The sequence below is a fragment of the Chanos chanos genome, chromosome 6, assembly GCF_902362185.1.
Source record: "Chanos chanos chromosome 6, fChaCha1.1, whole genome shotgun sequence".
NCBI lineage: Eukaryota > Metazoa > Chordata > Actinopteri > Gonorynchiformes > Chanidae > Chanos > Chanos chanos.
Genome location: NC_044500.1, coordinates 11,992,027 through 12,060,450, shown reverse-complemented (window position 1 = coordinate 12,060,450; position 68,424 = coordinate 11,992,027). Strand labels below are relative to the sequence as shown.

Sequence of the window (68,424 nt, the reverse complement as noted above, 5' to 3'; positions counted from 1 at the left end):
ATTCTGGTTATTGTGGTAATAGTTCTGAGAAACTGGTTAAACAATTAAGAAGTCAAAAGATTACGGGTGGCGTGACAGACTCGCACCACGTTTTTTTCTCGGCATTACATCTTATCTGTAATCATCTTGCTCATTTTCTTGCTCTGAATCATTTCAAAATGTTATGTAAGTCAGGAATTAAATAAGATGATGAAAGGATATTCTCTCTGCAGTTTTTAGTTGCCACCTACTGGTGTCACCTGTTTTATGTTGAAAGAGCTCACACTGAAAACACCAACCAATTAGGGCTCACTGTTGTGATTTAAACTGTCTCTTGGCACAAAGGGGAACATCCATTCAGCGAAAACAAATGATTAATTCGAGCTGTTTTCAAGACTAGTTATTCATCTGTAAAGTCATGTTTTGGATCCGAGAAAACCGAATGAAGTACGAAAACTACTCAAAACAAGATGTTTTCAAAAGTCTGGGGAAAAAGAGTTGTGTTCATTTTGGAAATTACTCAGTGAGGTTAAGTTCATTTCCAAAACATGCAGGAGTCAAATATCAGTTGAATTTCACAAATGTCACGTACAGGACAGCGTTCCATGCCGAAGAGCAGTGATATTAAGTCCTCTTCAGGTATTTCAGATGTTGAAAAGAGAGGATGTTCTCTTAGTTGGTGCTTTTACCATGGAAGACATCAAAGCCCTACAAGACAGCTTAGCTCATTAAAGTATTTGAGTCAAACTGTAACCTTGAGTATTGTACTAATGGTTTTTACATCCATACATTAAAATATTAATGAAAACCACTACGTGCTGTGATGAAATGGATCCATGCAAGGTAAAATCAGGTAAAAATATATAACAGACATATGACTCAGTTCACTACATTATGGATCTGTGTAACTAGTTTAAATGCACTAAACTGACCATAACTATTTGTGGTATTATTTTTGTGTTCTCTCAACATAGTTGTAATAGGAGTAAAATGGATATAAATGACATTTTAAGAAATTCTGCTGAAATATGTACATCAAATGAGAAATTAATCTGTTCTGTGACTGACGGATTTCTAACAGAGGTGTCCAGTGAAAGCCTTCACCGGGAGCAGATAATTTTCTCAGCCTGGATTATGTGTCTTACCTCTAATGTAGACAAAGATGGGGATTGTCCTCCTTATATACAGATCTCATTGAAAGAGTGATTCAGCAAATTTCCTCAAGGTTAATGGGAGAAGTGGACATGTGAGACAGCTATGGAATCCCCTTTTACTTTGTAGAAAAAAAAAACCTATGATTTTGAAAAGGAAAGGATACTTAGCTGACATATGTTTAGTGAACAATCATTGTGAAGTTCTAACTTTTAGCCTTTTTGGTACGATAGAAAATATTTATTGTTTGGTTTCAAAGACAGAGTTGGCTACGTTTTTTTAAATGTTACATAGCTATCTATATATCTATCATGTGCCATGGCTTTAACAATTATAAATCAGGGTAAGCTTACTTTTGTTGAGTTAAATCAATTTTACTAATGGCAGTGAAAAATAATAAAGTGTTATTTTTGCAAAATTTCCAAGTTCTAAGAAAATTACAAAGATATATATATATTACTGTCTTGTTTAACCTCTTATACATTTTTAAGCGTGCCACCGAATGGCTAGTGAAGTGATACGATGATGCCTCATGGCCTGAAATCACCACAAACTTGATGCCATCTTAAACTGACTCCACCTTCCATCTTCTTAGCAGTATAAAGAAGGTAGAGACTGTTTCTCTCCCCCTCTCTCTCTCTCTTTCTCTCTCTCTCTCTCTCTCTCTCTCTCTCTCTGTCTCCTTTAGAAACCCTCATCCAGCACTCAGAGCCAGAGAGAGATCCAATATCGGACTAATCTTTAGGGGCAGTGCCTGAGTTACCGAGGACCACAGCGGTGGAGCCCCAGAGAGAGAGTTTTGAGCGGCACAATGGCTTCGGCCGGCCTGGAGATCCTGGGGATGATACTGGCGGTAGCCGGCTGGTTGGGAGTCATGGTTGCCTGTTGCCTGCCCATGTGGCGAGTGGCAGCATACATAGGTCAGAATATTGTGATCACGCAGGTGGTCTGGGAAGGCCTTTGGATGAGCTGTGTGGTCCAGAGCACAGGCCAGATGCACTGTCGTGTCTATGACTCCATGCTGGGGCTACCCGTCGACCTGCAAGCCGCCCGTGCCCTCACCGTCGTCGCCACGTTTTTGGGCGTGGTGGGCATCGCGCTGTCTGTCGCCGGGGCAAAGTGCACCAACTGCACGGAGGACGTCGCTAGCAAGCCGCGCATCATCATGGCCGCCGGGGGCACCTTCGTCACCGCGGGGCTGCTCCTGCTGGTGGCGGTGTGCTGGACGGCCAACGTCATCATCCTGGATTTCCACGACCCGTTGCTGGAGGAGACGCAGAAGCGGGAATTTGGGAACTCGCTCTATTTTGGATGGGGAGCGTCTTGTTTGTTGATCCTAGGGGGTGCGCTGCTGTCCTGCAGCTGCTCATTAAAGTCACAGCGCAATAACGTGCCAGGCAGAGTGGAGTACTCGTCAGTAAAGCCCATATCTGCCAATGGATATGACAGGAGGGACTATGTTTGAATGGTCACAGCCCTAGCTCCTCTGGGACATTTGAGAAAAGGCAGGTCAGCACGATGCTATATGAAACAGAAAAGCGTACACTGATGGACAGCCGGCACTACTGTATGAATGATCTGTAGCACGATCATATTTGTACTGAACACTTGATCGAAATGAGAATATCAGTAGGCAAGTTGAGAGGAATTCGGTTATGGCCTCCGTATAGCTGTGGGTTAGAAATAATTTAGTGAAAGTCTGTGCAATCATAAGTTCAGCTCCTTAACTGTCTGTGACTGTTTTTTTTTTTTTTTTTTTTTTGGAAAAACAGTTAGATGGTGACACATTAACCAGTTCAGGGCTTAGACCACTGCATTATTAGAGACTGCTGTGTAACAGGGAACATCATTAGGTGACCGTACAGCAAAAGGTCAGGATAAACATATTCTGCCACAGGACTCTTACATAAAATTATGTCAATTACCATAAACTGTGCACATTATTCAATTTTTTGGAGTCTGTTCTTTGCAAACTGGTATGTTATTATTCTATAATAACACTACATTAATTAGATACTACTACATTAATTAGAATGACTATCCATAAACACATGCTTATGAATTGATTGTATAACTAGACGTGCATTTCATTTAATTCATGCTGTAACATAAGCAGGTCTGCAGTCCTTTGTCCCTCATTGAAAAGTAATTGTAAAGGGCTGCAGACATTCCTTGTTCAACATGACTAGTCACAGACCAACAGCCCACAGCAAATTATACACCAAAGGATTCAAAGTCCCCTGCACCAGCTCACTGTTTTCTTAAAAAAGTCTGTAACAAAAGAGACCTTACCCTGAGATGTGGTGCAAATAAAAGAAAATGCAATTTAAGACAGGTTTACATGAAACAGTCAATAAAAATTGTTCATAGTGCACTCATGGTTTGCTTGGAAAGTGTGTTTTTTTGTGATAGTATATGCAAATGCTGATATGTATGATAGGTATGACTGGGCTCATCAAAGCAATGTCAAACTTTAAGGTAAAACAGTTCTTATCATCAGTTACATCAACAGAGGATTACTTTAAGGTATACTGGAAGTATAATTCAAGGTTAGGAGTTTTTTTTTTGTTGTTTTTGTTTAGTGTTTTTTTACTGTGGCTGCAGGCAATCAAGAGGCACATTGGAAATGAAAAGCTATACTCTTCAAACTGCCCTAATGAAACAAGGAATACTTGCTCACCTTCATAACGTTATCATTTGAAATCAGAGTATCTCCTGATGGGCTGCTACACACAAAAATTAGACTCTCAGTTTCAGTGCAAATGTGAACAGGAACAAAGCTTCGCTTGTTCAGGGGTTACTCCTGCACTTCTGTGAGCCTCCACCTGAATTCAGAAGAGCGAAACCGAGCTGGGACTGCACTGGATGAAAGACCTGCCTTCTGCTGCTGAGTAGCTTACATTGTAATAATATGCTGTGCTAACTCCCCAAAGCCTGTGTCAGCGTACTGACTGGAAAAAAATTAAAGAAAAACAAGTGAGCTCTGAGAACAAAACTAGTTACGATTAACAGAATTTAAATGAAAGATGTAATAAAATTTAAATGAGGATTTACCATGACAGAAATTTTTTGCAGTATACACATGAATCCCTACTGAATCAAGCAGAGTATATTAAGGTTATACTGAGGGCCATTGTACTGGCTCTCAGAGAACTGTGCAGTAGTTGGTAAATGCAGACCCCTGAAATATCATATTTCTCAGTGTTTACGGAGATGGGCTACCAGATCAAACTTGACAGCAGACGCGTTTGCTCATAAAAGACACCGGCAACTAAAAAACATTGATTTCCAAAGTATAGGGCATCACCTACTTTGAACCTCTTTGACCTGTAAACAAAATAATTGAACCACAGTGAGTGAAACACAAGTAACAAGGTTAGCCACACAGCTGTGCGTGGCTGACTGATTTGTGTTTGTGAACAGGTTAGGCTGTGTTGATTCTTAGATTAGAAAGACAGAGACTAATGGGTAGTGACCTTGTGAAAAACTGAGGGAGTGATACCAGTCATCAGCATTATCACTGAGGTCAGCCATCACTGACTCCCCCTTCCTATATAATCAAGGCTATCTTCCAGGCTATCTTGAAACTAAGTTCTCAGAGGCCACTTAACTACATTTAATTAAATTACTCTGCCACAGTAAAAGGCTCTCTGTTAAACTTTCATTGTCCTTCCCTCTGTGAACGACTGGTCATCACGGATCAAGTTTATGTGAGACTTAAGTAGAAGGACTATCTATCGCTTCAAGACTCGCTAACTAGCTAACCAGCCTACATCTGGCACTTTTGTTGCTAGCATGTCCACACTGAAGACTTTGCACAAAATGGAAACCTGAAGAGGATGATAGTTATATGCACAAATGTTAATGTTAAGCAGTGTAACAACAGTTAATGTTTAACCAAAGCCCCTTTGGCATTCAGTTATCTATTCACAGTTTCATTCTAAGGGGGAGCTACCGTGTGCTGAGGGTTGAATCATTAAACCCATCCAGTTTCCATGCGAAAGTTGTGTATGCTCACAACACTTTTGAAAAGTTTGGCCAATCCCCATAAGATTTCATCCCTCAAATGACTCCACCTTCCAAGCACAGGGTACTATAAAGCATTGTGCTATTGGGCAGAAAGGCTCTTTCAGAATAGAGACATTGTGAATTCTTTCCTGTTATTTAACTGCTCGGTCGAGGAGAAAATCTCTTGGGAACAGGATGGCGGCTTTGGGTTTAGAGATATTAGGGGTCACTCTTGCGGTTCTGGGGTGGATTGTTGGTATCGTGACCTGTGCATTGCCCATGTGGAGAGTCTCAGCTTTCATCGGAGTGAACATCGTAACTGCGCAGACCATATGGGAAGGCATCTGGATGAGCTGTGTGGTGCAAAGCACTGGGCAGATGCAGTGTAAGGTTTATGACTCTATGCTGGCACTAAGTTCAGACATGCAGGCAGCCCGCGCCCTGTGCGTGATCTCCATTGTGTTGGGCGTGCTGGGAGTTTTGGTGTCCATCGTAGGAGCCAAGTGCACTAACTGCGTGGAGGACGAACGAACCAAAGGCAGAGTGATGATCGCGTCGGGTGTGACTTTTATCTGCGCCGCGGTCATGCAACTGATACCGGTCTCCTGGTCAGCTCACAGCATCATCATGGACTTCTACAATCCCATCGTCCAGGAGGCCCAGAAAAGGGAGATCGGGGCCTCTCTCTACCTTGGATGGGCCGCCGTGGCTCTCCTGCTCATAGGGGGAAGTATTCTGTGTTGCAGCTGTCCCCCGCAGGACGAGAAACGGTACGGGCCGCCCAGCCGAACAGTCTACTCTCCTCAAAGGTCGGTTGCCCCCAGCAGCTTTGACAGAAGAGACTATGTGTGATCTGCGGCTTTCTTTGCGTGAGGTTTGGAGAGAGACAAGCTTGCACTTGTTTAAATCAGTTTTTTTTTTCTTTAAATCAGTGTATTTACAGAGATGAAACAGAACTGATACCAAAAAAATGATCAATGATGTTATCAATGCAGTGAGTTTTGAAATGTTGACTTGAACTATAAAGAAAAGGTTCTACTGAACATAGTTCATTTTGTTCACTGGAATTTCATATTCATGTATGTATTTTCATTTGTTTCCTTTAACACCTGTATAGAACTGCTGTTTTTGTTGTTTTGTAACATTCTTAGTTTTGTAATATAAGATAAGTATCAAAGGCCATGCAAGTTTTATTTTATTTTAACTCCTTCAATATCTCTTCTACTACTGACAAAAGTTGTGACATTTTAAACTCCATTTAGGGGCAATTGCAGTTTTTTGGAAATGTGAGTGCCAAATGCAGAACAAATTTGCCCATTTGAAAATCTTGGATTCTTTATAGACAGTAACACTGCTTACCCTCAGAGATTTTTCTGGGATATTAAAACAATTGTTTTTTTTTCATAAAGCTGCAACTATTCTGAAAACCTTGTTGTGCTCTATGTGCTAAGGTCTGCTATTGTGTGTAAATTCAGAAAAAAAAAAAAGATTTTTGTTTGTATGCCAGAATGTTTGTTTATATCTCAAAATAAACATAAAACATTTTCTTAAAATGTGTAAAGATTTAAATAATTTCAGAACTGGGACAATGTGGGCCCCTGTGACAAAGGGTCATTTCATGTCTAAGTTCTGAAGTTTCAAAAAGAAGAGTGCACAAAAAGTGCACAGCATACCTCAAATGTTTAACAATGTCATAATGTAATACATTTCACACAGGACTTGATACCAGTTGAGAAAATGAAGGCTCACTGAGCAACTGCCAGAACCATCGAGGTTTACCACAAAAATCACCTAGATTGACCTTACAACAGCCTTGCACGATTAATTCACTTTAAAAGAATAACGTGAAGCTTTTAGGAATAAAAAAAAGAAAAGAAAAGGGAGAACAATAACGGTTCATTTTTTATGCTTAAAAACTACTTTTTTTGTGTGTAAAACTAGCTCTTTTTGTCATGAACAAATCCTTATCTCTTTCTGTTTACCTAATATATTAAATACATATATTTTCTATGGTAAAAGTAGAGCAGAGGTAGAGAAAAAATAACAGAAGGCCTCTATAATTAGGTGTTGAGTTGAAGCTTCTTTCAGGGCTGCTCTCTGCCCACTTCTCATAGGTCTATTCGCTTTCTGCACAAGAATCTTGTTTTTGTTAAGCTCCCGTTCCAACTGTCCAAACTATCCAAGAACAATGGGGCTGTTTGAGAGGGTAAGATGGCAATCAGTGTTGCTTTTCAACAAAGAGTCATGGAATGTCAAGGAAGCACATTATCTCCGTTTTTGGCCCATATCTAAAGACCATTCCAGCAACAGAAGACCCGGGGGCAATGAAGTGGTAGGCTTGAGGCCATATTCGGAACATTATGTTTGTGTTGAAAGATTGGGAGTTTGCATTTGAAAACATTAGAAATTATTATTTTCTTATGTGCCAAAAACTTCCGTATCAACTTAACCTCCAACTCATAAAAGCAGTAGGCTCTTTTATGATTTTTTCATTACTGTCTTTTTACATCTAAGTGCGTGTGTGTGTGTGTGTGTGTGTATGTATGTATGTATGTGTGTTTGTTTGAGTGTACATACATATATAGAGTGTGGGAGTACACATGTATAGAGTGGAAGTCTTCTGAGGGAAACTTCTGATGTTCCCATTAGAATCCACCCCTCAGGATAGCGGCTGATAACCTTTGGCTGCTAGTGTATTTCTGGAATGCCAAGCATGTTAGTTACTATACCCTGCACTGTCTACGACAGCTTACCTTAGACTCCAAGGTAACAGAAACATTTATGTCTCTAAGGAAGAGGAAGAGGAAGAAGAAGAAGATCAGAAAACATTGATCATCTATTGAAATTTAATTGAAACTACATACAAATCTTTAACAGAGTGAGAACGGTTCAGAACATTTCTTCAGATTGTCCGCCTGAGTGGAATAGTGCCATAAACTCAAATATTGTTCTGATAAAATTCCTGTGTTAAACACATCTTCCAAGCTCAGTCATGTAATCTCAAATTAGCCTGTAACTCACAAACACTTCCTCATATTCTCTTGGCAATATTTGGTTTCTGAGTTTGATTTCATATAAAGAGATTTTTAGAATCATTGTTATAGTACTGTGAGACATATAAATCTCTTAGCGGTTCATAGAAAATTATAAACAAATTTCTAGGAAATATTTGTAACCACCTGTTAGCAGTGATGTAATCAGGTCTATTATGTAGTAGGACTACTGGGAGTGAAGTGCCCACCCAAGTGTCCACCCAAAGGGAAGACACCTCAGTAGTGTGACTCATCATTCTGAGTAACACTTTTCATGATTCACCCAAACAGCAATCTAAAAGCTCACCAAAACATCTCATATACTGTAACAGAGCAATGTGAGGCCATAAAGTAACTGAGTCTGACTGCTTTCATTTTTCACTCTGTAGGCTCATTTTGATTACATGTACTGCAAACTGAACAGGCGACCTTAGGTTGGTTTGGTGTAAATGATTTGACAAGATAAAGCTCTTGGACATGCGCTCATCTCAAAGGAACTTGCCTTATTTTTAGTAGAGAGGATAGAAACATTCACATTAATCCACATGAATGTTTAGAGCTAATAAATTGTTGACCCCTGTCAGAGACTGTGTTTTGTCTCATCACAATAAACATAGATTACACAACTATTCTTCTTGTAGCATGTGTTGCTAAACGGTATGTATCCAAAGACAGCTTCTCTAACACAAACAGTATCTATAAATTAAGTCTCTCATCACAATTCTCGAAAGGGTGAGCAGGCTTGATTCTGAGGAGTAGAGGTCCTCCTTCCTCTGTCTGATGTCACCTCCCATATCAACTCCTCCCCTCCACCTGATCTGGGGTATAAAGGATACTTGTTTTTGGAGCAGCACCACATCACTGATTCTGAAGAATCGGGGCAAATTATCCCAACTGCATGAGTACGCTTATAATACAGCCCTCCGACAAGTCGAAGTAGTTTTTTTTTTTGGATACGCCAGGACATCTGAGCTAAAGAATGTCTGCAGGTCTGGAGCTCATAGGCATTGTGCTATGTATACTTGGCTGGCTACTGGCCATTGTGGCTTGCGCCCTCCCGATGTGGAGGGTCACGGCGTTCATCGGCTCCAACATCGTTACGGCCCAGATCATCTGGGACGGCCTGTGGATGTCTTGTGTTGTGCAGAGTACGGGGCAGATGCAGTGTAAGGTTTACGACTCCATGCTGGCTCTCTCCCAGGACCTCCAGGCTGCCCGAGCATTGACCGTTATCTCGATCCTCCTCGTCGTACTTGCGGTGCTGGTGTCCATCGCAGGAGCCAAGTGCACCAACTGCATCGAGGACGAGTCTTCCAAGGCCAAAGTCATGATCATCGCTGGGGTGCTGTTTATTGTAGCAGGAGTCATGCAGCTTATTCCAGTCTCCTGGTCAGCCAACAGCATCATCAGGGACTTCTATAATCCAATGTTGTCCGACGCCCAGAGGAGGGAGCTTGGGGCAGCATTGTACATTGGCTGGGCAGCAGCTGCTCTCTTACTTTTGGGGGGATCTTTGCTCTGCTGCACCTGTCCACCTCAAGAGAAGAAATACAACCCGTCAAGGATGGCTTACTCTGCCCCACGCTCCACGGCAGCGGGTGGTGGAGGGGGAGGCGGATACGACAGAAGAGACTACGTTTGAATCGGTGGGATGAAAACCGCTGATACAGAACAGTGTCTAACACTTTTATATAGTGTATGCTTTTTACAAAATGGGTGGAATTATGGGAAATTACGCCCTGAGACTCCAGTATGAAGGAGCATCTTCACTGATGTTATTTGTGGTTTATGTTTGTTGTTTTCTGTGAAAAGTTCTTGGCTTCCTGGAGTATATTAGGTACTAATGTAGTTTATGGATATAATGAAAGTTTCTGTCAGAGGAATGTCATTTTACTGAACTCGTAAACAGAAGTGTAGTGATGCGACATATTTCATTTATTTGATTTAGAGACACACAAACTTTTTTTTCAGATATTACATTGTCCGCACACATTACAGACAGTCACATAACTGACGTTTGAGTTATGTTTGATTTATATGAGTATTATATTATGATTACTTTTTTAAATACTTGTTCTCTTTTAGTATTTAATGCTCCAGACTCTCCAAGCTTATTCATCTAACATTTTATTTGCATTTGTACTTCCAGTCTTTCTAGCTTTTTATCTCTCATTATTTGTTATTATTTTGTTTAGCAATTGTATTTGTATTAGTTTTTAAGGTCAGAACAAATATGATTTTGAAATATGATTCGAGATCTGAGCATTACTTTCAAAACATTTTTATCCTTATTATTTATAGGTTTTTTTTTCATTTATACTTATGTCGTATGAATGATTACAAGGATACTTCTTCTTTTTTTTTTTTTAGCACATGCTCATCCATTTAATTAATAATCTGAGCCAATGTCAAACAGTAATGAGGTATTAGTTTCCGTGAAGCAACCAGAGTCAGGGAATTTCCCAGGCACTCTTCATTCAACCAGGAGAGCTCAGGAGCAAAGGGGGAAGAAAGACCCCAAAGTGAACAGCTTATTGTGAGTAATGACCCAGAGAGAACACCTGTGTTTAGCCATACTGAAAAGGGGGCTGGGGGTGGGGTTGAAGGGCCTTTGCCCTAAAAATGCTTGCAGTATGTTCTCCATCTGTCAATTAAGTGAGTATTTTGTTGTTGTTTTTTTTCTTATGTCATGTTGTTTCACAAGTCAATAAGTCAATGTATCAATAAACCTCCATTTTTCAAACTTGCTGAAACAAGTCCAATTTTGAATGAGTGTGTATTACTACACATTCTTTCATTTGGTGGCTGAGGGAGATGTAACATCTGTCACGATGGTGTGAGGACAGCAGGAAACTTAATCAGGAGGACCATGTTACATCCAGTTGGGTACCAAATGCATGCCAGACACATGAGCTCATACATCCTGTAAAACGTCAAATTAGGAGTGAGATTGGTTCTGCTTAGTTCAAATGCAGGTGGCAAACAGTGGCAGGGGAAGAGGAAATCCCACATCAACAAAAGTCAAACAGTGATTGTTCAGACACTTGCCTAAAGAAGATGGAAAACCGAGTTCTGTGTAGCAGTCAATACAACGTGTTAATTTTTTAGAGGTCTGTTTGACCAATGACACGTGGCACCTTCAAACAGGCACCAAGTTAAATATTGATTAAGGTTTCCTTTAAAATGTGTGACAGAGGCATATCTGTTTACCTGCTTACTCTACCTGCTTCTCCAAAGACAGGATCAGTGTCTCACAAACAAAGAACACCCTGCTATTTGACCCCCAGTGCAATTATCAACTCAGCCAATAATGGTGAGGTTCAGGTTACTAATCAACGTTTTTCTAGTGTCAAATCTTGATTAATAGAATGTCAAGCTAAGTTAGTATACTCAGGCCAGAATGTTACAGGTAATTCCCGTGAGCAGTGAATGTGTTTAATATCACAGACAAATTTAACCCGAGAAACCATGAACAAACTTGACTAGAAACCTCCAGCTATTAGTAATTACATTTGTTTAAATAATTCAGAGCTCTAAGAGGCACACGGGGAATTGTTTTCATGAACTGCAGGAAATGGGAAAAAAATGTGGTTTGCTATGAATGCTCATCTCTTTCACTAGCCTAACAAGTCAAACACAGCAACCTTTTCATATTCCTGACATCTCCATTACAATATTAAACAAATCTATCTCTTGTTTATGTCAGCTGAAGCAGAGTGGCTTAGAAATGTGATTCTGTGGATGGCTGTTGAAAACAAAAATAGGCTTGTTACACACAAGGTAGAGTGAGATATAAGATAAAAGGTTGGGGATGATAATTCTATGTTGAGTGTACAGACTAATGACCAATGGCCTTTAGTCTCATTTACAGTTTTCAGATGTATCAGATATGTCTTTTGAACTGAGTTCAGTTTAAATTGCAGGATTCCTGAAATTAATTCATGATTTGCATATTTGATTTATAATTAGATATCACCGTGTTTTTTGCGTAGTACATGTTTTTTTTTTCAAACTAAGATCGTGACACACTTACGTTTTTAAATACTCTTTCACTTTTTTCTTTTTTTTTTTAAAATGTCTTTTTTATTGTTGTTCTTACCGGGGCAAAATGACAAAAAAGTCAATATTTCTCAGATCTACCTATGATCAAAGTTGATTTAAACTGCTGATGCACTGCTCCTCTGTTCAAATGCAGAATTCTAAAAGAAGCTTACCTCTGTTCTCACACTAATGATTTCCCTGAAACCGCTGTCACATGACCGATACCACGGTGGGGGAGGAAAGCAACAAATTGTTGCTATGCCTCTGGTGTCCTCAAGTTAAAGGCTCTCTCAGTCTATTCCAAAGATATTGAAACCTCTTTCTCTCTCTGTCTTCTCAGTGTGACAGAACAGTTCCTCCCTGAACAAGCATACCATAAAACATGAGTGAACATTTTTAGGTCAAGGCACATCTAAAACATTCTGTCAGTAGATCTAGGTGTTAGCTGAAAAACTGCATCATTTGTAGTTACTGAACCGTAGAACTTGTAAACATTGTTATCTGTTACACTCTGTTCATAGAACCTGGGATACCATTCATTTTTGAACTTAATTATCATTCTACTTATATGTGATGTGAAAGGTGTGGATTCTTCTATGATTTAAGAGGTGCTCTCAAATGTACAAACAAAACTGACACCACTGAAGTGTTTAGGAGTCTTCTAGCGATATATTTCTCTAATCCAGAGACTATGCCAAGCTTAGTAAATGTGCCATTCTGCTATACACACAAATAATGGCTGCTAACCTACACCAGGGAATTAGAACATCTTGTGCCTGACTACCTTACAGCAAAAAGTAATCATTTCAGGTCACGTTGAACTGATGACCTCATAGAACCAGTAGGACCATAGAACATCAAGCGTATTTATCTGAATTTAGTGATTGGTGGTACTTTAAGACATCCCAAAATCTTAAACTACACATACAGTATTCATATTTATCTGTTCTGCCCCACACATACCTTCAGAAAACACCCTTCAAAGAAAGCTGATTAAAAAAAATTCCTTTCTTTCAACAACCCCCCTGCCATAGCCTTGAACAAATTCCAAATTGTTAAAACTATCACAGCAAGAGATTGCTTCTCAGCAAGCAAACCAAAGGCTCTTGATTTCACTCCAATTAAATATCATTTTCTCAGTCTTGAGTGCCACTGAAAAGATGCAGAATAAGACAGAAAAGAAGTCTGATGATAAAGGTATACTGAAGGAATGAGGAATAGACTTTTGTTGGTTTATGTGTCCTCATGCTAAAGCTGCTGAACTGGAGCATTATCTCCGCATGGCCAGCTCATGTAGCCTAATGTCACCCTGAGTCCAGACTTGGGCATAACTGCTGGGTAATAAATACACTGTAAACAAGCTAATTCTATGAGCATTATGACAGTGGGAAAAAAAATCAAAACAGAATACACTACCTTGACCTAAGATGCCATCAGTTTACATTTTAATTTTGATTCCGTTTTCCCGTGACAACGTGTTATTTTTCTTTGTTTTCTTGAGATCTAAGCTTATTTATGTCATTGTCACGAAATAACGAAACTTTGGCACTGTTTACACCTTGCATTAATCCCATTTGGTGGACAGCTCAAAAGTACAGGTGTAAACGCATCCAATGCGCATTGAGGTCGCATGGAGATCCGATCACTTAGACCGCATTCGGAGGTGGTCTGGACCGCATATGACAACATTCTTGACACATATGACACATTTGTTTTCTCGAGATAGCGACATAAATAATTCGATATCACGGGAAAACGATACATGTTTTTACAACTTGCGTCATATGGCCAGAGTTTACCTGAACAAAGAGTTTCTGTTACACTGTTAGTGCTATTGTCACTGGTCTCTGAAATGTATTTTCAAGTTACTTGTTCAACATGCTTAAAGTGTCCGGAGTTGTGATGAACCCAAAAATTGGTGTCTTGAAGATGTTTTTATTTTATTTTTACCTTTCAAGGTATTATATTAAATGTTTTACCGCTTGTATCTATGGCCAGAGATCATGAATGCAGACAGAGAGCTGCCGTTTGTCTCTCATCTAAGCCCAAAGATGTCATGAATTTACTTTTAATTTAGATTCCGTTTTCTCGTGGTAACGTATTATATTTCTTTGTTCTCTCGAGATCTCGACTTATTTATGTCATTATCACGAAATAACGAAACTTTGTTTTCTCGAGATAACGACCTAATTAACTCGAGATCTCGAGAAAACAATTGTGCTTGTGCAACGTTTAATTTAAATCACTGAAATGCAAAAGTGAAATAAAAAAAAAACACACCTCAACACATCTCATTTGGATTCATTACTTGGTATCACAATTTCTGGTACTTTACTAAACCTTTTGAACAAGAAACATCAGAAATGGTGCTGGATGAGAGACAAACAGTGTAACCGCAGCACTGTGTCTGCATTCATGATCTCTGGCCATATAAAACCTTGAAATGTAAAAACAAAATAAAAACATCTTCAAGACACCAACTTTTGGGCTCATCACAATTCCGGATACTTTAAGCATGTTGAACAAGTAACTTGAAAATACATTTCAGAAACCAATGACAATAGCACGAACAGTGTAACAGCAGCTCTTTGTTCAAGTGACTCTAGCCACATGACGCAAGTTGTAAAAACATGTATCGTTTTCCTGAGATATCGAATTGACTACGTCGTTATCTCGAGAAAACAAAGTTCCGTTATTTTGTGATAATGGCATAAATAATTCGAGATGTCGAGAGAACAAAGAAAAATAGCAAGTCATCACGAGAAAATGGAATCAAAATTAAAATGTAAACTGATGGCGTCTTAGGGCTTCCGGATGCTACTATGTAGGCAAATCATAAAAATAACGCAATTCTTTCAATTCTTTCCTAACTGACTTCCTTGCTGAGGTAAACCGAAGTTACAAGTTGCCGTTTGTGGTCCGTTTTAACTGTGTTTGCAACACCAAAAAATTTCAAAATGTCTTCAAGCGACTTGAGGTAAATTCTTTCTGTAGAACAGTGTATTATGGCACTAAAATGGAGAAAGCGTTGACCCTGAGTAATGACTGTTTCTAAAGAGTTCCCAAAGGATTAATTCATCTGTTTCAGGGGAGAACAAGAAATTTGTAAGATTCTTGGTTTCTGAAGAATCTTTCGTAACAATAGTAAGGATCAACAATTGTGCGTGTTTGCTTTACTCTGTGTTAAGCTGCAGAGGCTAACTTGAGGAACAATGGATCCCTTAAGTCATTACACCTGGCGTCAGGAGATCTAAGTAAACTTTCAGCCAACGCTTGTCAACACCTGCTCATGCCATAGGTTACAGGTGAAGGCATATTATTAGCTCATCTTTGGTCGGTTGGCGACACCTGTGGGGTGTTCTGTCAATTGCACTAAGCTGTCAATTGACAAATGTATTAAAGAACTGAGTTTAAGTTCCGTACAGAAGCATATGATATAAGGCATGTTAAAGCAAACGTATGTATATGGGCCGAATATTGTAAAAGTGCCGCCCTTCAAGATCTTAAATCAATCGGCTCATACTTGTATAGCTCCACATCATTCTTGAGTACTGACAGTGAACTTAGAATACGTAACATCTAAAAAAGCGTCCGATCCTGATACAGAAATGACATCATTATTCATCAGGATAGATGTGCCTGTACAAACGTATCACTGCCAGATTTGGAAATGTTAGATATGCTCTATTTCTCTTCTGATATAGCACTTTGATTACACCACTCTGCAAAAACAAATGAACAAAATGCTGGGTATTGATTCAAGTTTCTTCAGCTGTGATGATTAAAAAGGTGATTATTGACTAACCTCTATCTTAAGGGGGGAAGTTCACTTGTAGTATCTTTTGGATTTATGCCGAGAAACATAAGAGAACTCCTGCTGTTAACTGAATACTGTTGACATACGTCTCTGATTAGTGGCAGATACAGCTCTCTAAAATGTTTTTTTTTTCTCTGCTCCATTATGCTGTTTCCTCTAAACTGGAGGATACGTGTTTTGACTAAGCAAAAAAAAAAAAAAAAAAATGCCCGCATGAACAGGCCTGCTCAGAAGAGTGGTCAAGCTGGATATTAGGACAACAGAAGCTACTCCCTGACGACACTTCTGGGGTATTTGTTCTATAAACATACTTTCATCAACAAAGTTAGAGACAGTAATCCAGTTGTGCAGACTGATGCAACATAATAGTAAATTATTACCTTATCTTACAAAAGACAATGATGCAAGACTGAGTGAGAATTCAGCTGTACAAAAATCGTTTATTTTACTGTGTAAGGTTTCCACGTGTTTTCCTTCCAGAGCTTTAAAAGTCTAAAAAGAAAACCAAACAATACAATCACATTTTTAAATTACATATAACACCTGAATACATTCCACTGAGAATAAGTACTAAGTACTGGTTCATGAGATAAGAAATCTGGAATTCTATTGCAGAATCCCATGGCTTGAAATGAAACTTATTACCACTTTCTTTTGACAACATTTTTTTTTGTTCCTCAGGTTAAATCAAGCAGAGATACAGGATGCAATTTTCAAAGTTCATTTTTCAAAAGTACATAGAAATGCAGTTTTGAGATAAATATACACATGGACTTAGACATGCCTGTTTTTACATTACTTCCATTGGAATGAAGTAAAAAAAAAAATCTCTTAGTCCTTTAGATACCCTTAGTGTCCCCCTGTTCAGTCACAAACAGGATCAGTATCAGAGGAAAAGTGAGTAGTTGTTTGGTGCAAAACATACATTAAAAACAAAACAAAACAAAAAAACATACGCTACACATATACACAAAATATGTGTGCATACACATATACGCACATTTTAGCACATACACAAAGTGTGATATACCAATACCCATTATGTTGATGAATTCTTCCTCAACTAAAAGAATGTAAAAGCATTTACTTTAGTGTGTCAATGAGAGACTCTGGTGTATGGCTGTTTCTTGTTACAGATGAGACCATTTATACTTTTCAGCAGTAGCTCTAACGGGAAGGATCTTAATACAGAGGATTCGTTCATTTGACCTAGACTCGATTTCAGTCGTGAAATCAGAATTAAAACCATTACACAAAAACAAAACCACCTTTGACTTTTCAGTTTGACACACTTGAACAACACTGAATTCTAGATCCTAAACACAAGTGGAAGCTTTTTGGAGTATATTAAGGATGGCTTGATGTCACACAGTCCCATTCTCCTTATTTCCTCCTTATCGATGAGGTAAAACATTTTCTAACGTGGACAAATAAAACAATGAACGTCAGGAGAAAATATCATTGTATGTGTGTGTACAATCACAGGCTGCTAACATCATATCTCATTTGATTGATTTGTCCCCCTGGGGTATATTTGTTTGCTTCTAATATTAACTGTTAAATAAATAGAATCAACAAATACAAAATACTATTACAATAAAGTGTTTTCATTCAAATATTCTTGTGCAGACTCAAGCATTTACAGTCTGTTACATTAGCACATTTATGGACTGAGTCTTTAAAAGTCTCAGATGTTTGTTCCTCTTTTGCTGTCTTCCGTTCCCCTCTGTCTTTTTGTTCAGTCCGACCACAACCTGGTTTAGGTGGGTGACTCATCATTGAAACAGCAGCAGGAGGAGTGACCTGGTCAGGAAAAACTCCAGTCTTTCGGTAGCCTTGAAATTCCAGATCCGTTCCATTTGGGAAGAGGAAGGCGAGGTGAGAAGCATCGCACCGTAGGTCTGTGTTTGACTGCCTACAGGAGAGCGATTCTAGCGTTTATCTGTGTCACTCCTGCGTGGATGATGGATGTTTTTACTTGCTCCGTTTGAGCCAGTCTTTCCATGGAAATTGACTTTGCTCTGGGCCTGGCTCTGGGGTGCCGGAGGAGATGGACGACATCCGCCTGGGACGGCGGAGGAACGACAGCCGGTTGCCCCCTGCCCTTTTTTGGGCATGCTGCAGCTCTGTCTGGTGCTGGGTCCTCAACTGCTGGTTGATGATGATCTGGATGTCGTCCTGCAATAAAACATTTAAAATAATAAAAATTGAATAAAAAGAAGTAGAGAGGTGATAATCATAACCAAAGTGAATCTGTGTAAAAGATGAATGTGGGGGTATTAACATTGAGTATTTTTTTTAAATTTCTATAAGCTCATACAGTATTTATTTTAAATTTACAGTCCTCCATTGTGGTCCTTATCTCTGATGGCTGGACTGGATGGAATATACTTGGGTTTCAGGAATCCTTATGGACATTTTTTTTTACAGAACAACCTTATAGTGTCCTTAGAACAGGAGTGAAGAAAATGATTGTATTTTGCTGTTACAACCACTAGGTGGCACAAAATGTCTACAGCACACTGCAACAGTCAGCTACAGGTCCATTTATAATCTAAGCACCTGTCACCAGTGTCATAAGAATGACAGGGTCAGGAGAGGACGGGTTAAAAATGGCTCACACAACCAGCACTGAAGTTTCATGTGCAAAATTAGTGAAAGGGTTAGCTGTTTTTTTCTGTGCTAAAACCTTTTAGGTTCTGGGAAAGGATTCAGTCTTATGGATGCTGCATTGAAAACATTCTTTCTACTTTCCCTGTGATTTTCAGGATGTTATAACATTTGACGAAATATTCCTTTCATAGTGTCTGACACCGAATTAAGATCTTACCAAAGGTAAGACTGAATGCCCTCTCTGGTTTTAGACTCCATTCCTTAATGATATCAATAATGTCATACCATGGAAGTCTTTGCGACTTAACACGTGTCTCTAGGGACGAAGAATAGCGTACACTAAGCATGAAGCATGTAAAAAGGGAATCTCTGTATCGTGCCAAAAATACTCTTCAGTAGCCTACCTGCCAAGCTTCCAGTTCTTGAGATAACTCTAGTTTTTTCTGGATGGCCTCTAGCAGCTGGTTATTCAGATTCATCATGTCATTCTTACTCCTCACCAGCTCTGCCTCCACAGCTGTCTTCCTGCACGGAGGACAGCACACAGACAAACGTCAAAAAAAACCCCAAACACTGAACATTTGACAAAAGACCATGGTGTGATCTTTGCTTACGGGGTAATGTGATCTGATTGATGCACTTATTGTAAGTCGCTTTGGTTAAAAGCGTCTGCCAAATGCCAGATTGTAAACTGTAATCATCTCCCTACATGTTTTTATTCTACGATGTCGAGAGAACGTAATTTTCAGTGATGCAGTAACAATTTAAGGAACATCATAGGAAGGACACGCTAAATATGTGAATGTGATATCGCGTGTGCGTATGTATGTATGTATGTATATGTGTATGGATGTATGTATGTATGTATGTATGTGTGTGCGTATGTATGTATGTATGTATGTATGCCTTATACGTCATGTGCGTCAACCATAGTAACATTCTTAACAATAAACACTGAGAATCTTCTATGATTCTTTCGGTGTTCTTTTGATTTATATTCATCATTTTTTTAGTTTGCTTACTTAGCAATGGCTTCATCTCTGTCCTTAATAGCCTGTTGAACAGTCTCTCCATCTCTCTTGCACTGAGCACTGAGCTGGGCGTTTTCCTCCATAAGTTGAGTAATCTGATAGGCAGAGGGGGAAAAAGAGGGTGTGAGAACCTATTTGGATATGACTGACACTGTAAAGACACGTGAATGTGGTGTGGCCGGGCAAGAGATATAAAAGTGCCACGTATTTTGATGCCTATCTAATTTATAGAAGCATTCATAAAAAATGTTCGGTCTCTCATTCATGACATGGGCCCCAACAAGTACACCATACAACCACCAGGTGGTGCATTACATTGCAAATGCTACCTCGCCTGATAATCTAGACTTTGTATTAATAATGCAGGACAAAAGGTTAGGACCTATATTGTTACTATTTTAAGATTGTCAGTCAGCTTTTAAAGGCAGTAAAATGTTGGGCATGTCCTTGCTTTTATGATTAGCACATCATTGACCTATTCAACCATTACATCATACTGTAGGAGGAACGAAAGAGCTGTAGGTATGGGACCAAAAGTGGATACTAAGGTAAAACTTTGTCTGAGGACCCTTAGATGTTTTTTTTTTTTAACTCCAAAATGTTTTAACTCCAAAACTACGAACTGTTCTTCTGACTGCTCTCTGTAAAAAGCAAGATCAGTGGTAGTGGTAGCTAAAGGCATCTGTCTCTACATTACAGTGACTGATAGTCTTCACACAGGATAGAGCAGTTACCTGAGACTGTAGCTCCTGTATCCTGACCACATTCTCACATGAATCACTCTTTGAACCAACAATGGGGGACTTCAGCTCCTGGAGAAACAAGGTTACACAGATATAATGTATCAGTGCTGTGTTTAGCAGGGTCGGGAAAGAGAATCTCTGGTTCCCTCTGTTTGAGCTCGAGGGGAGGGGTGTCTGCGCCTCAGCTCAGGTAACAAAACTGAATAGCTCCCTGTCCTTTCTTTCCGTCTCTCCTGAACCACTTTTCTACACCACTGCTCCCACCCGGGTTTTCACTAACGCTCTGTCAGGTCAACAGCACGCCCGAAGAAGAATAATGCGTTGACGTACATCTAGTCTTTACACAAACATCGAAACTCACTCATTTAATACCAGGGTATTATCATCTTACTGAGCTCATTCTTTGTGTTAAGGTGAAAGAGGATCATGGGAGACCTTTAACGTGCTTGTCCAACATTGAAATGCTTGGAATATATGTCAGCAAACATTGTGAAGATACCACGAACTGCACTTGTAAGCACTGAAGCATAGCGTTCAAGCTATTCTCACTAGGTGCTAAAAATGAATCTTATAAAAACAAAACATGGAAGGAACGTACACCACAACACATATTAAACCGCGGCCATTACACCTGAGCCGTAAAAGATTCTAAAATAGTCCTGCTGGAGTTTCAGGGTAATCTGAGACTACGAGACAACGAGAGGGCAGTGGTCAACAGCTACAAAGCTGTAACAGTGTGGAACAGAGCTCAGTGGCAGGTAAAGAGCCGCGTAATGAAAGAAAGAGCCTAACGTTTGTTGACGGCGTAGCGTTGTTAGCTTTTACGTCTCGTCAGCCTCCCTCACCTGTAGTGTACGGCCGTTGGCTAATCCTTTAGCCACGTTCTTCAGCTGGGTCAGCATGCCTCGTAAGTCGTTGCTCTGATTTGAAAACTCCGTTGCGTTCTGGGTCAGGGGAAGCAGCAGGTCAAGGATTGAGAGGACTTCCTGTGTAATCTAAGAGATAAAACAAAAGTATGAGCTTTTGGCCGAGGGGCTCAATACCATACAGGCTAGTTAAATTACAGATATCTCCGGGGATATATCCTGTTATGCATCATTTCACCATGAGAAATTGAAAACTAAACAAAAAGCTGGTACAATTTGTCTGACTACTGTAAACGCAATGTATCAGAGCAGGAATGGGGGCATAAGTGGAAACACACATATACAAAATTAAACTTGTATTAATATCTGTCATTCAATAAACAAAAGATAACTAGAAAATAATTTCCTGAAAGCGTGACACTGTAATCCTAAACAATACCTGTAAACATATAGGTTTATGTGAGCCATGCTTGGCACACTGTTTAACTAGCAGCTCAAATCCTTGAATGACTCATAGTCCTCACAGTGAGATTATAATGTCCTTAATAAGGTTCTTACACTTTCACTTTGATTAAGCATTAATCCAAAACTGGCCTGTCACCGTGGCTACGACATGATACTGATCTTACAGACTACTGTCTGAACAAAACAGGCAATTAATGCAAATCCTTTGTGAAATGATAAAAGACTGATAAAAAAAATCATCATATCTCATCACAGTCACCGTGAGGGGTCATATCACGTGATGACCGTCAGACTTCAAAAAATACGGTCGAATCGGTAATCAGTATGGGGTGTTCATTCTTTTTTCTTTATTTTTTTGTAACAAAGATTTTTCAAAAGTACTGACAAAGAAATGGGTTTAATTTGAGAAGTTATTCTGCTGGTGAGAATAACATCCCTGTTTAAATTGAATGAGTTTGAAACAAGACGAAAGAACAATCAAATGTTACCACTTTTTTTTTTATTTACAACTAGACTTTATGATGTAACTTCCTCTGAGTTGCTTCTCTAAATTTGTCTTCAGTTTGTGTTTTCAGTTACGCATTCCCACTTCATGTCTTGCGAAACTTTAAAAAAGTGTTACATGTTGCACAGTGAGTAAAACACGGTCTGAGCCGTGAACAAACATAGTTCTGCTTACACAGATGATGTCATGACTCATAAAAGAAATATGAATGACAGAGTGGGAACAGGAGTGTCACAATGACCCGAGACAACAGTACTTCTCTACCATCATACTTCTTCATAACCAAATGAGGCTTTGTTACATTCCACTGGTATCTTAACATGAGCCTAAAGATCTGAATGACAAGTCTGGCTTTACCTCCTTGTATGTTTATTTAGCTACTAACTCAAAACAATAAAGGTATAAATGCTCAGACGTGATACGTTTGTTGTCTTTAAAACCTCCTCATTCATAGCTAACTGGGTGGGAAAGGGTTTTATCCTCTGTCCTTGATTTTCACAGTAAAAACGTGACTTGTGTTCAGAGCCAGAAACAGAACTCAATAGAAAACCAGAGTCTGATAAGCACTTAAGAGTTATCAGAATTCTCTCCACTCCATTCACATGCTTATTGTGCTTAGTTACATACACAGCCCAGTATTATCAGGTTACTGGAGAGAGAGAGAGAGAGAGAGAGAGAGAGAGAGAGAGAGGTTGGGTTAACCGTTTGGACGTATCACCTGTTCCTTGTCCTGGCTCCAGCCCATGGTGTCCTCCAGGCTCTGCTCCAGTTCAGACAGGAGGGAGGCATCACTATGACTCCTCTCCTGTAGGGACATCTCCTCCTGCAGCTCCTCCACCTTTGACTGCAGTTCCCGTGTCCTCCCCTGGGCAGCCTTCACTTCTTGCCGAGCCTCTTTCAGCTAAACACACGCATGTATTCAGTTACACACACACACACACACACACACACACACACACGCACATGCACACAAACACACACAAACAGAAATAAAAAAATATAAAACCAGTTATTTGGTGACAACAATTATGAAACACTCTATTTTGGCATTAATTATTCTTCTTTGTATTAGCTAATGTTACACAAACACACACAAACAGAAATTGAAAAATATGAAACCAGTTATTTGGTGACAACAGTTATGAAGTCTATTTTGACATTAATCATTCTTCTTTGTATAAGCTAATGTTGCATTTAAAAAAAAAAAAAAAAAATCAGCCATTTCCTTCAGATGAAGTCAAAACTAGCCTTATACGCACTGTGATAAGCTTCCATACTTGTTTGAACAATGTGTTAAAATATCCGTTTTTGTGTGATACAGTATATTCCTATTTTATATTGTAATGAAGTTTATTGCAAAGGCCTCACTTCGCCACAGAAATCCTGACATGCCAGATTCCAGTCAGACACAGAAACTCTGTAAACCTTTGGAATCCTGCGCTACTCGTTGCAGTGGCTCTCACTGTGAAAGTGGTTGCTATCGTTGTCCATTCATTACAATGAGAGTGGAAAATTTCTTTGTTACAGTCACACTCAAACTCAAACACTAAAGCCATCATGTAAGGTCAAATCAACCACACACACATACATACATACACACACACGCCCTCACAGTTTGTATGTCTGTGTCTTTCTGCATAGATATGTATGTATCAAAACCCTGTGTATCACCCACATACCATGAAAATAACTTGTAAAATGTATTCAGCACAAGACAGGAAACAATTCTAGGACTTTGAATACACCTAAAGCGAAACTGTTCATTCCCTTAATGCCTTGCAACGTATGCGGTCTTGTGTGATGTGGTTTTGAGGCAGTGTCAGGAGGACCGTACCTGCTGAATCTGTGACTGGGTTTGCTGCTCCTGCAGGGTCAGCTGTGTGTGTAGTGAGGCCACAGTGTCCTGAAGCTCTGCGTTCTCCTGGCACACCGTTTCAATGCGCTGTTCCAGAACCTTCTCCCTCTGCATGAGACATGCGACCTAGACACGCAGGCGCACACAAGGTTTAACAAATTTTAACCTAACACAAAGACAAGGAGGACCGGCAAAGCATCTGTACAAAGCTTCTGGTGACGATTCTAATATCATCTTATAACAGTATTCAACCCTGCGTAACTAAATTTACAGCTTTCACTTGTGGCAGAAATTACAATTACTGAAAAATCTTGTTGAAACCATTGAATTTTTCCGCTGGATTTAGTTCCTCAGAGGAGGTCAGCTCCAGGTTTGTCAGCGTAAGAGCGTAAGGATCAGTCTCGTACCTGTTCTCTCAGTGCCTGAATCAGCTCCTCGTCCTGGGGTCTGGGGTGACCCCTCTGTCGCATCTCCTGCTTCAGGTTCTGAAGTTCTGCACTCACCACTCGCTCTACCTCCATGGCCTACACACAACACAGATAATACACCTGAATCACACCCCGACACTCAAAAGGCAAACCTTAAGTCACACTCATCCACAGTCTTATGCGTGCAGATGGTAACGTATAACCAAACTGCTAGTTTTTAAACGACGAGCTCTAGATCTGGGTTCTCATTTAAAAAAAAAAAAGAAAAAGAAAAAGAAAAAGGATCTCTTTTGAATAGGGAGGACAGAATTGTTTCTTTTTTTCTTCCATAAGGGACATGATCTGTGAATTCCATTACAACACATGTTAATACATAATGTGATTCGCATGTTCCATTTGCCTGACAAACAGACTGACCCAAGAGTCTTCATATCTGGGGCAGAGGCACTTTGCGTTTTGGAAAAATGTTTTCCACCGGAGGGAATGCCGTGCGGTTCTCTCTCTCTGAAAAGGAGTTATGCGCGCTCGTTCCAAAACAAAACAAAAGGACCGATTGGATTCTAGCGGGCCCGTTGAAAGGTTTTTCAGCGACCGGTCTGAATCAGCAGTTTCCCCACAAAAACTGTCAGGTCCCATCACACACGCACAATGGCAGATGAAAGGCGCAGGCGGCAGATGGAGCGTGGCATCTTGGTCTTGGCAGTGACATCATCATGGCAAATTAAGCAGAGCAGGGGGTTGAGGGACAGGCAGGAACAAGGAGGGTATGGGGTTGAGGGGGGGGGGGGGGGGGGGGGTGGGGGGGTGTTGCTTAACCCCAACAGAAACAGCATATGTGGGCGTGGCAGAGACGCTTACTGTCAAAAGAACTGAATGGACAGACTCCTGTCAACAATAGCGGCAGTAGCTCTCTTAGGGCCCATCTATTAAAGACCCTCCTAAAAATGCTTGATGGTCCCCACGCCTGGGGACGGGGCCCTGAACACACAGTGATGCACTCGACAGCTGACACCCCCAGCAGTGATGGGCCCCTGGGGATGGCATTGAGCAAGATGATGACAAAGCATGGCATCCTTATGGGGGGGAGGGAGGGGGGGGTTTCCAAAGAGGATGTGTTTGAAGGGAGGACAAAGACACGTGTATTTGCATCTGCATTAGACTCAACAGCATGACTCACATCAATTTTTTTTTATCAGTCCTTAAAACAGTACAGCCCACGAAGTGGAATTTGATTAGAGACCAACAGAATTAGTTCCTCAGCAAAACATTATGAAGACATCAGCAGATTGAATTCAGATGTTTTTAAACTGGTTTCTAAAAACAAAATCTGGCTTTGAAGACTGTTTAGAGAACTAACAAATTGATTTTATGTTCCTATAATTCATTATAAAGTTTTCATTTTTCTTTTAAACAAAACCTGTAGAAAGCTCATTAACATTCAGTAACACTAAACCCCATAAGAACAAAAATGGTTCGACTGAAGCAATAATGTAATAATGTTCCTGGCACATAAGAATTAAACAGAGAGAAGCCTGGCTTAAATATCCATTTTAAAAAGTGAGCATCAGGTTGGAGACCTCCTATTGAGATGCAGCCTCCTCGTAACAGCATCAGCTTAAAGGTTCTGTAGCCAGAGGGCAGGATGTGCTAATGTTACACCACAACTTTAATAGTTAATCGCTGGGAAAGATGGAACATTTTTCAGCAGAAGTTTAACTGTGCCCTAAATTGTGCTGCTGTGAAATACGTCTGTTGGAGAGGCAGGAGAGAAAGACAGATATGAATAGTGTATTATAAAAGATTCAGCACTTGGTTTGAAACGTATTCAGATTTCTTATCACTGTTTTTGTCACGGTCCATTGGTTTTATATGACTCAGATTTAACCGGTCGCTGAGTGTTGAATAATTTACTGAAAAACTCCCTCAACAAAGCCTTAATTTGATGTGTTGTCACGTGGCGTGTGCGATCAAAACAGGTCCATGACTACACTTCCTTGTTCAGTGTCTTTCCATGACAAAATCTTTCTTACTACTGGAAAACTAACAACTTCCTCGAAACTGTGTACTCAGGGGATTATCTGAGAGAGTTTTTTTTTAAATCTCTGAATGAGTAAGTCTCACTGACAATGAAATATAAACAGACTTCATTTGATGTTGTACTCTTAACAATGCTGGTGAACAAATTTAGCTAGAATAAAGAACTGTAACTGTAAGGAGTGTTTATATTTCTTAAAATTTCAGAAGACGGAGGGATGAATGAAAATTCTCCACACATATTCAGTTGTACATGGTTACTGAAACATATAGTATCACACTTCAAGTTATCAGACACTCTTTGTTTTATGTAAAGAAGAGAAATAATATAAATGTTATGTGACCTAGGAAACCTGATATCCAATGATCTCAAAATGTGGCCCGTTGCACTAACACTGTAACGTTTCTGACGTCATTTAAGAGACAAACCGTTTGTCCTTTCTCTCATTTTTCAAATAGTTACAAGCCTCATGGTAAAAACTGTACATGTTGCCTTGCACAGTAAGTGATTAACAGTCTGAGAGAACTCCTATGTAAACACCCAAAAAATAAATAAACCAAAAAGCTAATGTGTGATTGCACAGAGAGGTGCTGCTATGTAACGTGTATGAATCGCAAATGAAAAAACAAGGTCTATCATTCATGATAAACTGTCGAACAACAGCAGTATCTTACTGTTGTCTCCACCCCAAAGCAAAAGAGAAAGCAAAGACTTACTGTAAATTCGTATTGTAATCAAGCGTCACAATCTGTACCAGTAAAGCAAATAATCTGCTATCACCAACAAATGGATTGCAAACAAGCTCATTTTCTGAAAAAAAAAAAAGTTACGGTAGCGTTTTCTTTCCCTCGACCGCAGCGCACAGAGGCCAACACTCGACAACCGTCCAAAAAAAAAAAAAAGAAAAAAAAAGAGAAAAACAAAAAAACATTGCCATTTTCCCAGTGTGACGTGAACAGGATGACTGCCTAGAACAGTAAGGCCTCTAGAGACCTCTGTTTGCTGGTACTGACATGCACAGCTTTCCTGGCACAGCCAGCGTTTGTTTTGGGGGGCATCTCTGTTAAACCTGATCCAGGCATGCAGGCTAATATCTCCCACGCTCTGTTAACACTGCCCTGGTGCCCTCCCTAACATTCCTGCAATACTCTGACCAGAACTGGCTAGAGTACTGACGCAGGTCTAGTACAGACACTCAAGAGATACACACACACACACACACACACACACACGCACACTCACGCATACATACGACACTAACACCAGCTGTATTTCTCAACTCACTGTTCCAGGCACCGCGCTCCTGGAGATGCCAGTATCACCGTTCACTAGGTCCGGTAAGAGCACGTCTACGATGGGTGCGCGTAAGTCACTCATTGCCAGACCACCTCCCTCCGTCGCGGTGGTGGTGGTCTCCGGTCGTTCTTTTACAGTTGTTAAAAACACAGAGTCACTCATGGTGTACGCGACAGACGAATAAGCGGCGTGCACTTCCTCCTCTTGAAGAGTGGAAACTGAAGATTACTCTCGTAAACACAGCTTTTCCTGAACTTTGATTTCTGGTAGGAGTTAGTCAGAAACCAGACGTCTTCCATGTAGCGGAACGCGCCGACTGGGGGGAAAAAGGGTGTGGGCCCTCCCATTGTGGCTTGCAGGAGTTAGATATTACACTAGATATTAGATATTATACTTGCCCTACTCTCACTCCATATACATTCTGCATAACAAACAGAACAAGTCTGCTAATGCACTTCACATTGGTATGAGCATAGCCTCTACGGGCAATAGCACTGCTCTGTCCACAGAGATTGTGCAAGTCCTCACCTTGAATGGTGTGATTAGATATGCTGTCCAAGGAGAAGGGAACACAACTGGGAATATATATATATCTGAACACTGACTGAGCTAACCCCAGCCTGTTACTTTTTTCAATAAGTGATCTCAAATGAATCTCCCACTTCGAACCATGCAGGGCATGGTTAACTGGGCTCTAACAGATACAGAGCAACCAGCCACATTATAGAAAGAGACAACAAAAAAATTCAAAAGTGACTAGCCAATTCTGGTTCTCCAGAAATGACTTAAGGTAACAAATCTGTAATATACAGCAACATGTTCCCCAAATAACCGAAGTTCTTACTTCATTTCGTCTACACTTTGTTAACTATCACTCTTTACAATTCATACATGAGCCTCTGTCCTTAAGCTAAATGATATTCACTTGGCACAGGATAGAAAAGGGAAGAAGGAAGAGATGGAGTCGATCAATGTCAGACACTTTGAATATGACAGGAAATACTGATCAGCCTGCCAAACCAGCACTTAAAGGTTGTTTTGTTCTATTGTTTGTTTGACTTCTAAGTTTCACAGATCCAAGGTCAAGGAGACACCCATCTCAGGTGGTTTCTTTGTTCTAGAAAAATACATAAAATAATAAAAACACATACACAGCCCTCAGTGAATCAGCTTACACTAAACAGCCTATCTGAAATTCAGCCGTGAAGGACAGCCACGGCCTAAAGGTAGCGAGGCGGGCTTGAGACCGAAAGGTCACCGGTTCGATTCCCCTGGACCGGCAGGGGGGGAAAAAAATGTGGGTGGGGGGAGTGAGTGAACACTGCTTTCCCCTCCCACAACGTCACAAAAAAATGACTTAAAGTGAAATGGCCACTTGGCTTTGCCTCAGCCAGGGCATGTTTAAGGTTGAACCGCTTACATAATGTTTGACTGAGATCTAAATTACCTTCAGGTATACAGTAAACTAAGACTTCTAGGTGTAGTGCACTGAGTTGAAGCCTGGTAGCTGAGCAATACCTCATCATTTTTACATCTGGCCCAGTCACTGCCGCTGCAAACATATGTTAGAATTTACCTGGGAGGCTGATCTGTTGTCTGTTTACATTCCAACATAATTGCCTCAAAGCACACGTGTTAATTCCTCATGCGATTTTTACCCCAATGGCAAGTGTATTTTCTGAATGAGTCATGGAATGAAACAAGATGTGACAATGACTCATCAAACAAACCGAGATACAAGTAGTAGGAGTTCTTCAAAGGAAATGCAAATCAAAATTATTTTTGTCACAGTTGTGTTGTACCCATCAAACATCTACCCATGTCTGTACAGATAGGTGTGAGATACACACCACTGATTGTAAGAGCTTACTTTCAAGGTATTAACAGCATTTTTAAAGACTGTACAAAAAGACTGAGCAATAAGTCAAGATTTAATCTACAAAATCGTGGACTCCCTTTGTTTCTAGATAAGGGTGATAATCATCATCAATCGAGTTCCTCTAATGTAAGAACACAACGGTGAAAAAAAAATACACTTTTGAAAGACTATCATCAAACTTCTGTCACCCATACCACGTCTGCAGATTCATAGTCCATGTATGAGATTATGATCGATTGATTCTTAGTTTATCACAGTTCAGCCATTACCATATATCACCTATGACGTCATCAGTAACAAACAGTTGATTATCCTCTGAACAATGTGTAACTTTAGAGATATGGTATGATCAGAGCAATTCCACGGATCTTTAACGAACACTGAAAGATTTATGATCGACGTGCGTCATCCCATTAATCTTTGACAGAGTTTAAGTAGATTTTATGGGACATCTGATGTAGTCTGAAAAAAAAATACAAAGTTAGAGTCTGCCTTTCAGATTCTCTCGAATGATCGACTCACCTGCACTTTTGGTGTGTTCTGCAACACGTCGTCTTTGAAAAAATTCATTACTTGTTGAGCGTTAATATGCAGGCACCTGACTTAAAAGTCACTGTCACAGTGAAAGGGCATGGCCTCTACCCTCATTCAGAGCAATACACGCACTTATATGGCAGCATTCCAACTGGGTTTCCTGACTGGAAAGATTGAAAGTTCAAATGTGAAGAGCGCCACTGACCGTGTGCAGCTGGTCTTGGAGTTGCTGGCACTTGTCGCTGTGCTCCTGCTGGGCCTGACTCTTCTCCCTTTCGGCATCGCTTAGCGCCTGTGTCAACCTCTCCACCTGGCCGTTTAGCTCCCTCACGTCTCTCTCCAGCTCGGACACCTGGCTCTCCCATTCCGCTCGAGATCTATCCAGCTTTACCCGCAGTTCATGTCTGCCCTGCTCCAGCTCCTAGAGGGGTACAATCAACGCCAGCATGGTTAATACTCAAAACAGCAGCTCAGATATAACTGAGACAGTATTCATGTGTGTTTTCATTTTAGGTATCCTAAAAGTTATACAGATATGAACCAACTCAAGGATCTGAATTTTCAATAGATAGAGCAAGTCATTGCAAAAGAATATTCCTTAGTGTTTAACATAGCATTTTGCTGATTCTCTTAGGTGATTATATCAAACTATGTGGACTTGGACACTGTTTTATCTTGAGAGTAGTGTTTGCATGAGGAAAGAGTAAAATTATAGCCATGCTCAGATATTTTCACACAAGGGAAATAAACTACATATATCATGAAAGAGCAGTCACAAACCATGGTATTATTCACCACGACTGAATCACGGTGTTCTCATACAGAGTTGCAACCTTTATAAATTTTCCATGCTTGGTCATAAAGTCTATGCACGTAGTGAAGATGTATCTCTGCGGGGGAATTATCTGATGATGTCTGGACACCTGTAGTGTACAGATTGTACGAGAGCAAAAGTCTCTCATAAAGCTCCACCAGGATGGATGGCAAAAAATTAAGCAGGTAGAGCACAGATGGTGTGTAAAAACATAAACGAGTGTTTTAGAGGGAGGATGTTTGGTAATGCCACTTTGTAATAATTTAATAGTCCAGAAAAGGAAAAAAAGAGTAAAAAATGTCATGTGTATAGCTCCTCTAGTAAATGGCTTACGGGCACAGTATTTACATACAGTTATTTGAACAGCCCCTTATATATGAGACCTAAATGCATAATATCCTGTTCTTTATCTGTGACATATTTTATGCATGGAAGTTTTTACATTACAAACATTAAAAGCTACGATTTATTTATGGTTCAGTTATTTTACACGGATCTGTTTCTAAAGCTCCGAAGCACAAAGCCGTTGCTTGGTGGCATACGATCGTCAAAACAGAGAGAGGGGAAACAAAGCAGGCCTGTTAGGCAAAACGAGGCTTTGACAAGATCTGCACTGTCTGGGTTTTCAACCACCCCTGCTGAGAAAGCTGATTCCAAGGGCCACCTGAGCGCGTTCTTTAACAAGTCCCTGAGTTAATTAATTAGCGGCCCTGTCACACACGAGAGGATCAATCTAAGACTCTGTCGTAAATAAAAGAGATCCTCAGAACTTTAAATGACTCTTTGATAGGTAACATTGTGTGGATTTCCTGGTTACCTTGATCACAATGGTTTAGTGCAGAAGGCAGTATCACAAAAAAGCTTTAAGAGCACATTCAGACTTTCAATTAAGGGAGTAAGATAGAACAGATAACATTATTCTGTTGCTCTCAGTTTGTTCAAATAAACTGAGTCATAAAGTTTTCAATCATTCAATATATGATGCAAACCTGTCGCCTGACTTTATCGTTTAAACAAACAGTGATTATAAATCTTAAAGTTGGCTGTGACAAAGCTAAAAACACGTGTGAGCCTTTACTGCATATAAAAGTAGGCATGACAGGACAATTCAATAATTTCTAAACTTGTTAATAAAATTAAGTTATTAAAATAGTCAAACAAAATGCTATGTCTTTCTAAGACATCTTCAGCAAGTGAAGCGATAAACTTTAAATTTGTATATGCTGGATGAAAAGTGTATTATCTATCAGTTATAGCTGATATTTAGCTGATTGCTCCTCGTAAATATGATGTTGGTGTACATATATACATACGCATACGTAATAAAGTGGTGGTATAAGATTCAATTTCCATGTAAGGAAAAAATACGTAAATAAACCAGCCAGAAGGCTAAACATGAGTCATCTCTGAAGCTTCGACACAACCATGAAAATCAACTAATTTGATCCTACTTTAGCCACTGAATTTGGAAACTGTGGGTTGTTGTGTGTGTAGCCCAACATGTGGGTAAAGGAAACAGACAGCAATGATGACAGGAACATCTGCATAAACTTCGCGCGTCACCTTACCTCAAGTCTGTCTGTGAACTGCTCTTGAAGTTTGGTATTCTCCTCCTTTAACTGACTGTTTTCCAAAAGCAGCGCTTTCCCAAGTTCTGCTGCTAAAATAACTTCTTCCTCTTTTTGTCTCAAAGCAACCAAAAGTTCACCACTGTCTTGATACACAGGCAGTTCTTCCGTATCAAACTGATACGAATACAATTCTTCGTCCAGTTCCATTTCTTCTGACTTGTAGCGTAATTCATCAAGTCGGTCCATGGCTTTAGAGAACGAATCGATGTGTCTGCAAGTCACTTATGTTTGTTTTGATTTCTGAAAATCGTGGTGAAAATATGAAATTGCTCTTGCATTTTGGCTTGCTTGCTTTTCTTCCGCGTGATCGAAAGACAGCAGAGAGAACGAGTGAAACTGTTGACGAAACACAGCACCTACATCAACTGTGTGGGGAAAAAATGGGCAGGTCTTGTCGAGCGCAGGTGACAGGCTCATTTCAAACCCACCGACAGAAGAAACGTTTTCGCTTGACCAAGCCACAATTAGCCACGCAGACTTGCGTATGTCGTCTAATTTGGTCTCAGGCTAACATAATTATTTCAGTTCTATTTTGACAACAGGTATTGTTTATTTGGTTCAGAAGATCAGGTAATTATTCGAATTGCTGCATGATTCTAACTCCGGATCCAACTCCGTAGTTCCTAAAACGGTAAAAGGCCTACAACATGAAGACGTATTACCTTAGTCCACATTAAAAAAAAGAAAATACAGTAGACTGGCACAGGAAATAAGAGGCTTACTATACCATCTTAATTGTTGAAGCAAGAAAAGAGGCTTAGCGATCTGTCGGTTTAGATATCTTTTAGTCGGTGATTTCTTATGAAGTCCCTGATTGGTTGCTGGTCACTTTGATGCTGCAGAATAGTTGAACTCACATGGAACCCTGCCTGAACACATACCCCGCAAGTGTACTCAGACTGCGTAAGGGGCACGTCTGAACCCTTTGTGGGTGCCACTAGAGGGGTCAGGGGTCAGTCCATTTATGGCTGCTTAAATTGAAAACAGAGACGTGTTAATAAAGGAGGCAACATCCCGATGCATGGCACAGGCATTGTGTTCTCGAGGGACCCACTGCATCTGTACATATGGCACAGGGCAAGGTCCTTAAAATGAAAGAGGGTTGTCTGACTACCCAACATTGTTCTATTGTTCTCGTATAATTTACAGCTCCGTGATTAAAGAGGAGTGCCGCATAAAGGAAAGTGTGCCAAGCATATACCCCATCCCCTCTGAGACCCCTCAAAGATATTCATGCCGCTGTTTTTTTTTTTTTCTTATAGAAACAGAATAATCAAATAGAATAAAATCAGTTAAAGAACCGCTTCAATATACGACAAAAAGTAGAATTTATCAATTTTCTTTGCCTTAAAATAAAATGTGGTAGGAGCTGGTAAAATGTTCTCATAAGAAAAGGCAAATAGCTTTTACTAAAACATAATTGTCTATGATCACTAAACAGCAGACAATGACCACATTAACCTTAACTACCTGACAGTGGTTTTAGCAACCCAGCTATAAGTCCTCTTAAAATATAAATGTAAAATCTGTCACTTTTAGGAGTGGGCCTATTCGACTTGGTCTTAGACGAGGTGCGCAGTTCATACTTTTATGAGGCAAATAGTGCCATCTAGTGGTTAATATATGTTAAAATACATAGTTTACTGTTAATATTAAAAATAAAAATGTGCAAAATGTTTCAGCCTTTAACTGTATATCCAGTCCAACAGCAAAGTCAGTAAATGAAAAAAATTCATATAACATCATTCTTCAGTGATTCAAAATAGTTAAAGCTAAGCAGTTATGGCATTTGTGTTTACAATTTTTTATGAGCACGGGAGGAGGAAGCAGAGGTATGCGTTGACTTTCATAAGACAGAGTTTGTGAGTAAAACAGGACAGGAGCGCGTTTGAAACGAACCCACGCAACACGTTTAAACTTAAAAACTGAAATATTTCACAGGATTGCGTGCAAAGCGGAAGTTGTCGGATGACGTAAGTGATGTAACATACTAGAAAGTTCCCGGATAAGCTAACAGAAGGTCGACCAAAGTGTGATAGCGTAACAAGCAAGAATATATAAATTGAAGTCAGTAGCAGAGGATTTTTCAGCGCTGTTTTCTGAGTTGTTTTCTTTGGACTGTTGTATTTATTAAGAGTCTTTGTTAAAATGCCAAGGGGAAGCAGAAGCCGAACTTCGAGGATGGCTCCTCCAAGGTAATAAGCAAAGAATACAACATCACAAGTGTTTACCTGTCATGCTTTAGAGCGGCTAGCTAGCTAGCCAGCCAGTCAGCTTTCTAGTTCAACGTGCAAGCTCTTTAGTGCCACTTTTGTATCTAAGGCAACCAGCAACGGCAGGGGTCCTGAGGACAGTATTACGGACTAGTATATATTGGATCTGTGTGTACATCTTGTTTGGTCAGGGGCCTCGATTTTGCCTAGCTAGTTTGCTAAAGTGAATGTGTCCTATATAGCTTGGCTGCTGCGCACTGTGTCCTCCAGATTACACGGAAAGTTTGTTTACAGCTCAAAGTCTTAACTTAGCTTATGACAGTGTAACTAATTGTTTTTTAAATAATTACTGAAGTTCAATAGCTGTTCAATAGCTATCACATCTATCTAAATTACAATGCTAAAGCTTACTGGTGATTTGTCCGTGTGGTGCACATATTATATGTTTAACACATATTATGGGTCCCGGTCATTTTTACTGGTGCAGCCGCTGCACTGAGAAATCTTGGCATCATGCTCATTAAGGTCACACTCTGATGTAATTGTATTACTTTGATCTTTTGCTTTAGCTACTCATCCCGCCCTGCGCCACCACCTCCACCTATGGCCAGGGCAGCCCCTCCACCCTCCTACGCACCAGCTCCAGCTGCACCTTCTGCTGTGGCTGCTCCTGCTGCCGCTGCTCCCAGGCAGCCAGGCATGTTTGCTCAGATGGCAACCACTGCAGCTGGCGTGGCGGTCGGCTCTGCAGTGGGGCACACGCTAGGCCACGCTATGACCGGCGGCTTCAGTGGTGGAGGAAGCTCTGAGGCTGCTAGACCTGATGTCACCTATCAGGTGAAGACTGCATCACATTCAAATCAAATCTGCCCATGTTTAAATATAGCCCCCTAGGAGTGGAACAGTGGAATATCTACAATAACTATATTAGTTCTTTTGATCTAAAATCCTTCTCTTAAGGTGAACTGTCTCTGTTTGTAACCTTAACAGGACTTCTGAAGATGTATTGTTTAATATATTCCTGGAAAAAAAAATTGTCCTGACTGTTCTCTGTCATCTTCAAATATCCTGTAGGAACCCTACCAGGCTCAGCCAACGTACCAGCAACCCATGTATCAGCAGCAACAGCCCATGTATCAGCAGGACCCAGCACAGCAGAGTCCCTGTGCATATGAACTGAAGCAGTTCATTGAATGTGCCCAGACTCAGAGTGACCTTAAGCTCTGTGAGGGATTTAGTGAGGTCCTAAAACAGTGCAAGTTCTCCAACGGTACGTTTCCTCTGAATGTCTCCAGTGATGCGCTCCTCCGCAGTAACAAGTCAGCGTGAGAATGTCCCCTGATTTGGAGTGCTTCGAAATGGAAATGAAATGAAATGTTAGGGGTCATCGAAGGTCATTACACAGCTTTGACCTTTTGAGTTAACATGTTCACTTGAGAATTCTTAAGGTAGAGGTTCATGCAAAAGTACATTCCAGAATAGAGCTGATTTTTCAGATAGTCTAGCCCTCACGAGGAATGCCGAACAAGAAGAGTAGTAGAAACCGGGAGTGACATCTTTTTTTCTACCGAACAATTTTTATAATACAGAAAATATACATTTAAAATAATTTGTGACATTCCCGTATATTCTGAAACTATCAAAACCTGTAAAATATTACTTTCTTGACTCATCACTTCCTTGAGAATGTGAACATAACTGCTTTGCTGTAGTGTGATGAACTCAAATAATTAAAACTCTTGGAATGGATGCCAAAGAAAAAAAAGCTGATTTTATGCCAGTCCCTAACATTTACAAAATTTCTGTTTTCTTTTTTGTTTATCTTCTAGGATTATCATGAGCAGCAGAGGCGGGCGCTCACTACTGAACGTGTTTTCTCAACGTTCCATCTCAATGCAATAAATGTAGAAACACACATTGCAGTGACCTAAGAAATCATAATCAAACTTGAACAATAAAGCGTTGTGTCTGAGACAGTGTTGTTTGATTCAATGTGATTGTTGATTATTTTTTATGTATTTTAGTTATAAAAATGCTATCTTTGTCAATTCCAGCATCTGTGCTTTGATGCAGTGGCATCACTCAAATATAATTTGTTCTCCAAGAAATACACAAGTAACTAAATAAGAGAAAAATAGATTAAAAGCATGACGTATGAACATTATTTCAATAAAATATCTTGAATTTCAGAAATCTGTGATCATTTCTTAATAGGATTTGAAAAATATATGTGATGTTGTAAGTCTTTCCATTGATTATGTACATTTCTCATGCTACTGTTTGTTGCATGTGTTCTGCTAGGAAGGATGACTGAGATTGCGCTATCTGATGACACAGTAGTGGTGAATGGAAATGACTATAGTGTCAGTTATATCCATAAACCAGAAAAAAGTCGCAAAACAAAAATAGAATAAACACTATCTTTTTTTTTTCACTTCTACCTATGATGGAGACGCATTATAGCTGTGTCACGACAAAAAAAAAGTACAATGCAGGTCATAAACAGGACCAGAATCCCCTTTTTTTCAGGGAGATGGAAATGACCGCAGTATGTCCGCTAATCCTATTCCTCCCGTGCCAAAGCATCTCCAAGGCGGCTAGTGCATGATAAGGGAGGCAATGAGACAGTGCTCGGCCTGGTCATTCCATAAGTATTAAGAGGGGGTCTGTAAGTGTTCACGCATCGAGGGCCTGCTCAGTGTCTAATTGCAGCTTTTTTATTTTTGGACCATGACATTCACGGTTGCCCTTCTGTAGTTCAAGTCGAGTGGTCCTCGGGATTTCGGAGTGGAACAGTTTAGCTACCAGCGTGGTTTTGAAATTGGCAGTCATCCGTCGGATTCGTTATGGATTTAAAATTTGGATGACTGAAGAACGCAGAAAGCCGCACTTAACACATCATTTCAACGCTGGCAGTTCGATGCTAGGCTACAAAATATAATTCATGTAAGTAAAATGAAAAACAGGAAATTACGTTTGAATGTGCATTTTGTCACCTCAGCAAGAAGGCTTAGACCGTGATGAAACGGTGCAAGGACGTTACATTTGCTTATGAGGAGTTTTAAGGCAACTGGTGATAACGCGGCGCGCGATAAATTCTAAAATATGTCTTTATTCTTGTGGGGCTGAGCACATAGGATGGGTGTTGTGATAATATAGTATTCTCCGTTTTGCCGAGGAGAGCAATATCCTCATGGTTGACCTTCGTAAAACTGTTGACGTTTGAATACTGGACGATCAGGGTTTAAATACGTCTGCAATTCCAAAATAAAGGATAAAATGTCAAAACTAAGTCTGTACAAGTGTAGGCGTGCATGCAGCCCTGAAGACACTCTCATCGCACGTTGTTTGAAAACCTGTCCTCACTTACTTGGACGGAGACACAGTCAGAGAGTGAAGAGGGGTTCAAAGAGGACAACAGAGGGGGGGCATTTGCAACACGATTGGTTGACTTTATAATTTACTCTCGGACGTGGAAGATACGCTAATACCAAGATATGTTGAAAATGCGATTGAGTTTGACTCAGCACAGATGAGACACATTTAACAAGCTTAAACGATGAATCTGCTGCACTGTATATAGCCCTAATAGCCCTCACTCTAAGCGTAACCCTACACCCCGTCCTGAATCTGTATGCTCACGTGACATTGTTCGTCGATACGTTTACTAATAACAGACCACGAAAAACACAGAAATATCTCTGAACAGCACTCAGTGTTTGGTCTTTTGTGACAAATATTGACATACTTGTCAAAGCTTTATGGTGGTTGTCAGTTTTGCAGACTGTGATTATGCATAAGTGTCATATTTCTGTGGTCTCATAGAGCCTAAATGAAAACCATGTTTGAAACATTCATCACTTGCTACTGATGTGCAATCATTGTAATGCTTTTGCTTGTTTGCACCAAGGTGATAACAGAGTTTCCCTGAATTAGCCTAGCTGTGTAATGCCATCATGACTAAAGAAGACGAGATTCCTGATTGGGTGGGAGCACAGGAGTTTTACGAGAAATATGATCCAAAGGAGATCCTGGGCAGGTATGGTCATAGTTTCCTGAAATGGACAGCATCCCACTCTCAATTTTACCATTTCTAATAATTCCAAGGAATCGTTAGGTCACTCACCCTAAACAAACACACATTAACGACACTGTCTCACTCTTGTCTCCAGGAAATCAGTGATCAAAGTTGATATTGCACCATTTTATGTTTGTTTATCTGATGCTTGTTTATGTAACACACGTGTAGTGTTGTGGTAGAATTCAATTGAGAATGTTCATTAAGCCAGAACAAACACAGAGAACTGTCAAACGATTGGCCAGTCTTGAGCTTGTTATGTAATGTTGTCAGAGTAGACACCTGCCTATTTGTCAGTGGGATGAGTGAGAGGAGCATTGGGCTCCTCCCCAAGTTAGCCATCACTGACCCCTCTCATTTTGTTAAATTGCTCAGTAAATGAGCAAGTAATTAAACTGAAGTGCTGTTATCCCATTTGATCTTTAAAGATACATGTAATATATTATTACCAGGTCATCTCTGATTTGAACAAACAATGATATACTATCTGTAGTCAATATGTGTGTGGACTTACAGACACATATGTCTTACTGAGTGCTTGCCAACAGAATTGACCTAAAAGGAAGTTTTTCTGCACTAAGGGGCATGTGAATTAGTTAATTATTACCCCTTGACGCATGACTCTCATGCTTATCTGTCAGCCAGTTCTATGGAGGAGATTTATAAACAAAAGTCACATAACAAACCTCAATTTAGATGAGAAGAAGTTTTTGGACAAGTGATATACATTAGTTTTACTGGTGGTAAGTAATGCTAATTGTTTAATGATATTATTTTTCTTAGAGTTTTCTAGGTTTTGCCTATGTATAAAAACATATCCTTGATGGCTTTATAATTTTGTGATTTTGCACATCACAAGGATGGAGAAATGAGTTAATGTAACTATTTCAAAATTAAGGTCATTTTGCAACTAACTGCACCTGCAAGAGCATGAACAGCAGTTTACAGTGTAAATATCAAAGAAGTGCTGGGTATGTTTTGCCTAATGAAAAAAAAAGTGCATTTCTCAAAGGTTGTTGCAGATGTGTTTTATTATTGTTATTATTATTATTATTATTGTTGTTGTTGTTATTATTATTGTTGTTGTTGTTGTTATTTTATGTTATGTTTTGTGCTCTCACATTTTAGGGGGGTAAGCAGCGTTGTACGGCGCTGTGTCGATAAGCGCACTTCCCAGGAATACGCCGTAAAAGTCATAGACATTACACCATCTGACAAGATGACACCTGAAGAAATTGAAGAGATCCGTGAAGCCACTGTGAAGGAGATCGACATCCTCAAAAAAGTCTATGGACAAGAGAATATCAGTAAGCATCACCAGACATCATTAACTACCATGCACCAGGAGTTCTTTGTTTGATAAGAGGTTTACCATGCATCAGGAGTTCTTTGTTTGATAAGAGGTTTACCATGTATCAGGAGTTCTTTGTTTGATAAGAGGTTTACTATGCATCAGGAGTTCTTTGTTTGATGAGAGGTTTTGCCATGTGTGTGTGTTAAAACTGCAAAATTCACATTGATTCTCATGGTATGATTCTTATCTAATAAAAGGGGTAACTGTAAAAAGGTTAAAGCTGGTTGTGTGTCAGTAGAACCATTAGTGTGACAGATGTTTGGCTGAGGTTCACTCCAACTGCTTTAAACCAAATGCTGTTGCATCATGTGTTTACATACTTATTTTACTATCTGCAGTTCAGCTGAAGGATTGCTATGAGACAAAAGCCTTCTTCTTCTTGGTGTTTGACCTGTGAGTAAAAAAAAAACAAGATCAATAGACGTACAGAACTGGATTTGGTTTGAAAAGCACTCGAATTTGTTAGATGTACAAAATGATATCCAGTAAACTTTGATTGCAGTAAGAAAATGAAGTATTGCATGATGACACAATTATTGGACTTTTTTGTAAAGCGTACTAAAAACAAGCCTGACCGTGCATGTCTGTTTCTTTTCACAGTATGAAGAAAGGAGAGCTATTTGATTACCTCACTGAAAAGGTCACACTGAGTGAAAAAGAGACCAGGTCAGAAAACCTGCAACAATTTATTTTCACTACCAATGTCATATAAATTGGTTTCATACACGTGGAAAGGACACTTAAACGCTAATTTCATACCTCAGTTTTCAGTATATGCTTTATTTATATTATATATTCAGTATATGCCTTACTTTACTTGCGCAAACAATGTTATTTTGCTGAGGCAATGGCCCTGGCTTTGAAAGGTTTATTCTTTTTGGTTCTGCAGAAAAATAATGCGTGCCTTACTGGAAGTGGTTCAGTTCTTGCACTCGCAGAACATTGTCCACCGAGATTTGAAACCCGAGAACATTCTTTTAGATGACAACATGAACATCAAACTGACTGATTTTGGCTTCTCGGTGCAGATAGCACCAGGACAAAAGCTGAATGGTAAACACCATCTCTCCCATCTCAGTTTAGGAGACCTGTCAGGTCTTTGGTTAGTAAAAAACACAACAGTAATTCTAAAGCATTATATTAAGTAAATGGGCTGTTATTTTAGATTATTAATCTAGAATTGTTATTCTAGATGATTAAAACCAATCCACAACAAATTGCATTTAAAGGGAGAATTACCATTCTAGCTTAGAAATTGCTGTTTCAGCATATGTCTTTATAAAAACTGATCAAAATTGCTATATTTAACATTTTGATATAAATGTGAAAATTAGATATAGTTTGTAGACTATACAGTGTTGTAGTTATTATGGGGCTTTCACTGTCATAGTTGACCACTAGTTGTCAGTGTTGTGCACAGAAATCAGTGCAGATACCCAGTATCTTGTTTCATGCCGCCGGATCTGAAAAAGGTTAAGATGCAACTGGACACGCGTAGTACTATTTGCTTCTCTGTGGTCATCCATACTGTGTGTCCTGACCTTTGAAGAGGAACACACTGTCACCCCTCTCTGGCGTAGCGTAACAGTTTAACAGGAAAAGGTTCTACGTACTATTTGTTGCATGTATCTGAGCAACAAGTTCAAGATATGATATTACCGTATGTCCCAATATCTTCTCAGAACCAACAGATTAATGCAACCTGCAGAGAAAAACACAAATACACGAGAGTCAGATAAACAATTAATAATACTGTTGAATATCAGAAATATGTCAGTTTATTTATTACTTTTTTGTCTGTTTGTTTGCTTTTTACCATTAGAGGTATGTGGAACACCAGGTTATCTGGCCCCTGAGATAATAGAGTGCTCCATGGACCCTCATCACCCAGGTTATGGGACTGCAGTTGACCTGTGAGTGCACATGATCAGACTGTTGTTTTTCAATGGAGGATGAAGTCACTACTGAGTGTTAATCTGACAAAACGTCACATTTCAAGACATGCTGCTAGTATCACATGCTTCCAGTTGTGGGATGAGGTGTTCTATGATAAAAGCTATGTTTTTTATAATGGATGTCTTAAGACTGTATTTCTCTTTCAGCTGGAGTGCGGGCGTGATCATGTACACCCTTCTTGCGGGTTCCCCGCCTTTTTGGCACAGAAAGCAAATGTTAATGTTGAGAATGATCTTAGCAGGGAGTTACGAATTCGGCTCACCAGAATGGGATGACCGCTCTGACACCGTGAAAGATTTGGTATGTCACCAGCAGACTGTAGCAGCACAACTATGAAACTTTTTTTTTTTTTTTTAAAGTATGCACATACAGAATGACCATACATAAGAAGATATATGTACAGTACATGGTGTCTTTAACTAAAGATTTCTAAACAGGATTGTCCTTCCAGATATGAGAAATATAAGTGTTTCAAGATTACTCACATGGACATTTCTGAAAAAAAATCTCTATTATTAGAATACATTTCTATTTCTCTATTCACAAAAATGTTATACTACACTTGAAAACATGTTGTTTCTTAGTTTATAGTTTATTTTCATCTCTGTGTTTTAAATGTCATTAACCGTCATTAAGCGAATATTAAGTGGTTATTACCGTTTCTTCAGATCTCAAGAATGTTGGTAGTGGATCCGGAGCAGCGATACACAGCCACCGAGGCACTAAACCACCCTTTCTTCCAGCAGTATGTGGTGGCTGAAGTTCGTCACTTTAGTCCATACAGAAAGTTTAAGGTGAGACATTGATTTTTTTTTTTTTGTTAATGCGGCGTGTTGCGGGAGAATGTTGTTTTCGTTGTTTGGTTACAGATATGTTGTTGTTTTGTTTACTTTCAGGGAAAAAAAAAACAGTTGATTGTAAGTGACTGAATTCAATTGCTCTCCTTTCCCAGGTGATCTGTATGACAGTACTTGCCACGATGCGCATTTACTGCAACTACCGTCGAGCCAAGCCCGTTACCAAGGAGGTGATCAAGAGTGATCCTTATGCTGTGAAACCCATTCGCAAGCTCATTGATGCCTGTGCATTTAAGATCTATGGACACTGGGTAAAGAAAGGCCAGACACAGAATAGAGCTGCCCTATTTGAGAACAGTCCAAAGGCCATCTTGCTTTCTATAGCTGCAGAGACGGATGATTCGCTACGAATGTGGTAATGCTGTGGAAAAAAAAAAAAAAGTGTTTCGAGGATTGTCCCGAAGGAGGGTTTGTTCAGAAATGGACAAAGAAAGAAAACTCAGCCACTGAGCTCAACCACTGCATCTCCTTACTCAGCATAAGAATGTTATTATTAAAGATTCTCATACATCTGTTACAGAACATTTGTGACTATGCACTCACCATGAATATTGACAGTTAAGACTGAATCATCCTAAAAAAAAAAAAAAAAAAAAACAGAAAAAAAACTTGCCTGCAAAACTTGTGTAAAGGTATTGGCTATTTAGGATATTTTTGTGTGAAGCACTGCAGTTTTATTCATTTAACCTGCATACTTGAAAAGCCATGTACAATTAAACTTGTTGAAGAGAGTGTATCTTGTATTGACATAGGGTTTTACAGTGGCATTGAGAGGATGTACACACAGGTACACACAGTTTACTGTTTTCAGTTGAATTGAATTAATAGTTGATTGAACTGCAGCTGAAGAACTGAAAGTGCAGTAAGTAAAATGATCATCCCTTTTAATACTAAAATATAATAATAATAATAACAATAATAACAATAAAGAGTTTAACCCATTTCATTACCCATGTGATGCATGATTTGAAAAACGGATTTTAAAAAATTAATAATGGAATGAGAATGTTGTTGAAAGTGAGAAAAAATTAAGAAAAATGTCAATAAAACATTTAAAGTACAAGACCATAATGCATCATTCACATTCTATCTCCACCACTATTTCAGCATGAGCCCCTCACTGGTTTTGGGTCAGTCAAATGGTTAATAAGTGGTGATAAATGATCGTGCATGTATCCACGCAGCAGAGCTTTTGCTTTGTACGTATTTTGATCGTTCTGGATCCTTTGTCAAAAGACGTGTTGCGGTTGCTGACATGCTCTGTCAATGTGAATAACCAAATTAATGCGGAGAGAAATTGTATGGATCCTCACTGAAGAGCTTCGTTTTGTACATGTGCAACAGAGGGATCATCTCAAAGCAGAAATCTGTCTAATTAGAAAGTGTTACTGTTCTGCCACTTTGACTGAAGAAGTGTGACTTTGACTGTTGAGGCTGATGAAATTTCAGTCAGGCCATAAAGTTTCCCAGGGACCAATAAAACAGTAACGGTGAAATGTCTTGCTATGATTAAGACCTAGCAGTTCGTCCAGAAAAGATATGAGCCGTTTTTTTTATCATCTAACATTAGGATGGCTATTAACTCAGGGAGGACACCTCAAGATAGAATAGGATTACAAAATAATTTTACTATGAAAAACTAAAATTTTAGTGAAGCATTAAGTTCCTGCCAAGGGCTGACTGGTCGGTCTCAGAAACTTAAAGCTGTGTGCGATAACTTATACAGAAACAGAAAACAGCGCTACCCTATGGGTACACATGCAAGTCTTCAGTACGTGACGTTGACCACCTCATAATGCTTTCCTAAATGTAAAAAGTCTTTCTAATGACAGTCAGCTCTGTCTATCTAAAGGCAGCTTACTGCTTTTATGAATCCTTTTGTAGCACAGAATGTCAAGGGCCACCAAACTGATGGTTTCCCCCATTATGACATTTGGTTGTACTGCCAGGACCTGTACACAGCGATTTGTAGGGGAATGGGGAGGGGGGGGGTGTCACCCCCCCCGTTAGCAAAATTATTAAAATGCATCCCCCTTGTTAACCTGTCATCTCCCTATAGTGTCAGTGACCATTGGGCCATCACTCCTGTTAAAAAATAACCAATGGCCTACTGCCTGTAGACTTCACAAGACTTAGGCTAATTACCTTCATGTGTTAACTTGCTAAACATACACTGTAATGAGCGTCAGTTTGTTTGGAAAGGTGCTGGGGACAACGGCGGGTTCGAAGTGTTCACACCTTTTTTCAGTGGGTCATATACTGCCGGTAGATGTAAACGGCATCCCTGTGGATCGCCTTTAAAAGCTGCTTGATGCTACAACGTTAACCTGCTTACATAGATGACATAATACATCATGGTAAGGTAGACGCAACTGTGTATTTTATTCTAGAGTTTTGGAAGTCACTATCATGTAAAACAATAAAAGGTTTATGAAAGCCACACAACCGACATGTCTAAGTTATGTCTGTGTAGGCGGGGGGAGGGCATATGTGTAGATATGTGCTATTTGGCGGTTCTGCGCATGTGCATAGTGTTAGAGGATTAGGGATAGACTCTGCCATGGTTTTGCGCTAAGACAGCATTTTTCGACAAAACAACGCAGCTCGTCAGAACACCGGCAGACTTACAGAACTACACAGAAATCGCTCTAACGTTACCACCCTGGGGGTGTGTTCGTGTCTAAAGCTACATTGCACCAGCAACGCAAGTGTTTCGATTTAGATTTACCAATCAGTGAGCATGTTGGGTCTCCCTCTTAATGACACGATATGTACCAACATAATTTTATTCATTATTAAGTTCAACTAACTAAAGGCTTTCAAAAAGTGGTGGGGACGAAATGGGCCGCGACAAAAAGTGGTGGGAGCATGTCCCCAACGTAAATGACGCCTGTGTACATTGGTACCAGTAGAAATATGATATCTACACAGACTAGAAAGTATGAAGTTTTTCTTAATCTTGGATACTATCCATTTAACACAAATATTTTAAGAGTTCTCAAGAAAATGGTCTCACAGATCAAAGGCTAACAATTTTGACTCGCAAAGATTTTTTTAATTATACCTTGTCGTGTTCTATCAAAATAATCTTTGGCAGCGTCCAATTATTGTACTGGCAGCTTTTTTAAAGCACGCGCCAGCAGCAGTCAGCTTCTGAAGCTCCGCGAGAACAAGCTTTTGCCACTTCCCCTTCTGAATCGACCAACGACTGACACAGAAAAAGACACACATGGAGAATAGCCAATCACGGTGATACGTATCCTCGGCTCCTGTAATTCCATAGGCAGAACACAAGGAAATCAAGCAAGTCTCAGAGGATGCGGTGCTTGAGAGGCTTGTACTTTGGGGCAGCCTGACAACAGCTCATTGATCAGTGAGTGAGAATTTTTTTGCATGTGTATACATTTTTCATGTCAAGGGTCAGGAACAACTCACCAGTTATTCTGTCAACATCGTGATTTTTTTTTGTCTCAGGGATAACAAGACGTCGCGTCTAAACCGTCTGCAGAGGTGAGTGAAACGAAACTTTTTCATTCTTACAAGAAAAGAATAGCGTCGCCCATGTAATGTTCATTCTTTTTTGGCTGACCTTCCTCAGTTTAAATAGGTCTGTTTTTATTTTTTTAAATGACAGCTGACAGCTCATTGCATGTTCATAACGTTAGACTTCTCCAAATGTGGCATGTATGTAAGAGGTGAGCACTAATACGTGTAAGCAAGGCACTGCATGTCAGGAGGGTGATGCAATATCGCTTTGTTGAAGAGAGTTTTTAATTTTTTTCCGAAAGCCGTATGAAAACAGCCTGTAAGACATATGTCAAGATATGACCAGTTATGTGAGTCATATTGCTCCATGTGAATTGCAGATCTTATCGATATTACGATATTCCAATATTGAAGTTTCAAGGCATTTTGTAACCGTCCCAGGTCCCGTGGCACTGTCGTCTTTTGGCACACTGCCAGACGCAGATGGGCGCGAGACTTCAGCACTGTGATTAAATAAACCGACATTTGATGTCTCGTGACAGGATCTACTTAATGACCAAAGTGAATTAAAGTTACCAGAAACATTTTCTTAATTATATACTTAAAATGGACATCGAACGACTATGGAAGCATACTTAAACCACAGTGGTGGGTTACAGCATTGATTTTATTTGAACTGGGTAAAGTGTAATGTGTCATATTTTTCCACTCCCAAATACAGAATTTATCGCACCATGGCAACATTAGCACAGACGAAAGAGATCTTCCGTTGTGCAGATGCGGTTTGCTTTGATGTGGACAGCACCGTTATCCGAGAAGAGGGCATCGACGAGCTTGCCAAGTTTTGTGGAGTTGGAGATGCAGTGACAGAAATGTAAGCAAAAACGTACAGCACACACAAATAAACTTACTAAATAAATAAATAAATCTCGTTAGTGGCTCTTTTAATACTCCCACAATGGCCCGAATGAGTTGTGGAAACATTAATAACGGTTCTGCTTACTTTTTTGTCTTGCAGGACACGAAACGCTATGGGTGGCACAGTGAGTTTTAAAACTGCGTTGACAGAGCGGTTGGCTATAATAAAGTGCTCACGAGAACAAGTCAACAAACTAATTACGGACCACCCTCCTCAGCTGACTCCAGGTATTAAGTAAGTTAGTGTTCATTTCTCTTTTTTCCGGCACCTTACAAGCAAATCCTGTGCCACTCTTATTGTGCCAGTTGCTATCAAATGTATAATTGAACTGTAATTAGAACAAAAATGAGGATCTTGTTTTTCTTGAAACTTCACTGTAAGACAAAAAAAGTCACCTTTCCTCATAGATTTTCTTTCTCTCTTTTTCTTTTTTTTTTTTTTGGCTGTGTTCAGGGAGCTTGTTGAGAGGTTGCATCAGCGCAACGTAAAGGTTTTTCTCATTTCCGGTGGGTTCCGCTGCATTGTTGAGCATGTTGCAGCCCAGCTAAACATCCCTCTCCATCACGTCTTTGCCAACCGCCTTAAGTTTTACTTCAACGGTTCGTATGACCCCCATTTCCAACTACTGAATTGAGGTGTAGATGACTGGTGTCTAATATTGTATCGTGGTCGTGCAGGTGAGTATGCTGGGTTTGATGAGACCCAGCCTACTGCAGAGTCTGGTGGAAAAGGAAAGGTGATCAGCATGCTGAAGGAACAGTACGGTTTTGAAAAAGTAGTGATGATCGGAGACGGGGCCACTGATCTGGAGGCCTGCCCGCCTGCTGTGAGTACCTTAGATGCTAAACTCATGATAACTAATAGCAGTTTTTTAGTAGTGAATGGATGAATGGATGTGTTTTCAGTTTTGTCTCAGGCTAAAATGAAAAGGTTCGTATAACACATACCTTGATTCTTTTGAGCACAGTGGTGGGAGAGATGGTGCTGCTTTTTTGAAGAATTTTGCTTTAAAATTTTACGGTGTGAATGTTTATGCGCAGATAGTGTTTACCGTATTTGTCAGGGGAAAACTGTAAAAACGACATTTGTATTTGTCATTTGTATTTAACTTGTCTTTCACATTTTGACTTTTCAGAGCGCTTTCATTGGATTTGGAGGGAATGTTGTGAGACAACAAGTAAAGGAGAAATGTTCGTGGTATGTCACAAGTTTTGGAGAGCTGTTCAAAGAACTAGAGAAAATTTAGTGTCAGTAACCTCTGTGCCTGTTACAATTGTTTCAGTGTTGCTTCAAAACAGATTTTGTGCCTTTTCTAGTCTCACTTGATCATTTAAACATCTTTTTTTTTAAAAAACATGTTTCTCTATGGATTTAGTGTAATAGCATTCCAATATGTGAGGCATTTGCAAATGCTAGAATGTTTACATAGACTAAACAACCCTCCAAGAGAAAATTCTGAAACTAAATGTCAAGTATGAGTTTTGATATGAAATTTACATAAACAAAGCATAATCCCTAAACTTTGAGTTTAGCTTTTAACTGTGTTTTTATAATGATCATTAGAGCTTTATGTAGAATTTCATACTAAAATGCTGTCATATTTTTTAAATATGTGCAATGATGTTTTCTTTTAATTTTGGTACTAATAGATGTTTTAATATTGGTACTGACACAGTATAAATTGTATTAAAGCTTTTAAGAAGAATACTGCCCTGCAGGGACAATGGATTTTAATGCATATATAAACTGTAAGCACAAGACATGTAAATACAACTTTGAACAGTATGGAGTATCCATGATTTATTATACAGTTGCACTAGTACATCTATATGCTTTGAACAATTTGTGCTGACATGTCTTTGCATAAACCTCTGAAATAAATAAGCGAGAATGATACATGCCACCAGTACACACTGTAAACATAATCAAAATCATGTTGGACAGCAGTCTGCTTGCATAACATAAACTCCCACAAAATACAGTATGTCACAATCTGCAAATCAGGTTCCATTCAGACATTAACTGTAAATAATAAGCAGTAGAATGTGATTCTGTCGTAATATTTGACACTAAGAATAATGTTACTTAAGTAGCTGTAAAATCAAGACATGCTGCCTTCCTCCCCACACATCCATTAAAGTAACTCAAGTCACCTGTAATACAAGGGAGGTCAACAAGTTGTAGACTATAGAAGTAGCCATTGTTATTAACTCTAACAGACAATATTGTAGCTATCAGGTATATTATTTTTATACATTTTCCAGGTTTCTTTGCATCAGGTTTTGATGAAAAATAGCAATTACAAGCTCCATTTGTAGATTTATTTAATATTTACATAAAAATAAATATGAAATAAATACACTGATAAATAAATATGCCACTTCCTCTTTAATCAAGCACATTCAATGTGCCATTATGGTATTATGCAAAACAATTTGCAAATTTTCCTCAAATAATATTCTGGATTGAAACAGCCAGTTTCACCAAAATCGTCCCCAGCTACCCATTAATCAAAGAAAACATGTACCCTCCTTAACTGAACTGTAATATGAACAACCAAAGGGGATTTGGGAGTGGTCCAAGGGTATTTGGCTGTTTGAATCCAGGTCTACCTTTCTGTGCGTAAGAATTGTTTTGTCATCAAAATAGCAGAGGGTCGTGATCTACTGACCAGACTTAATATGACAGCACAATGGGAATCGTGACAGAACCATGGGGCTTCTCAGAGTTTTAAGTAAGCTGATTTAAAAAAGGTTTCTGAGCACTAATAGACTTGAGGTTTTTCTTGTATTAATACAAACAAAATAATTCATTATTTACTGGATGCAGATTTATAAGATGTTGTTTGCTGGTATTTACTTTTGGACGCTTATAAAGAGAGTACATATAACTTATGTGTTTCGTTGACATTATGAATATAATTGATTAAAACCTGGCAGTGGGAAGATCCAATGTCGTTCACTATTGAAGTTGTCTTTTCTTGTGGAACTAGAGGGAATTTTACTGCAGTGGAGATGCCTTCAGTGGGATCATTATCCTTGAATCCATGTGCTGAATAAGTGGAACTTCAAGTGGGAAAATCAAACACATATCCTTTCATTGATTTTGCTATATAAATACAATACACTGCACCACATAAAAAGAGGCAAATTATTTTTGATGTTCTACCCTTTTTCTCACAAACAGTTTTTTTTTACGTACCTGTGTAGTATACAACTTCATCCCAACCCTCCTGTTGCCAAGCTGCATTCCTGGTGACCTCTCTGGACTGCAGGTCTTTGTATGCTACGATGTACACAGATTATGGGATATACATTCTGTGTATCAGCGTCGGTGATAATAAAACTGTTATGACACTGTTGTCATGTGACAGCCAGCCAGATGATTAAACATTCTTACCCCAGAGGTGATGAACCATATAGAGATCTCCAATCTGAGAGAAGAAACCTCCAACAGCCTCACGGTTATGCTGGCGATATCTGATGGCTCGAGCCCTGGGGACAGATCATTCAAAGCTTTCTGACTCAGTGGCATGCTTTAATCCAGAAGGACAACCCCCCCCCCCCCCGAATTATTGTTACTATTTTTCCAACAAGTGTTGATTTCAATTACTTGAGTCATTTAAGTGGACCTGAGCATCTGATTACTCAAATCAGTCCTGTGGATTCATCCATTCCAGTTCCATTTTTGTGCTGCCAACAGTGGAATGTTGGCGGTCAGAAATTTTGTGGTTTGATCAAATGTATTTAGTTTGATCAGAGACTTTCTTTGATGCTTCAATAAGGAGTAAGATCAAGTGTTGTTAGACTAACCATGACAGATTCCTATGCACTGTATGCTATGTGCAGAGCAGCATACGGAGTGAATGATTTCATACCCTTTTGGGTTTGATTGTGTAATCTTATGGGACAGAAAGATCCAGCCGAATGGGTTCCTCATTAAAAATCTGTTAAAGTGCAATAACCCAATATTGTAAATAACGGAAATATGAGTAAAATGGAAACTATGATCATTTATAAAATATGAATACAGTCATTTTGCCCTCACAGACTAAACCATGTGCTCTAGATAACAAAGTATGCAATAAATTCAGGACTTGTCCATGCATGGGTCTTCCAAAGTATAACAAAGAACAGTGCATTCTGTGTAACAAAATGTATTATGAATAGCTGAATGAATGAAGGTTAAAAAAAAAAAGCTTACCAGTAATTACCCCACTCAATCATTGTTCCTGGCTGCAATAAAAAAAAAAAAAAGAACAGATAGAACACATCACTTCTCAGATTCTCGTGCATTTGGAGCATTCAAAAAGTGGTTCATCAAGCTAGAATCCTAGATTTCACCCTCTGAATCATATTTAGTTGGAGCTGGGCCATTTACAACACACACACAATAATGCCCACACAATAGCTGGAATGCTGGTCATTAGCTGCAAAGGAGAAACACGCCAAAGCTTGATGGTGTAACAGACAAAATCACATGCCATATGCATGGAGACAAAAGATTTGTTGGCTTTTCAGTATCAAACTGTACAATGGCTGTCACCCTAGATTTGGTCCAAATATATGAATAGATTTACTTGCCCCTTGCTGATCTGTCAAGCATAGTGGCATCTAATTGGGTTTAAGGAATGTTCAAAACACCACAATAAGTCTTACCCTTCCACCCACTTACCATGACACGAGAACTAGAAAAACTAGAAGTATTAGATTACTCCACCGTGGTTCATAATGGGACTGTAATCTTGGCAGTCTGCTCTCCATTGTTTAAAAGGCTTCAGATGTAATACATGAGGTAATGAAAGATATATGGAAGTACTTACTCTTAACTGGTAAGACCTCAGTTCATATATATTTGGCCCCTCTCTTGGAACAGGCTCATTCCAAAAGCTGAACTCCAGCAGCAGCTGGTTCCTGCGAGAGTGAAGCATCTTCCCTCGTTCTTTCCTGTACTCCATGAATTCCTGGAAGGGCAGATAAATGTAGACCGAACTTATGTACTTCTCTAAGTTACTGATGGCTAGACAGTGGATTAAGGGAACTTCTTGTAACATCTGACGGCGCATTAATGGAGACTTTTTTGGCTGAATTTTGTTTTATAGGTGCAATAAAATTGATAGTTATGGAGATTACCCCATACAAAAAAAGGTCTTCCAGAAATCAATCCCTGGTGAAATGCTTAAAAAAAAAAAAGGGCACAGAAATACATCTATAAACTTCCAAAAGAATGAAATAGAGCAAACAGAGTTACCTTGTTGTTCTTTAGTTTATTCATGACCTCAGTCAGGGCTGGGTACCCGCCTCTGTATCGCCAGAGGTGGACTGCACAGAGAGATGATAAAACATATACACATTTGAGACTGAGTTCATTGTGTTATTATATTACAAATGTTTGCAAGATTGATCACAAACAATGTAACACTAGCCTTCACAATAACACAACCCTGTAACATGACAGACCCCCCCCCCCCCCCCCCCCCCCCCCCCCCCCCCCCCCCCCACCACACACACACACACACACACAGTAGAAAAAGTCAAGGTACAAACCAAGCTGAGCTCAAACCTTGTCCAAACCTACAGAGCTTTGTAAAGAAAATCTGGACGGGCATGTAAAGTGATTCATCAGACAAGAAAAACTCCCCAGTCTGCAAAGATGCATTTTTCAGAACTATCATAAGCGCATATGGGTATTCAACGTTGCAACTTTGTTTTCTGCCAGAGTTCATTTTGCAAATACCGAAGCTGACACTTTGACAGGGAATTACTGGGAGGTGCAAACTGTAGTGCATAAATGGAAGAGTCATATACATTAGAAATACATTAGTGGCCTCTCTACCACTAATGTTAATAATCCATTCCAGCAGATGTGGGGAAATCAATCTTTAGAGTCAACTACTTGTAACAGTGGGTAGACACATTTAAGAACATGAAACATTTTTGCAGAGGTGGAGCTAATCTTACTAGACAGACATTTGGCAGAAAAGCTGTAAATTTCACTGGAATGGGTGTTAAGGAGAATGCTGGGTAATCTATGCTGTGTCCTACCAGCCTGATCCTGCTCTCCATACCAGGTATTCCAGGTCCCCACCAGCTCACACGGGTAGTATTGATCCACATGAATGGACGGCAGAACCTCCTCACTTTTGACAAAGCCCAAAGCCTTAAAGTTAGTTAATTTACTGTATAGACTGAAACATCAAATACATAGCAGAAGAGGCTACTAGACACACAGGATTTGCGCTAGCCCTTTAAGTATGGAGGTAAGCTGATTCCTTTGAGTTTTAGGGTTATGTTACTGTCAGTCATCTTACAGGAATAGAACCAAAGACACTTGTTTGAACTTCAAAGGCCCCAGAACCACATTAGGCTATATCAGCCTCTATGGCCTCACTATGCAGGGCTCATTCATATAATTTACGAAACAGTTGTGTTATTCACATTTGAGGTAAAATGATCACTTTTCGCTTACCAGAGTTTGTTGTAAGCATCCAAACATTCAGGTTTCACATTGTGGACTGAAACAGAACCACCACATGCATGAGTAAGACTTTTAAGGTTGGGGTAGGGAACCCTGACTTACTTTTGACTCCAGTTCAAAAACCAGACAGTAAAACAAACAAGCAACCCACCAAACAAACAAAACAATTGTCATATAGTTTGCAGCATGACTTACACTGGATTTTGTAAAGGTTGCTCTCTTCTTTTTTTGCAAGCAGATGAGAGTGAGCATCCTTTCTGGGATCAACTTTTCGTACAAACAGAGACTTAAACCAGCTATCCTCTCTGTGTCTGTTATTAGATGCTGCCAGGCCTCTGTAATAAGACATTTCTTGTTAAGACGCGTTGGTCAGACCAAAAAACCCCCAAAAAAGCAGCACTTCCGTCATACAGACTATATTACTCACTACTCTGCAGGTATACTACTATAGACCAGTCTAATAGTACAGGCATGCATATTTGACTCTCAACATTTCAGACAGAAAGAACTCGACAGCCATGTAAACATTTAAAGCAGTTTGTTTCCCGGAGCGACACTTTCATGAGATATAAACATTTAAATAAATGCTATGATGCATCGATTAAAGCTTTCCACGGTAACTTTTACAATGATAAGCTTGCAGCAGTCCACAGAACACATTTTGTATTACTACAGGAAGGGTGGCAAAATGGTGAAGTCAGTACCAAAAATGAATGATAGAAGTCGCGCACGTTATCGAGATTAACAACTCTTTAGTTTTCTCGAAATGATTTGTCATACACTGATCATAACTACAGTGTAAAATTCTTATTTATGACCTTGACTAATGGACACGATGGACATAATCCAAAGCGTAGACAGTGAACCACCGAGGACTGCAAAATGTGACATACACACCCATACTCCTACAATGCACACTTAAATGCGACATGTAAAGGTATTAGTGTTTGTATTAGCATTCACGAAGCTCTTAGAATGACACTAGTTTGACTGGTATGTAGTAGCATTAGCTTTGAGATAAGGGCTGACCAGTGCATTCAAATCACCGGTAAGACAAAAGGCAATATTTACAAGACCCTCACAAGACAATACCAAGAAGATGATTTTGCCAGACCTGATAAGACTTAGCACCTGTCCTTTTGTCCGGGCACTGTTTTTAGCCTGATTTAGGCCGATGGTGCAGCTTTGAAGGACTCTGGTCGCCATCTTCCATTGATGAAACAGTTCCGTGCCATAAGAGGGTTAATTATTTGCGATTGACGATCGTGACCAATAGGGGGCGATAACTGTACACGTTACCTCTAAAATATAGGTCGCTCGAAACCTTTTTGAACAATTATTTGGGCTCATGTATGTCCCGTTTTTGGTTTACTGATACTTACATAAACTTTTTAAGAGACACAGCCTCATCAAATAATCTCTATCTCTGTGTTATTGCAAAGGCTTGAACTTCTTGCAGAAAAGAACTGAGAGCTTGTTTAATTTCAGTATAACAAACTGTAACAATGTTGAATAAACACCACACGCAACTGAGAATAAGTTTACAAAATGTGGAGGGGATGAGTTTATAATCAACAAATACAGTTTGACAAGAAGTAAAATAGCCTATGCAATGAGAAATCGAAATCTCACACTAGTTTAATCTCAGACTTCTAGTGACAGTAGTCCTGTTTCGTTATGGGCTCTTCATTGTGTTTATCTTCTATATCTAAGTATTTGTATTAGTACTGTTAGTATTAAATGCTATTAATAGCATTTATTACTGAATCGTATATTTTACATATGATCTAAGAAGCCATGACAATACAATTCAACAATCTGTCAAATGGTCTGTTTAACTGGGATAAATATGACAAACAAAAACAACTAATGATATGGACAAGGACCGAAGAATAAAGAATGAACCTGTTTATTACTTTGATCTGTATGCTCTCTCTTCATTTATCTATACTACTCAGCTCTGTTCTCAGAAGACGTTGCTATCAGATAAAATCAGATTACACCACAACACAGGATGTGTCAGTAAGAGGAAGCAGTGCAATTATTCTACAACTAGCAATAAGTAAAATTTAGACATCACTGATACAATTCTGTGTTGGATCAAATTATTGGGACTCTATATCTTGTGTGTGTACTGGGGTATGTGTGCAGAAGACATGGTAAGAAAGATTAAAACTACAGCAAACAAATTCTTTTGGAATACATGTTGTTCACAGTGGGTGGAGGAAGCATATGTGATTATTTTTGTGAGTGTAGAAATGAATACCTGTTACTGAGAAACATACTGCAGGACATTTAAGGACATTGGCGAAACTGATATTTTGGTTTACATAAAACTGCTATTAATGTGTGGAAAAGGCTAGATTATTTTGCAGATGAATATCACAATGTGGTTATTTTATAAAATACTCAAGGTAATAAAATCCAAAAGACTTGCATACTTTACTTTTGGTATCATTTTGAACCTTTGTCAGGACTGTACAAACCTCCAGATGTAGACAAATTTAGCAGAAGTACATGCTGAAGTCTTTTTCTACAGTAAATAGGGAAGTAGAATTGCATGGACATAATGGTTTATGAGTCAAGTAACAAGGTGGGGCACATGAAAAGTTTAGAAGCGTTTGAACTTCCATTGCATGTCCTTATCTTTTAATTCTATGAATAATCCAAAGGAAAGAAGTTATTTCCAGTTAAGATAATGTGTAATTTCCCAAATGCTTAAATTTACAATGCCACAAGCCAAATTTCTGAACACTGATGAAGCCCAATCCAGGTCTAAAGTGATTTTTTTAGTGAAGAACACATATCAACAACACAGTGCACAGTCAAATATTTCTAATCAGATAGAAATACATTCAGCTGGTACTGCATCGCTCTACACGTCAGTCTTCAGACTCTAACTGCTGCTAAAGGGACGAATGATGGGATCTTAACTTATAAACAATAACAACAACAAGATTGTAGTAATGCCCATCTCATCTTACAAATGGAGTCTGCTACTTCTTGCTGTGCTGGCATACTTTTGAGATGGTGACACACGTCCCTGAAATATAGCAAATGCATTTGGTTGCTGGCAGGTTTAAGAACTGCTTTTCTAAGCGAATTCGTTAGAAACTGTTTCAGATGAAACAATAAACAAAATAGTTCAAAGAACCTCAGAAACAAATAAATTGCACACAAACAAATAAAGTAGTTATACATGAGCCGCCATTTTTAAATCACCATTTTAAACACAGCTTTTAATGCGTTCAAAACCTCAAAGCTGTGCTAAAATGGTGGTTTAGAATGACTCCAAGTTTATTATCAGTTTAATGAAATGTATTTGAGATTAATAAAAAGTTCACTGATTATTGTAAATTGATCCATGAAAAAACATTTATTTTATTTTTTTGGCATAGGAACTTCATGAATCAGATATAATTAAAGCACTATGGAGGTACTACCTATCTCCAGCATATGCCGTGGAGTTTACCTTGGGTGCCCTTGGCAACCTGGTAGTCATCCTGGTTTATGTGTTCTGCTTGTCATCGTGGAAGAGCAGCAACGTATACCTTTTCAACTTGGCTGTATCTGACCTCATTTTCCTGTGCACCCTTCCTGGTCTGGCCTATAACTACTCACACGGCATTGAGGAAATCCCATCCTTCATGTGCATTGCCAATCGGTACATCTTGCATGTGAATCTGTATTCCAGCATCCTGTTTATGGCATGGGTTAGCGTAGACCGCCTTCTACTCCTACACCACCTGAACGGTGATCATGTTCTGCTGACACTGCGCAGTTCTATCTGGGTGTCTTTTTTTACCTGGGTAGCCGTCAATATCCTGATTGCCCCTCTGATCTCATTCATTGTAAAGGACATGGCAAGCAGCAACTGGACCAAGTGTAATGATTTTGGGAATCTATCTGGGGAACTGAATATGCTGGGATACAGTCTTTGTCTAACAGTGATTGGATACCTGTTACCCCTGCTGGCTCTCTTTGCCTCGTCATATCAGATCACCTCCATTCTCAAAACCCAGCAGGGAGTTTTTGGGACATCTTTTCAGAGACCCCTGCGTGCAGTGAAGGCGGCCGCTATCATGTTCTTGGTGCTGTACTTGCCCTATCACGTGATGAGGAACATAAAAATTGCGACACAGAACCCAAAAGCAGGGCTGTCTTTGCGTACTAATTTGGTCATTGAGGCGGTGTACACAGTGACGCGGCCAGTCGCTTTCGCTCACAGTGTCATCAATCCGGTGTTTTACTTCCTCATAACAGACTCCTTCAGAGACCTTATGATGGGCAAGCTCGGACAGATAAAGAGGAGAATATTCCCTCCCACCTAAAAGAGAGAGAACTCAAGCGAGTAAAGCTATTGCTGAGCGTTTTTGTTGCTATAATGCTCCAGTATATTTAGAAATTCTCCTTAGAACAATATTTTAGTACCATTTCAGCATCCGGTAGCACACGCTAATCCTATTTATTTACATTTGAATCAGTGCAGACCTTTATTCACAAGAACTCACTCGCCAGAACATTACAGATATACATACCTTTATGTGCCTTTTTATTCAAAAAAAAAAAAAAGATTATTCAAGTTGACTCACAGACCTTTCAAAAAACCATTTCAAACAGGACATTTCTTTAAAAAAAAAAAAGGTGACAGAGAGTTGATGAGTTAAACCCCTTAAATCAGTTTTATGTTATTCATCGACAGTTACAGCTTGAATTTATAACAAAGTACTTACTCCATTTTGAAGATACTAGGTTGCCTCAAGGTGGCACACAAAATCCTCTGTTCATTCTACTGACAAAACAGATGGAAGTTACATTAGATGGCATTAACAAAAGAAAACATTTTTGAAACACATAAGACCTGTATTAATGTTTTGAAAATGTGACAGTAATTAGAGCAATCTTTTATGAGACTGCTGTCCATGTACTATTTGACTGGATTTAAATGTTGTAGATTAGTAGAATGAACAAAGGAATTGCACGAACAAATGAACGAAAGAGTCTCCACATCACGCAGTTAATGTGTAAATTCTCAGTAACTGTGTGCTGAGGAAGTGTCATGAGAAATAAGCCAAACAGTGTGGTTGATTGGGCAACAACTTCATCTGTAACTTGAAATTTCGTTCAGCTCGTTGATATAGTCATTGGGTGTGAATTATTTCCATGAATATGATGAGGGACATTTGCCGTCAGAAGGTAAGCCATCATCCAAATGATTCCTGGTGGCAGCAGTGACTCATCAACATTGACGTGTAACATCTTGAAACGTTTCTGCGCTTCCTGTTGAGCTTAGAATTGAGTGTTAAATGCTCACATGACATAATCGGAAATATACCTCTATCAAATCACGTGTTCACGTTAACTTAAATTACAAGAAATGGCCCTGAACTTTTCCTTTACACTCGTGTTCTGGTTCTTTTGAACTAGTCTTTCGGCCTTTTATGGTCACTCAGCGAGGAATGAAGCGAAAGCAGGCAGTTTGAGTCCAGGCATTCCGACAGTTGTGATTCTTGGCATTTGAAGCCAGAGACTTCAATCAGATCCCTGGCAGAGCCACAGTCCAGTGTACAGCTGGGCATGTGGATCTGCTCAGACCTTAGAGAGCATGCAGGCCTTTTCCTGGGAATCATTTTTGTCCACCCCAAACAGAACAAGCTCCTAGAGAGGAGATCAGACTCTCAGAGAGCATCAAGAGAGTGTATGACTTTTCTGTGTTGCCCGATCTCAAATGTTTCAAATGTTATAATTCGTTATAATTCGGCAAAATAACCACCTATAGAAAGGGGGAAAAAAAAACTCCAATGGCTCAAATTGTCCACTTTGGAGTTTTGTATATGTCTTTATGGAAAGCAGAAGTTGGTTCATCATCTAAAAATGGATCTGATGTATCTGCAGTGCAATCTGTCAGCTGAACTTAGAGTGACCTGTGGGAGGAGGATCACAGGATCACAGAGGAGACAAATATCCTGCTTCTGCCCCCTTGTGGTAGTTAAGAACCACTGCAAGGTTGTCAAACATTTTTGATTTGTTTGATATCCTATACAGACAGTTCAGTAGTGTTAGTGAGAGGGGGAGGAAACTCATTGGAACAAAGGCTAAACAGATGGTCTGGCTCTACTGTGAAGGATGTGAATGCTTCTGTGTGTGTGGTCCTCGTTGGCCTGCAAGGGTTGGGCATGATAAAAGCAATCCCATGTTTGCTAGGGAGGAAGGGGGAGAAATGGCGACATTACAAAGTTTCACAATGGTGCAGCAGCTTGTGTTTGAACTAAATGTTTAGGCAAAATACATTAACAATGCACCAAAACAAATTTTGTTATGCATAAATGTCCTGCAAAGCTTCAGTTGCACTGATGGAGATATCTGTTCTTCTCTGTCCAGAGGCTGTTCATTCCATATTTTGAGATTGTGTTGTGTATCTTGATTAAAGCTCATTGCAACATTGTAATAAATATATGAGATATTTTCTTTTCTTTAGTCTGTGCTGATTAAATCATTTGAAGGTTTTCCAAGACAGAATGATAATGTTAGATTTCTCAATTCCTGTCATATAACCTCTGTCTCAACTCTGTCAGGTGGAGGAGATGAGAGTCCATGTGCTGGAAATCATTACTGTCTCCAAATATCCAAACACAAGTCTTCTTGCAAACAGACTGGAAATACTGACAATCATACACTTTGAAGATCCATATGTGTGCAAAAAATGTTCATAGCCACCTCCCATAGTTATACTGTCGATGATTAACTTTAAAAAGTTATAGAACAATGGCTGTGTTCCACTCAAATCAAGAGACGCATGGGAGAATTGTAGATGAGTGCTTCGGTATGACCTATCAGTATAACCTATCTCAGAAATTCACTCACTCATCTCTCACTCATTAACATTATCTCGCTCATCCTAATTAGGGTTGCGGGGGTGCTGGAGCCTGTCCCAGCATTCATTGGGTGAAAGGCGGGGAACACCCTGGACAGGTCGCCAGTCCACAGCAGGGCAGACACACAGACAAACACATTCATGCGCACATTCACACCTAGAGGCAATTTAGTGTCTCCAATTTGCCTGATCTGCATGTCCCTTGACTGTGGGAGGAAACCCACGCAGGCATGGGGAGAACATGCAAACTCCACACAGAAGGGACCCCGGTTGCCCGGCCGGGAATCGAACCGGAACCCTCTGGTGTGAGGTTTACCGAGAGATAACACCAGACACACTGCCAGTTTCTTTGAGTCCCATTCCAATCACCCTGCTCCATTACTGGACTGTCTCTGTGAACATGACAATAATCGTGAATAATTTGGCCTGGTGTTTATCATTCAGCATGTTTGTTGTAACCTCCTCCGGGGTCACTTTTCATTTAGCTCCGTATCAACGTGCTACAGTGTCACTGAAATGTCTCGCTCCGCGTTTGCCGAAACAGGAGAATCAGGAATGGAGCGCAGCAGCAGAAAAATGGATTGAGAGATTAATCTATCATGCGGAAGACAGAGAGAAAAAAAATGAGTTTAAGCAGAAGAAGATGTTGTCCATTTGACTTTAGAAGAATGCTCACCACACCTGGAATTCAGCGTGACTCTTTGGAGGGATTTACGTTAATCCAAAGATATAAATCCCGATTGAAAGCATCAAAGGAGGATGTTTTGCCAAGAGATTCTTCGATAAGGCAAAATATGGAAATGCTATGATTTACAAGTGGAGATTGTGCAGTGTTGCTAACATTACCTTAATGTTGTTGTGCATTAAAAATTGTTTGTTAGCCCTACATGTTTCATCATGATTTTTTTTTCTCTATATGTAATCACAACTGAATAGATTTTTACTATTAACCAATTAACTGATAATGTAGCGGTTATTTATTCATGTGCTATAATCTTTTTGAGCACTAATGACAGTCATCTATAGTTGAGTCAGTTTCCTCTCAATAATCTGTAGCAAACAGAGGATGTGGAAATATAACATATATTGTGGTAAGCACATACCAGTGCAAGATTTCCTTGCCATATGAATTAAATGGCGGTGAAAAAATGGCTAGCCATCCTGCTAACTACTTGAAATCCTGAGCATATTTGTCTTCAGAGTGAAAATGTTTCCTTTGGGAGTTGGACTTTGACTGTGTCTGTCATTACTTTATATAAACCAGGGGAGATATCTTTAATTAGACTGCAAGGAGAACTCACTTCTGAGCTGGGTTTGGCAAGATTCTCCTGGGAAAGAAATGAAGCACCAAACCTAATCTCATACCATTCCTTCATCGTGAAATATGGAATTCCAAAAGTCTGGACTCTCATGCCAGCAGACTGCTCTCAGAAGACCTGAGGTTTGGACCATAACAAGACATCGGTAAAGAAGGAGACATTTCTTACTGCAACTTTTTCAAGTTTATGTGCGCACACATACACATGCATTATGCTTGGGTGCATGTGAGCACACACACACACACACACACACAGACACGAAGACACACAGACACACTCATGTGCACACATACCACACACACGTGCGCGCACACACACACACACGCACACACACACACACACACACACACGCACGCACGCGCGCACATGCGCGCACACACTTTTATCTGGAGATGGAATGAAGTGCACGTATTAGTCTATTTCCAAGTATAAAACAAGACTGCACAAACTCACTCCAGTCTTAGATGTTAGCTCCATTTAAGGAGACTGGAGGTCTTGTCACTATGCTTCACTGTGACATGAGGGAAAAAAGTGCTAGTCATCTCAGCACGCAGTCAAGGTGCACAGTTACATATCATGTGTTCATTAAAAAAACATGTGTCTGTTATGATTATATTAAATACATTTTCCTCTAATTGATGTAAAGCATTTGTCTCATTGAAAACGTTTTGTTTGTACTCTCATATTTCTAAAAAATACAAACATCTGATAACCCAGACTATGAACTGTACATAAAAAAAGGTACAACATGTTAAAAATGGCATTTTATATGTGTGTGTGTCATTTGGAGTAACATAAAATGAAGAACAGAAACTGACCAATGCTGTTGGAATAAACCAGGCCCTTCTGTGGTGGCCTTGAGGATGTTTGATAAACCTGAGTTACTGCACAGGTTCAAGAGAAGGGCAGCCCCTTCTATCCTCACTCCTACTACATCACTCCTCAAAGAGGGGAATGACCTTATCTGGTTTGGATTGCTGATGAACTTATTTAATATTTATAATGATGAAGTCAAATATTTAAAAAAAAAAAAAAAAAAAGTGAACAAAAAAAAAAAAAAGAGAGAGTAACAAATAGGTCAGCTGGAACGTTCATCAGTAATGAGTCCTCAGATCTCCAGGGTGTCTAATTTTTCTTTTTCTTTTCTTTTTTTTTTAAGGGTCATCATAACCAGCTCCTTTAAATATTGTAAGCCAATTACACTTTCCCCTGGCAAATCACATTAAGCCAAATGGACTAATTTAAAGTTCATTTTTAGCCAATGTTATCTGTCCGATGATCGGGAATTTATCATTTTTCCTCATTAAAAGTCATACACTTATAATTTTCACCATAACTCAAAAAATGTATATAATAAATCTGTCTAGCTGGTTTCTCTACTAGCATTAAATGGTGGTGAATAACTGTGAGGTAGACAAGTGTCAGAGAGGGGACTCTCTTTATTTCATTTCACAAGCGCATAAAATGATATAATTTGTTTGATCAGAATCACTTTCAGACTTCTCGCGTCAGAGCTGAAAGAGTGCATCGGACTGTACGTCCGAAAGCGGCAGCTGTGAAAACAGCTGCAATAATAACTTCTCAAGTTGAGGAAAAACGAACTGGCCACCTATTAAGGGAGTGTGTGCAATGGGTCATTTTTAAAATTTTTTTTTTTTTAAAGTGTCTGTTGCCTCCATGTGCATTTTTGGGTGGATCTTCAGAATATTTGACACCTCCAAAAAGGCTTTTGGCCGTTACTGTACATTTTTTTTCTCACTCCTTTTTATTTTCTCAGGCTATAGCCTACTCCTGAGGTCTCTTATCAGCTTTTAAAGAACCAGTGTCAACAATGTTGGAAAATGCAGCGAAACATGAGTGTTTGGGGACCATCGTTCGTCTTATCAGATAAGAATCCCCTGTTGAGTGGCTGCAGACATCGTCTGCCATAGCAAATGCCGGGGTAAATTTTGATTGCCATTAAAATACAACAGGCCTGCGCTTTAAGAAAAAACACACACATTTCTAAGCTGATTTTACATAAGACCCGCTGTGCTAAAGCGTAGCCCTTTCCCACTCCGTTAGTCTGACCGAGAGGACCGAATGTTTAATGGCAGTTGCAGTTTTGTAATATGACTTCCTTTATTAAGGGTGATTAGATCTATGCGGTACTTAATCCAACATAATGTAAGTGGTATGGGTTTCTAAACATGCATGAAATGTTAAATGTATCTCCAGGGAGTTTAGTTGTAGAGTAGAATTGCCTTAGGGTTTCTCTCTGAATTGTGTTGAGCGTTTCCCTAAAATGGACACAATACTCCAAACAAAACAAATTTGCGCTGTACTTAACGAGAGGACGTAGTTAAGAACTAATAACAAATGAATGAGCAAACAAAAATATTGAATATCTGACATGTGAATATGTTTTTCCAATTAATTTACTGCCTCGAGAGAGCTAAATATTGAAAATTGACCCGATTTTCATGGCGAGAATAAACATACAAATTATTACGTACAAGCTTAAGAGGATAAGCATGACTGTGCCATACCATTTTATTGGAGAGTTAAAGAACAACTAAAAAGAACAACCATGAGAAACATTTGCTTGGTGATAAACATAATTGTACACTGGTGGGAATAGTTACATGGCATTTTGAGCTATTAGGTGCAGTCCTATGTCTCTGGGAACAATTTAAAGCCATTGACAGCCTGAGGAAAGATGGGAACCTGAACACATTACAAGAATGGGTGGAGTTTCCAATGAACAAACACACTGCTTAACAGACATCCACATGAAAATTTAAGTGCCAGTTTCCCTGTGACCCCTCATCGATGAGAACAACCCTAAACTTCTGGAGCTTTGCACTGTTACACAGTGGTAGTGACAATATAAAGAAACAACATCAAGAATGTGATTTGTTGGACTTACCTTAACTTTGGTTCCTCATGTTGTCTATTCAGTTAAGGCTGTGAGCAAGGCTTTAAGTAAATGTATTACACGATCTGTTTCTGATTTAGTAAATGCCCTGAAGTTATTTGATGGCCTCTCAATTTGATTCTTGAGGTTATTACTTACACTGGCACCAAATTACTATGCAAATCGGTCCACAACTTGCCAGCAGCCTGAACACAATGGTTATCTTTGATTCGATGAGATGGGATGTATCTGCATGGTATTACAAGGTCAAAAAATTCAGATGCTAGTCCAACTCTCATGTGTCTTCTATTTCCACTCGGTTCCATTTGGGCCATATGGAGACAAACATGGTGTATTACTGTGTTTGGGAATATTCAAATTAAAGAGAAAACCCATTAACTGTCATTCCTGGCAAGCTGTCTGAATTTTCTTTTCGGGTCTTGTTTCGAACCAGAGCAGTAACTTTGCATGGGAGGACTTAAATCATTTGTGTTTGCTGGTAATTGTTGAAAGAATTACACTTCCAACAACATACTACATGGTTTTGACCATTTACATGTTCCAAGTAGACGTGAATGTCATGAAATAAAGCACCAATCCATATAAGATGATGTGAAATGTGTTTACATGCTCATTTAAAATGTTTACTTAACTTAATTCCATAATTTCCTCCTCATTGAATTTCAACCATTGTGTTACTCACACATCTGTCGGAGGTTACTCTTGTCAAACAGAATTTGCTTCCCTCTTGAAACCTGATGAAATAACCCACACTTTTGCTTTGCCCCAAAAGGGTGCTGTCATGGCAACCAATAATAAAAGACGATTGGCTGTTATCTATTCATTAAACCATCAAGTAAAAGTGCAAAATATTTCAAAATTATTTAGAGATTTAGACAGCAAAGATCTAATTTTATTACTTGATTATTTAAATGATGTTAAAAGGCTGTGTTCTGAACTGGGTTTTTGGGAGGTGAACATTTCTGTTGATCTTATGATTGCTTTGTCATATGAAACAAATGAGTTCATGCTTTGTATTCTACGCACTGTCCCGATGTGCTTAAAAGGAATGGTTCTCTGATTTTCTTTTTTTTTTTCAATTTTTCTCCATCATGTTCTTATCTTAAAACAAGTCAGTGAATGAGGATTTAATGGAATCCACTACCACTGATGACTGAGTTTTAACATGTTAACTTAAGCATACTCTGCTGGAAACAATGCTTTAGTCCCTGTGCATTTATGATTAATATATTTGCTTTTTGTATCATTGTTTCTGGGCATGAGTTACTCATATTCACATCTGCAGAAGGCTAAGTTGGAGTCTTGCTTTGTGTAGGCTGGTTGGTCATTAATCAACTGCTCCATCATCAACAGAAAATCAGTTAAGTACTGCTGCCTATGACACTGAAATGTTCTAAGAAGAACGGTATGAGTGAGGCAAAAAGAAAAAGAAAAGAAAATGATTAAGGGTTCCACAAATTCAAACCGATGGGTAACTGTCAACATCTGAACATTCGGGACAAAAAGAAAAAAAGAAAAGAAAAAAAAAAAAAAAGAAGAACGAAGGGTCTTCCAGGTGTCCGTGGCATGATCCTGGTACATCACAGACTATGACCGCAGAAAAAGAATTTATGTGGGAGACAACATCGCTTATGCTACAGTGCAGACAGGACAGAGGAGGGTCAATCATGTGTTCTTTGCTTAGATTCCCGCACAGGAAATACTGATGGGCTCATCGACGCAAAGCCAACAGCCACATCTGTTTCTGTGAATTATTACATTTCTTTAGTTCAAAAAATCTCCAACTTGTGGTTCTTTTATTGATGATCCAGGTTTTTTCACCTCAAAGAAAGAGAGAGGGAGAGAGAGAGAGAGAGAGAGAGAGAGAGCGAGAGAGAGAGAGCGAGAAAGAGAGAGCGAGAGAGAGAGCGAGCGAGAGACAGAGAGTGAGAGAGAGAGAGAGAGAGAGAGAGACAGCGAGACAGAGAGAGAGAGAGACAGCTCGACACGATTTGAGCCAAATGAAATACATTTTGCCTAATTTCTGCGAGGAATGTTGGTTTTGTTTTCATGATTACTTAAACAGAAATACAACAGGAGTTCACTCTGTTGATTCCACGTAGTTGCTCTTTGATTTTTATGAAAGAACATGCCTGAAATGTCAAGCAGATTTTCTTTCCAACAACGTCTATAAACATGTTTTTCGTACTGGAGCTGAGACAATATTTTTCTGTCCAACGTGTCATGTTTTCAATGTTTTTTTTTAAAGCAGGATAGACTTAACTAATTAGAATATGGAAACGGTTTTCATTATTAGCAGCTTCAAACATACTGAACTAAGATTCTCCAATAAAAAGCACCATCTCTGGGAAGACTAAAAGATAAAAATGTTAGTAGATTCCATCCTGTGCTATGGTTCACCAGTGTTCTCTAAGGATCGCCTGTGAACTGGATTCAGCATTTCCAGACCTCTGGTTTTTAAAATGGAACATGCTTGGATTTAATTTAGCTGCCAGAATCAAAGCAAGAGATCAGGCTCCCTTTAGGTGGAAGAAACCTCCAGAATTTCCTATTTAAATATTAATTACTCATTTTAACAAAGAGCTACGAATAGATTTGCCATTAGGTAATTCACTTGACATCCATTCAATGAAAGCTGTGAATTTTTTGTAGGGCTGGGGAGATTGGCAGTGAATTTACAATGTCTCGGATAACTTGGTTTTGGGATCTAGTCAGCTGCCTTAATCAGCAGCTGTTTGGCTTTCTGATCAAATCTCTTTGTGTTAATTGCCTTTATTAAAGAAAAAAAAGTATATATTTGTATGATATAACTTGTTAGACAGACAGATCACATAGCTTACTCTGTCTTTTACAGTCTTCTCACACTTATGTTGTAAGGCTTTTAATTTCATATGACAACACTCTGTATAAGGATACAATAGCATACATTGTGCATTGGCATCTCTTGCATTTTCAAAACAGCAATAAGCTATGTTTAATGGTTAATGGAAAGGAACACTGCGTAATAAATCATAACTGGTTTGCTCATGACACGGTGCAGTTGCTCTGCTCATATGAAGGCCTGTCCGTGAATGCCAAAGATAATAAAGGACCTCCTGTTTTTGGGGCACTGTAGGACATTGTTTGTTTTTCAATGCCAGAGAACTAACAGTGGTGTGGATTGTAATGTCTAATTAATAAACTAAACATATGCAACCAATGTATGATTGTTAGTGCCAAACGACACCCCCCCCCCCCCCCCCCCCCCCCA

The 68,424-nt window shown here is 39.4% G+C and overlaps 9 protein-coding genes across 9 annotated transcripts; 7 read left to right on the top strand and 2 right to left on the bottom strand.

The window, feature by feature from the left end:
• Positions 1–1,942: 1,942 nt before the first annotated feature.
• LOC115813740 (claudin-9) lies at positions 1,943–2,596 on the top strand. The gene has a single exon (XM_030776339.1). The coding sequence runs from the start codon at positions 1,943–1,945 to the stop codon at positions 2,594–2,596; it is 654 nt and encodes a 217-aa protein (XP_030632199.1).
• A 2,673-nt stretch (positions 2,597–5,269) lies between these two features.
• LOC115813892 (claudin-4-like) lies at positions 5,270–6,625 on the top strand. The gene has a single exon (XM_030776569.1). It carries the CDS (start codon positions 5,335–5,337, stop codon positions 5,989–5,991), a length of 657 nt encoding a protein of 218 aa, XP_030632429.1. The 5' UTR covers positions 5,270–5,334; the 3' UTR covers positions 5,992–6,625.
• Positions 6,626–9,144: 2,519 nt separating this feature from the next.
• LOC115813645 (claudin-3-like) lies at positions 9,145–9,813 on the top strand. The gene has a single exon (XM_030776169.1). It carries the CDS (start codon positions 9,151–9,153, stop codon positions 9,811–9,813), a length of 663 nt encoding a protein of 220 aa, XP_030632029.1. The 5' UTR covers positions 9,145–9,150.
• Positions 9,814–17,755: 7,942 nt separating this feature from the next.
• LOC115815637 (BICD family-like cargo adapter 1) lies at positions 17,756–32,910 on the bottom strand. Its single transcript, XM_030778605.1, has 10 exons — positions 32,662–32,910; positions 30,485–30,700; positions 24,515–24,631; positions 24,087–24,233; positions 22,971–23,153; positions 21,262–21,411; positions 20,408–20,485; positions 19,665–19,768; positions 19,047–19,167; positions 17,756–18,207 (listed from the first exon to the last, which is right to left on the bottom strand). Exons 1-10 carry the CDS (start codon positions 32,908–32,910, stop codon positions 18,004–18,006), a joined length of 1,569 nt encoding a protein of 522 aa, XP_030634465.1. The 3' UTR covers positions 17,756–18,003.
• Positions 32,911–34,722: 1,812 nt separating this feature from the next.
• Positions 34,723–36,911, top strand: chchd2 (coiled-coil-helix-coiled-coil-helix domain containing 2). Its single transcript, XM_030776566.1, has 4 exons — positions 34,723–34,919; positions 35,507–35,774; positions 36,012–36,207; positions 36,767–36,911. The coding sequence occupies exons 1-4, from the start codon at positions 34,873–34,875 to the stop codon at positions 36,775–36,777; spliced, it is 522 nt and encodes a 173-aa protein (XP_030632426.1). The 5' UTR covers positions 34,723–34,872; the 3' UTR covers positions 36,778–36,911.
• A 1,982-nt stretch (positions 36,912–38,893) lies between these two features.
• phkg1a (phosphorylase kinase, gamma 1a (muscle)) lies at positions 38,894–43,541 on the top strand. The gene is made up of 9 exons (XM_030776565.1): positions 38,894–38,976; positions 40,144–40,322; positions 40,708–40,762; positions 40,970–41,035; positions 41,259–41,422; positions 42,192–42,282; positions 42,472–42,625; positions 42,994–43,119; positions 43,278–43,541. Exons 1-9 carry the CDS (start codon positions 38,894–38,896, stop codon positions 43,539–43,541), a joined length of 1,182 nt encoding a protein of 393 aa, XP_030632425.1.
• Positions 43,542–46,486: 2,945 nt separating this feature from the next.
• Positions 46,487–49,372, top strand: psph (phosphoserine phosphatase). Its single transcript, XM_030777149.1, has 7 exons — positions 46,487–46,555; positions 46,657–46,692; positions 47,390–47,542; positions 47,687–47,821; positions 48,041–48,186; positions 48,265–48,413; positions 48,723–49,372. The coding sequence occupies exons 3-7, from the start codon at positions 47,403–47,405 to the stop codon at positions 48,831–48,833; spliced, it is 681 nt and encodes a 226-aa protein (XP_030633009.1). The 5' UTR covers positions 46,487–46,555; positions 46,657–46,692; positions 47,390–47,402; the 3' UTR covers positions 48,834–49,372.
• Positions 49,373–50,372: 1,000 nt separating this feature from the next.
• On the bottom strand, positions 50,373–55,270 carry nipsnap2 (nipsnap homolog 2). Its single transcript, XM_030777333.1, has 10 exons — positions 55,179–55,270; positions 54,260–54,399; positions 54,056–54,101; positions 53,632–53,726; positions 52,838–52,908; positions 52,410–52,550; positions 51,791–51,822; positions 50,987–51,081; positions 50,789–50,872; positions 50,373–50,652 (listed from the first exon to the last, which is right to left on the bottom strand). The coding sequence occupies exons 1-10, from the start codon at positions 55,268–55,270 to the stop codon at positions 50,588–50,590; spliced, it is 861 nt and encodes a 286-aa protein (XP_030633193.1). The 3' UTR covers positions 50,373–50,587.
• Positions 55,271–56,633: 1,363 nt separating this feature from the next.
• On the top strand, positions 56,634–58,395 carry LOC115815044 (succinate receptor 1-like). The gene is made up of 2 exons (XM_030778014.1): positions 56,634–56,657; positions 57,463–58,395. The coding sequence occupies exons 1-2, from the start codon at positions 56,634–56,636 to the stop codon at positions 58,393–58,395; spliced, it is 957 nt and encodes a 318-aa protein (XP_030633874.1).
• Positions 58,396–68,424: the final 10,029 nt, after the last annotated feature.

Bases quoted from the DNA above. Each gene is read 5' to 3' on its own strand.
- LOC115813740 (XM_030776339.1), top strand. From the start codon at position 1,943: ATGGCTTCGGCCGGCCTGGAGATCCTGGGGATGATACTGGCGGTAGCC.
- LOC115813892 (XM_030776569.1), top strand. From the start codon at position 5,335: ATGGCGGCTTTGGGTTTAGAGATATTAGGGGTCACTCTTGCGGTTCTG.
- LOC115813645 (XM_030776169.1), top strand. From the start codon at position 9,151: ATGTCTGCAGGTCTGGAGCTCATAGGCATTGTGCTATGTATACTTGGC.
- LOC115815637 (XM_030778605.1), bottom strand. From the start codon at position 32,910: ATGGACCGACTTGATGAATTACGCTACAAGTCAGAAGAAATGGAACTG. The intron at 21,412-22,970 runs GTGATACGTCCA...TTTATCTCTTAG, and splicing joins GGAGCCAGGACAAGGAACAG to ATTACACAGGAAGTCCTCTC. The intron at 18,208-19,046 runs GTAGGCTACTGA...GTTTTATTGCAG, and splicing joins AAGAACTGGAAGCTTGGCAG to GACGACATCCAGATCATCAT.
- chchd2 (XM_030776566.1), top strand. From the start codon at position 34,873: ATGCCAAGGGGAAGCAGAAGCCGAACTTCGAGGATGGCTCCTCCAAG. The intron at 34,920-35,506 runs GTAATAAGCAAA...CTTTTGCTTTAG, and splicing joins TCGAGGATGGCTCCTCCAAG to CTACTCATCCCGCCCTGCGC. The intron at 35,775-36,011 runs GTGAAGACTGCA...AATATCCTGTAG, and splicing joins GACCTGATGTCACCTATCAG to GAACCCTACCAGGCTCAGCC.
- phkg1a (XM_030776565.1), top strand. From the start codon at position 38,894: ATGACTAAAGAAGACGAGATTCCTGATTGGGTGGGAGCACAGGAGTTT. The intron at 40,323-40,707 runs GTAAGCATCACC...TACTATCTGCAG, and splicing joins CTATGGACAAGAGAATATCA to TTCAGCTGAAGGATTGCTAT. The intron at 42,626-42,993 runs GTATGTCACCAG...CCGTTTCTTCAG, and splicing joins CTGACACCGTGAAAGATTTG to ATCTCAAGAATGTTGGTAGT.
- psph (XM_030777149.1), top strand. From the start codon at position 47,403: ATGGCAACATTAGCACAGACGAAAGAGATCTTCCGTTGTGCAGATGCG. The intron at 47,543-47,686 runs GTAAGCAAAAAC...TTTGTCTTGCAG, and splicing joins GGAGATGCAGTGACAGAAAT to GACACGAAACGCTATGGGTG. The intron at 48,414-48,722 runs GTGAGTACCTTA...TTGACTTTTCAG, and splicing joins TGGAGGCCTGCCCGCCTGCT to AGCGCTTTCATTGGATTTGG.
- nipsnap2 (XM_030777333.1), bottom strand. From the start codon at position 55,270: ATGGCGACCAGAGTCCTTCAAAGCTGCACCATCGGCCTAAATCAGGCT. The intron at 54,102-54,259 runs GTAAGTCATGCT...GTTCTGTTTCAG, and splicing joins CAACCTTTACAAAATCCAGT to TCCACAATGTGAAACCTGAA. The intron at 52,909-53,631 runs GTAGGACACAGC...CTCTCTGTGCAG, and splicing joins TGGAGAGCAGGATCAGGCTG to TCCACCTCTGGCGATACAGA.
- LOC115815044 (XM_030778014.1), top strand. From the start codon at position 56,634: ATGGTTTATGAGTCAAGTAACAAG. The intron at 56,658-57,462 runs GTGGGGCACATG...TTTTTGGCATAG, and splicing joins TTTATGAGTCAAGTAACAAG to GAACTTCATGAATCAGATAT.